General features: G+C 43.7%; 2 protein-coding genes across 2 annotated transcripts; one reads left to right on the top strand and one right to left on the bottom strand.

Annotated features, from left to right (window-relative positions):
- The first annotated feature begins 41,462 nt into the window (after positions 1 to 41,462).
- On the top strand, positions 41,463 to 64,084 carry LOC147452025 (uncharacterized). The gene is made up of 2 exons (XM_086517854.1): positions 41,463 to 41,643; positions 63,204 to 64,084. The coding sequence occupies exons 1-2, from the start codon at positions 41,562 to 41,564 to the stop codon at positions 63,587 to 63,589; spliced, it is 468 nt and encodes a 155-aa protein (XP_086373980.1). The 5' UTR covers positions 41,463 to 41,561; the 3' UTR covers positions 63,590 to 64,084.
- A 3,635-nt stretch (positions 64,085 to 67,719) lies between these two features.
- On the bottom strand, positions 67,720 to 70,230 carry LOC147452024 (cytochrome b5-like). The gene is made up of 3 exons (XM_086517855.1): positions 69,972 to 70,230; positions 68,600 to 68,666; positions 67,720 to 68,063 (listed from the first exon to the last, which is right to left on the bottom strand). Exons 1-3 carry the CDS (start codon positions 70,047 to 70,049, stop codon positions 67,810 to 67,812), a joined length of 399 nt encoding a protein of 132 aa, XP_086373981.1. The 5' UTR covers positions 70,050 to 70,230; the 3' UTR covers positions 67,720 to 67,809.
- Positions 70,231 to 72,089: the final 1,859 nt, after the last annotated feature.

Here is a 72,089-nt window from a genome sequence, read left to right as displayed (position 1 = left end):
GCCACACTAATGCAAACCAATCAAGCAAGTACGTCTACAATGCCGATACTCATGTGTAATCGATGTGGCATAGATCATTTGATTGCACAATGTCCAAATAATCCAAATGCACCGAAGATCACGCCATTAAACTTGATTGAAGTTACCGAGGAGCCATCACCAAGTACACCCGTGGTACCAGTAAATGTACTCACACGATCGATGCTCCAAAAACAAAATTATATTCTTGAGGAAAGAGACACGGCATCAATTGCCCAATCTCAGAAAAAGAAGAAAACACGAAGAAAGAGATCGCAAAAAGCAGCGAAGTCAGACCCCATTTCAAAGACCAACATAGGGACTGGTGATGACCCCGTATATATGAACGACGCTGAAGAAGATTCTGATTCAGGTGAAACCATGGAGACCAAAACGACCACTAACATAGAAACCAACAAGGAAGATCTTCATGAGCCACAATGGCTAGGATCCAAAAAGAAGATAGGAACTTACCCAAACCCTACAGAGGAGATTGAGCGAGTCAAGCAATTAAGGAGTTTGGTAGAAGATACCCAAAGGGATCTAGAACCAGCACCTAGGCAGATCCAGATTACAGACACCGTGTTCCCTACGCAACAACAACCTCACCAAGTCCATAGACCCTTGGACATACCTAGTGTCATCCAAGAAGAAAGTGACTTAAAGTCATGGGAAAGTGGACGTACTCACTTCTTGATGGAAAGAATGTTTATAGAGGGACTACCTGATCCTATCAAAGAAATGGAGATCTCATCTTTCCTACGTCAAGGGACTCAATGCCAAAAGGTGCCGTTAAACATTGCCAAATTGATGGATTTCATGTCTTCAGAAGTTAGAACCACCATCATGTCCAAACTATATAAAGACCCCGAGCTAGTCTCAGCTCTTCGAGCCTTCCTCAATGGAGAACTGAAGTTTGGGCTACCACAATTTGCCCAGATGGATGGAGCTGGGGAGATGCCAATAGAGGAGGAACACATAGATCCACAACCCAACCTAGATGAGAACCTTGTTATAGAAATACCTGTTAACAAGTTGGGACAATACTTTGAGGGTGATGAATCCAATGCGACCATACCAATCACTACTAAGGGATTAACTGTGAAGGGAATCCTTGATGGTGGCGCTGGGGTTAGCATTGTGACTAAAAATTGATGGGAAACTATGGGAAGACCTCACCTTGCGACCACAACCATAGCAGTGAAGATGGCCAATGGGTCTATTGTTAAACCTATTGGGATGCTAGAAGATCTCAAGATCAAGGTCTTTGGACATAAAATAAGGATTACCTTTATTGTTATGGATTTCTCCAAACACACTATGGCATCGGAGATGATCTTAGGACGTCCTTTCATGAGGGAAGCAAAAATGGTACATGACTGGTCTAAAAACCATGTCTACTTGCAGTTCCAAGATTCTGTCATTCGAGTGGATCTTGTGACGGGTCGAGCACATCCTCTAGGAAACAAGTTTATAATTGATCATAGATCTGACACCACAGTTCACTTGGCCCCATTGCAGTATTGTTACACGTGTAAAGCGGACACCGATGTTGGGGAAGATTCTCCTTATATGGATGTACTACCTGGGATGACTGAGTCTGACAATGTGGATTGGGTCCACCTAGCAGCAACCATAGACACTTGGGGAAATAGGGGGACGACCTGGGTAACACCTGAGGGGGATGAAATGCATGTACCCTTAAATATACTACAAGCAATGCATATAGCTTCTGACAAGACTCATCCTAAAAGAATGAAGAAAACATACAAGTGGGTCCCTAAAGCCTCTTTAGCGACCATAGCTAGTGCTAAAAAACAAAAGACTTGTAAGAAACGTCCCACACGCTCCAAGAAATGTAAGAAAACGTGGCGGTGGATACCTAAACGACTATTGGAAGCCCAAGGCTACTATCAAGGAAATGATTAAATCTGGGTTCCAAAACGTAGATTGTGTTCTTACTTGTCACGTGACCCATGTGAGTCAAACCCTGTGATGACAAAGCCGATGAAAGATCGTGGGAAAGGGAAAATCACAGAACACTATACACCGGATCCGGAGCTAGTATGGGTTCCCAAGCAAGAAAGGCTTGTTTTGCTCAACTCAACCATAGAAAAAATGGATAAAGCTTCTAGCTCCTCATGTAATACATCCATAGAGGTAACAGCTTCTTCACAGCCTCCACCTACAATAGTGGACCTCCATAAAGCTACAAAGAAATCCACACTTTCTAGTGTTCAAGAATCACCTGATGAACCACTTCAAGTTCGATCCTGGGAGAGTACCTTACCACCCTTGCAACTCAATGAGGCACCTAAGGTAATAGAAAACTACTGGCAAAAATCCTCACCTATTATCAACTGGAACAATTGGTTTCAAAGGGTGACGAGCACATTTCAAACGATATGATCTACCCAAGGAAGGGGGGAGTGTTTGCTGACATCCATCATTCACTTGCCTCCCTCTCAACCTTCTTTCCTTGACCTCTCAATCACCAATCTTAGGGAATGTACATATAAAGCTTTATACTCACAAAAAACAAAAATAATAAAGAGCAAGAGCAATTAGCATACGAGTATGCACAATAAAAGTCAAAACATTGACCCAGACCTACACATTCACATTCGGTACATTGAAACAGAAACCTATGCCATAAAACACCTTTGATCCTCATCACTCGAGTGATGGAGGGTAGGTAAGATTAGTACGATAGGAGTGTTTCTGTATTAGAGTTGAGTGATTACCAAAGTTCTTTTTTCCCACTGATGTGCCTCCTAGAGGTATTCCTTGTGTTTCCTAGTGTGTACAGGAGCGTGTTGCCGTTGTTAGGATTTGGATCTTCATGGAATCTTTATCTCGACTCACTCTTCAAAATCAAGCGCGACCATCAACACAAACAGGTGTTTCTTGTCCATTAGCATTACCCCTTATCTTTTTTGCATCTATGTTTGTCTGCTTTGATTGTGATTGGTAGCATAATATCCAGCACATTTGCTTAGTACCAAATATTAAATTCAATGTAATTTTTTGTCATAATCACTTGTCTAGATTTAAAAATCAAGCAGTCCGACTAAGCTAGTTTGACCAAGCTAGGTGTTAGAGATCTTCTCTTAATACCATGGGGAATGCCTTCCTAATAATCAATGGTTACTTAGGTTCTTAATCCGATTTAGGCAGGATTGTGTGCAATGTACTAGGGCTTTCTAGTGGGCTTCATCCCTATTGACCTTTAGCTTAAGTATTATAAAAGGAGTTTACTAATGTGATGAGCCTGGGGAGGGTAACAGTGTTAAGTTACAAAATTAAAATGTTGAACACGAACAAACAAAAAATCAAAGTGCCACAATGTAAAATCTTAAGCTGGAAGAGAAATCTCAGCTTGATTGGGTACTTCACTCACATGTATCGCCTATGGTACTAGAGCCCTAGAGGTTCCCAGTGTGGGCGCTTTTCCTTGAAAAGCAAAAAACCCAAGGTATACAAAATAAGCACACATATCAAAATTGAATCATTGTGAAAAGACTTTGGGGGGTCAAAGAAAAGGTAATCAGTCAGGCGATGATTTCATGAGAAATTCCTTTTATCGTAGCTTAACTACAAGGTCGTCTAGGTATAGCCTCTAGTTAGCCCTCGAACATGAAATACTTGACTCTCGCGATTAAACAACTTAATTGACCTGAGAAAATTAAGAAGCTTACCCATGGAATTAATAGTCGATCTCTAGTGCCTTTCGACCGTTAAATTAGCGACCCCAGACTTGTTTAATTTTTTACCTTTACATCTGTTTATGCATTTGATTATATTGCAATTTAATGTTTATTGCTGACAAATTGTTTAAAATTCTGTTACCAATCAATTTGTCTGCCTAAAACTGCATATGCTTTTTAATCGCTTATGAGAATGCAATTACTGTGCCAATGTTGTTTGATTTTGCAGTGACTGAAGAAGGCTAAGGACATTCATCTCAAATGCTCTTCCACCTCGACGAACGAGCTTCAACTCAATAGCTTCCGAGGACGGAATCTACATCAGGAAGGGGGGCATGTTAACCCTTACGGCTCACGGACACCCTATCACCTACGAGACGGACATTGTAACCTACGGCGGACATTGTATTATTTATTTGGTAGAGTCAGGTACCGGGCTTGTCGGTCCAATAGGAAAAGGGTAAGAGTGATCGTCGATGAGAGGCACACTCTAACTGGAACATTCAAGGGATTAGTTGGCTAAGCATGGGCGCCCAAGTGTGAATGGGGCGAGCTCATATAAAAGTCAACTAAACCTAAAATTCTCTCATTCTCTCATTTGTGCAATTGAAGAGTGCTCTTGCTCCATCTCCTTCTTCTTCTTCTTCATCTCTTTGTGTGTGTGTCTGTGAGAGAGAGAGAGTGAGAGAGGGAGAGAGAGGGAGTGTGTGGGCGATCGAGCATTACGAAGGCACGACGGCGGTGAAGCGGTTGAGCGCGGCGTAGCGGCGTCTCCTTCTTCTTCGTGGCGAGGAATCCTCCACGAAGCAAGCGTAGAGCGGTGAGTGACACACCATCGCCTTCTTTGAGCTTACTAGTTTAGGCTTGTTGTGTGCTTGGAGCCATTTGTGGCTCGCACATAGTGTATCGGCAAGTTCCTTGCATTGACACGTGCGACATATGCGCACAGCCATTATCCATTGTCTATGCATGACTTAATGCTTAAAACAAAACAAAAATATAGACGTCCAAACTAAAGTCGTACCTAATGAGAGGCAAAATAAAAGGATTTACTGAAGCGTTTATCTCGGCCAACCTAAGAGGACCTGATATTCTACGAATTACACGTTGAAATTGCAACTTAGAACTAACAATTATGTGTACCTTTTGCCTTGCAATGGGAATGAAAGGATCATACAAACTCTTGTGATTCATGCAAACTACTTGACTATGCTAAAGGTTGATCCTACACAAAAATAACACAAACCCTCCTCAGTGGGGGCACCAAAATTGAGGCGGTCTGGGGCGGGCAACAAGAGAGGCGACCTCTAAACACCCTCAAGGCTCCCGTGTTGCTCAATTGGGGCTGGGGCAACCACAAGCACAACACAACAACAAATCCACAACCAAACCCAAACAAGATAGGGGCACCACTTAGTTATGCTATGCGAACTAGGATGCAAGAGATATTTTGTCACAACCAAGAAGATGCACCACAAAACACACACAAGCAACCTCGCACCAAGACACACACGAGGAATGGATCTTGCGTAATACCTTATTTGTGACTTGCAAATGTAAATGGTTCGTTATGATACTATCGTAGAGCTTGTAGAAAACTCACTCAATGCTTAGTGATTGCTAAACATTCCCAACACACACACACACACACACTGTCTTAGGGTGTGGGAGACCTCTCACCACAATACCTCTTACAATGGACACAAAATTGGCAATGAAACACACTTAAAGACTTTCTAAACAAGATAAAATGATAGAAACTCCAAATATACAAGTCACCTTGAATTCACTAAACCATATCGCACAAGTGGAAGAACGAAGATTTGAACGTCGAATCGCGCCTTTGATGCACCAAACCTCAATTTGTTGATGATGGAGGAACATATACAATAGTGGTTTTGAGATTTTTGAACTCACGCTCTCTCACTTGCAATGTGTAACTTGAAAGCTTCTCTCACACCAAAAGTGAAGCTCACAAAGTGGTTGCTACACCTAAGTCTCTCCTCACGCATAGAGTGTTGGGGTGCTATGTGAGATATTGGAGGTTGTTTTACAAGAAGGAGAGGGGCCCATTTATAGGTTGGAGACCCCTCATTAAGATTATTAGAAATCCTAATTTACAAGCTAACAAATCAGGATTATGATTTTTTCTGAATATCAAAATATTGCGGGCCTTCTTGTCTGCTTGAGTCATGAATGTGGGCTCAAGAGAGAGCATTATTGATGGTAGATAAGGTGAAAGTAGAGTTTTAAGGAGAGAGAGAGAGAGAGAGAGAGAGAGAGAGAGAGAGAGAGAGAGAGAGAGTTACGATGCACATATCTTGAGGTGAGGTGCCTTTTATGGTTAGGTCAATGGCTATTTTGTGTTAGTATGTTAGTGGTTAGTGTTAGTAATCACTAGAAAGTTAATGATATATTTACAATGGGTAGAATGGGGTGGATGGTTGAATGAAGTGAGGAAATCCTTGTGATGGTGAAGCTTGAAGAAGTTTTTGACCTACTTGTGTAGGTTCTCAAAATGACTATCGATCTTCTTCTTCGTCTTCTCTTCTTTACGCCATCGCCGCCAAGGTTGATTATCGCGATGAAAATGGCAATTCGGTTGATGAGATCTCTTAATTTGCAGAGGTTAAGCATGGTTTACATGCTGAATTTTATGTATATAGAGAAGGGGTAAGATGAAATTGTTCTTTGGAAGTAATAGAGAGAGGCATAGAGATAGTGTATGTACTTGTAGAGCTCATATGAGAGCTATGGAAGTAAGAGGAGAGATTAATGGTCAAGAAGGTGAGAGAAACCATGAAAGGTGCAGGTTTGAGTGAGAGATTGAGAGGAATGAGTGTGTGTGTGTGTAGAAGTGTGGAAAGAGGTGAGAGAAGACTATGGGCTACTTGTGAGAAAAGTGGGCAGACTGTGGTCCACTCAAAAAATCCTAGCTCATCGGTGGTTGCTCCAAAAATCACCAAAATATTTTAGGTGATTATTCAGCTCTTGTTCCACTTTTTTTTTTTGACCATCACTTCAAATTCAGAGTGGAGATGGATATAAAAAATCCCACCAAAATACTTGTTTTTCTTCACAAAAAAGTCTTCAGTGGGCTCCGTTTTGTTGAATTTGCATATGGCTCCAAGGCTAAGCCCCTCCTTACATGAGAGCATGACCTAATTGATCCTTAGGGGTTTGAAAATATGCATGGTTGTGGATTATGCATAAATATAATACATGGAAAATGATGGGAAAAAACAATCTAGTATATATAAACTATTCATCGAATCTAGAATAGAGTCAACTATATATAAATATAAAATGGAAAAAAAAGGATATCTGAAAATATAAGGAATCAAATGAGGGGACCCTCATTTTTTTTATTGAAGTATATTTATTTGCAAGAGATAAGAAAAAATACCTCTAGGAAATAGGAATTTAGTGAAAGGCAATGACTGATGGTGAAAAGTATTTTTGAGGTTTTTCCTTGGAATGGATTCTCGCCCAAAAATAAGAGAAGCTTGCATGAAATGAATTTTTATGGAATACATGGGTAAGAAAGATTATGGTAATGGTGAGTAAATGTACATAGTATACTTAGAAAAATAACGCACACCTAGTACCAAAATAACTATGAAAATTTCCTATTTTAAGGCCCTATATACAATGAAATATTTACACACCAATGGGCCATAATATACTTTGGCTTTTTTTTTTTTTTTTTGGCTCAACTAGCCCAGTGACTAGTTAGCTGAGGGTTTTAAGAAGATATGGGAAAATTTTTCTAACTCACACACGCCTATGTACAATGAAAAGGTAAGAATAGCCACTATGTTTAGGTGATTTTGGTTGGGTGAGGTAACTCGCTATGGCAATTACGGAGAGCTGAAAAACGGCTATCAGCACAAAAGCACCTATGTGGGAAGATGAAATGCCATTACGGTCGATGATTGGAGTACAAGCCTTAGCCAAGTGGGACATAAATTTTATCGGCCCCATCATACCTCATGCATACCAAACGCATGCACAATATATCATACTAGCCACATATTATTTAACCAAATGGGTGGAAGCGAAAGTAGCACAGAAAAACGATGCACGGACTATGGCACAGTTCCTCTTCGAAAACATCTTTACTATATACGGTCTACCCATTGAAATTGTGAGCAATAGAGGAACACACTTTGTAAACAACGTCATTGAAAGATTACTCAACGAATCCATGGTGATTCATCCCAAATCATTACCCTACCACCCCCAAGCTGACGGGCAAGCCAAGAGTACCAATAAAATCTTATATACGGTGCTCACCAAATAGTGAGTGACTCCAGAATTGATTGGGACCAAAAGCTACACTCAACGTTATGGGCTCACAAGGTAGCATTTAAAACTTCCATATGAACCACTCCATTTAACCTTGTATTCGGGATTAATGCAATTTTACCCATGGAATTCTTAATCAACACGCTTCGAGTCGCAACATAGTTAGAATGGATGGGACACGAACTATCTGAAAGACCCCATCTTGGAGCAACTAGATGAAACTAGAATGAGGACGGTGGTAGGAATATATGCTCAGAAACAACAAATGAAAGCTTTCCATGATTAACATGTAATTAGCAAGGAGTTCCAAAAAGGGGATTAGGTTTTGGTGTATACCCTAAAGCACCACTCCAAAAAACTCAAAAAGCGAGGGATGGGCCTTTTGTAATACATGATATATCGCAAAGCGGCGCCATCAAGCTTGCAACATTGGCAGGTGAGGAGATGCTTAATTGGATAAGTGGCCGCAGGTTTTAAAAATATCTTCTTCCATTGACACCAGAAGAGCTCCAAACAATGCATGCAGTAGACCAACGGAGAAATCGAGCCCATGCTATTCAGGAACATTTTAAAAAAGAAGCAAAGATCTGAATATTAAAGCAAAAGGAACAAGCAAACCTTCAAGAAAATTGGCGATAGAACAAAGGCATCAATCCTCCTCCAATAGCATCAATTCAAACGGAGCCTACATGGTTAGGTGGCATAGACCTACGAATTTTAATTCAACCTCATGATGGTTCCATCGAGCATGCATAAGTGTACACTGAAGCACGAGCAAATGTCGTCAACTACTCAACATTTTTAAAATTGACAAGGGAACCTCTAACGCCAAATATTATCGGGTTCAAGGTGGCCAACCAAGGGAACAATGAACATCCTGGGATATGTCAATTTACCAATAACTGTTGATGGAAATATTTATCCTCATCAATTTCATGTAGTCACGGATACAGACCTTAATGAGGCAATAATTATGGGAGTGTCGTGGATGTGCACTTATAAAGCCACACCAAATTGGCAAAATTATACCTTACAACTCATGTTACATGACACATCTTTCGTCACACCATCCGTACACTCAGATTACCTATGGGAACCTCTTCTACCAGCCCTTGATCCGATACCACAATGTTCTACAAAGGTGATCATGAAAATATAGGTAAAGAAATCCATTATGCAAACCCATCCGAAGAAAATATGGATACCCAAACGCCGTTGTACAGAAACTCAACCTACGCCACACCAACCAATACCAAACCCAAACCACACCCACAAAAAAAGCTACAACTTTTGTCAAGACAACAAAGCCAATACAATCAAGCCATCAACAACCAAAAGAAGTCATCTGGAAATGGAGATCAAAACCAACTCGCCAACAGCATGACTCGAAGTCAAAATCCACAGCAAAGCAATTTCAGTGGCATCCAAAAAGAGCCATCAATCTAAAGACGATGCAGTGTCAAAACTACGAGATTTCACTGTCAAAGACAAAGTGCATCTTCTTCAACTTCTTTTGTTTGGACCACCCAGCTTCAAACTAACCTCATCATCAACAACCCCCTGAACATATGGTTCAAAACCCACATCTTGCACCGCATTTTGTTATCCCATGCATATCTTCTATTCACATCCTAGAGCCACAATATACGGCTATGCATAGACACTTACTTCGTACCCATGCACTTTGATACATGTTCATCCGGATGACTCATTATGGGAAGGGGGGAAAACTAGCAGCAAGATAATTGTCATTTTGTATATATTAATTTCTTGTCATTTTCTTTTATCGGTTTTTTAGAGTTTTTTAGGTCTTACCAGGCATAATAATGAGCCATATTGACACCATTCATGAAAAATAAGATGCCAGGCTGAGAATATGTATATATGAGTGATTACAATAATTTTGGTAAAATTTTGGCCAATTAATAATAATTTTGGATAATTTTCTTTTATTTTTAAACGCTAAAAAAACTAAAAAGAGTAAATAATCAACATAAAATAATAAGTAGAGTCAAAAAAGTCAGAATTGACTTCTGAGAGCAAACGTTGAATCTTCAAAGCAAGGGCTTCAAACATGGCAAATATAAAAAGGTTTTGGCACAGGACAGATTTTAAGACAACTTCTACAGGATCAAATCTGCAGATTAAAGGCCATTGGTCGATTGAATATTTGAATAAGGAACGATTCAAACCACATGTGATATGAACACAAAGATATGAGCAATGGAGGTAAGTATGAATGGGGCATTCTGAGTAGGTAGGGAACATATAATCAAAATGGGGCAAGTTAATCTCATTTGCATTCACTGTGTGTGTGTGTGTGTGTGTGTGTGTGAGAGAGAGAGAGAGAGAGAGAGAGAGAGAGAGAGAGAGAAGCTTAGAGAATCCTGTTGTGTTTTCGCATGCTACAACCACTACAATAGCCCTTACTCCACCAAATCTGGTAGGTATGATCATTAACCATACAAGAACATTTCTATATGCTCCACACTACACCAGCCACACCAAAACAACAGATCAGACCAAAATCAAGACGGAAATTTTGCAAGTTGTCAGATCCATTTGGGGAATCCAAAACTTGCCCAAAACCAAAACCCTCTCATTAGTAGACCCCTGGCACCTGGCAAAATTACCCCATGCAAAAACAATTGCAAAGGGAGTTGAAACATGGATCGCAATCCATGTTCCCAAAACCCTAAAACCAATAAAATTTGGGCAATGGGTTCTCCATAAGCCCAGGAGAAAACTCTACTAATTGGAATTGCAAAACATGTTCCAACATGGATCGCGATCCATGTACCTTGATGACAAAGACATGGCAGAAGTAGACCACGGGCTAGAGGAGGCAAAGGGATAACTGACCATGCAAGTTAGTCACAAAATGGATCTTAAAATCATTAAAACCAATTGATTTGGTACTTTCATTCTGCAAAGGGTCATTTTTTGTTTAACCAAGGCTAAAATGGTCTTACTTCGAAAAAGCACTAAGGAATAGGGCTGGGAAGGAAACATGAAGCTAACTCACTAACCAGAGTAGCATTTGGAACTTCTAGTGGCTTCATTTAAAAGTAGTACAAAGCAAAAGTGAATCCGAAAGTGTGTAACACAAAGATCAAGAGAAGCAACACTAAAAGTCTAAATAGGGGTAAAACAAAAAGCAAAGGGATACCTATAAAGTTGTGAAAGTTTCCTACATCAATTTTCCACTTTAGATGAATCCAAAAACTGATGAAATTTGGTGGGGAGTTGGGCAACACAGTGGTTCTCATGCATAAATTATTAAGAGTCAATGTACTATCAGATATCAATCAAGGGAAGTGCTCAAAATTGGATTCAAAAAGTAGATATGGTCAAGACGGGTATCATCAGATCTTCAAAATGTTTCCCAACATAGATCGCGAACCATGTACCTTAGAGCCAGATTTCATATGTGATCTCATGCCTTTGTGACTATAGTAATCCTAGATGCACTAGTAATATTTGGTCAAATTTGGGGAAATTTTGACAAAGTTATGCTCATTTTTCATTTTATGGTCAAAGTTTGCATTTTTCAACTTCCCGACAGCTTTTTTGGTCATTGCTTAACCCTAATTTCAACTTGAAACTGATCTCAGGATGCCCCGCAGGAAAGCACAAAAAAAGTGGGAGATGGCTCCTTACGAGATCACTGATATCTCTTCAAATGAGAAAGCTCACATCACAGAACAGGAATTGGAAACAATATCTACAAACATTTTCATTGGGGAATTCCAAGTGACAGATGGAGTGATGGTGAAGGCCACCCTATTTCCAAAGAAACTGTGGATGTTACACCAAAGATCCAAAGTGATAGAAGGGGTCAGATGTCTACAATTGGACAGCTTCTTAAGACTACCTCCATGGGGAACATATTTTCGAAGAGCCCATGAACTTATTAGCTCCATTCAGTACAATGGGAAAGCAACTCTAATTGACAAGGACGGAGCTACAGTCAAGGTAAAAATCATTGCAGGAATAATCAACAAAGCTCTTCACCTGGAGCATGGAACACACAATCTATTGTGCAGAACCAAAGTAATAGATAATGACAAGGCATTTCTGAGGCAGCGGGGACACAAACTAACCTATTAGGATCTGATCTACTCCGAGACAGAGCTACTATTGCGGTTGATATCGCAACATTTCAAAGTGCAAAAGCCACCGTGCTATCCTAACCAATGTTGCATATGGCAGTGGTCTTGGCAATGGGGTTGGCAGAAAGAACAGTGGTCAGCTGTGACTTTGGCAACTACATCCTTGACAATATAGTGGAAGCAAACATCAAAAGAAGTCACAAAAGCAAGTCATATATGAATGTTGGACCAATGCTGACCAGAATTGCCTACCATGCTTTAGGCATGATTGATGAATTATCACCTGATGAAGCACGGTTAAATCTAATCCACAAATCCAAAAGAGCGATGAAGCTAGTGGGCAGGACCATCTCCAAGACCGCGACTAGAGATAAAACAAACAAGGCAAAGCTCAAGAAAACATGACATTGATAGCGAGGAAATAGAATCAGATGTGCCAAACAACGACGAAGCTATATCAAAGGATAGAAAACCCCCCTCAGAGTATCAGTCTTCAGAGGAGGGACAGGAAGGTGAGTTTACAATTAGACACACAAGACTAAAGAGGAGGTCAACCAATGTAGCAGAGGCAATTCACATTACACAAGCATGGAAAACGATGGAAGAAGCACAAGCACAAAGGGAAAGACTTCACCAACAAAAGAATGATGAAAAAAAGGTCTTGGAACATAGGCAGACAATGAAAGAGAGGACGAGGAGGACATGCCTCTACAACATAGAAAAACTGAAGCTCTAGAAAGAATCAAATAGTGAAAAAGAAGAGAGGCATCGGAAAATCTGAATATTGCCAGCGAGATGCGGCAATGAATTCTGAATGAGCTTAAACGCAAGATGGAACAGAGAGAAAGAGAAGAAGCAAAACACCCATGCGTCGATGATCTTGAATCATCGGCCAAGAGTCTACCAAGGCAGAGGAGAAAGGACAACACTAACAAAGCAGAAAGCCAAGAAGAGGAAGGTATTTTAGACAACATTGAAGGTCAAATAGAAAACATATCATCACCAATTGAGAAAAAAATACCTTCCCCTACTCAAGAGTCAGTTAATCCAGAGGTTGAAAAGGAGAGAAAGGAATGTACCATGGACCTTCTTGAACAAACGAAAGACAAAATGCTGTCACTAAAGCAAACAGTTCAAGAAGATGAGACAGCAATACCAAAGATCACCACAACTCCAACGGCTCATTAAGCACAAATAATAGAAGAAACAACGACAATTGAGGCCGACACTTTTGATCAAGGTCGAAAAGATCAACAAAAGCCAAGGTTGCCTCATTCGCGGGCTGTGGTAGACAAATGGGCACAATTGATTGGGTCTTTTGACATCGTCACATATTTGGACAAGATCAACCTCCAATTTCAATGCCAAAGATAACTCTACAACCTACACAAATTAGAGCTAGAAGACACCAAAAAGGAGTTAGCCAAAGTGGCCAAATACAATCTGGAACTTCAAAACAAGATCGAGGAGTTACGGAAACTTCAATTACAACTCCAGTTAGAATTACAGAGAGAACAAGAGAATGTTGCCTATTTCTACAAGGAAGTTCAAGCATTCAATGAATCAAACACAAATTTGCAAGTAGAGCAGCAGAGACTACAGGAAGAGTTAACCAAAGAGAGGCAACATAATGAAAAGCTCGGAGAGGCATATGCAATGGTTAGCAAAACTCTTACACAGCTCTTAGCCTTGCAATACATGCCAAGCTGAACAAGTACGTCAGCTAGAACAACCTCACTAACAAAAGAGGTCCAGGATCTAAAAACTGCCCTTCCTCAAGAACAAGACGACAAGCAAATCCTAATAGCAGGGCATAGAGCTTTACAAAAAGCTAAAGATGAAGAGGATTGAAGAGCTACGAAAACAACTAGCCAAGGCAAAGGAAGACTTGGTTGCTTAGAGCGCAACGCAGTTGAAGCACGCCCAGCTAGCCCCCGATAGAAGTCACTCAAACAGAAGGACAAGGAAATTTCATGTTGGAAACTCACCATGAAGATATGCCAAGTACAAGCACAAAAACAACAATGCATGAGTTTGAAGATCCAGCCGCTACATCAATCTCTGACACTTCAAAAGATGAAATTCAGTGGTGGATATCAGAAGTCAGGGATCCTTTACACAAGGAGTATCTGCAATATGAACTCAACGTGTTGGAGTCAGCTACTCTTCTCATGATCACGCCTGACGAAGTGGTGAAGAATCTAGGCATGAAATGATGGCACTTCCATTGATGAGGCAAGAGGCTCTCTTATGGAAAAGAAAAATGTTGCCTACCATCAAGCCCAACCACAGAGGTGATTACAAGGATGTTCCTGTAACTACTATACAAATACAAACGATCACCAAGAATCATACAACCTGGCAAAAGAAATGATTTGAGCAGCGTCCAACAGATGAAACCTATTACAAAAATGCTCCACAGCATCTCCAGATCGACCCAACCTATTGTCCCATCAACCAGAAGGCGATCCTGGGAAAGCTTCTATTTCTGGCAAAGCAAGAGACCATTTGTTCTCACCTACCCAATAATAACAAAGCCAGGCAATAACCTTCTCCCCTCAGAGAAGTATATGATTCACACACTCAAAGGAGTCATCAACATGACGAAGGAAGTGCCAGATCTTGCATGCCAGATGTTGTAAAGATTGCAAAGATGCTAATCACCTGCATAACGGCCTTCAATGATATTGAAGCAGCATAGCATCCCTGGCAGGTATTTTTGGAAGGAACCCGAGGAATATGCTGGAATATGGAAACAGAAGTTCCCAGCAAAAACATTATCATTGGATATTATGCAAGAGTCACGTTTTTGCCCTCACACTACATGCAAACCTTCGAGGAGGCATTCATGACAGGATTCTTTGAAGTTGACTCCTCCATATTTAATCCCATGACCAAGGATTTACCGGCTCACATATTGCCATATCAGAGCACTCTCAACAATAACCCATTCAGAGAGCTGGCAACAAGGATGGAGATCGAAGCACGGGCAGAGAAATTCATAGGACTCACGGGGACGTTGAAAAAAAGACTGTAAACTACTAAAGTCAATAGTCAAATGCAATTGCACAAGGACGTGCAATGAATAGGAAGGGGGGAACGTTTGGTGGATACAACGGACTGTCGCCTAAAAGCCGGATACACGCCAAACTTTGTTGTATTCAATCCTTTTTCCAAAGAAGCCTTGTAATTCTACTATTGATGATTCTCAAATTGTAATTTAGCCTGTTATTCTCTATTACCCACTCAGAACCTACAAGCCTTGTAAGTGTCCAATGGCCGTGGGAAAGGGTCCCAAGTTTTTAAGTCAAAACCCTTAGTTTTGAAAGACACATTATCATAATCTTTGGAATTATTGGAGGTCGACTGAGAGTTGTACTTCTGCTACAAGTTGTAATCAACCTTTTTCCTTGTCTGGAAATTAGAATTCGATTTTGAATAGCACATTGTGTTCTTTGTCTCTTGCTCTTTAATCTAAGTGTAATCATTCTCAATTTTGTTGTGGTTTGCAATGTCTTGTCTGTGAGCGAAATGCATTGATTCGAGGTCTTAAATGGTTATTTTTTGATGTTTTGACCTTGGAAGAGTGTTTCTAAGCTTGAAGGAAACCTTTCCGTGTAGTTCTGTTTCAGTTTTCTATACATTTTTTGGATGGATCGTGATTTATGTACCTTCCCAGATGACTGTAGAACTTGGTAGGATTATGCCCTTAGGTGTTGTAACACCTCTCCTTAAATTTCGTTGCATTCCGAATTTGTTTGGATGTTGAAAAGGCGTAATGCCTAGAGCAGTGAGATTGGACATAGGCTGATTTTCTGACTAGGAAGTGGTTGATTTGCGATTGTAGATGCATGAACAGTTCTTTAGGTTCACTTCTTTAAAATTGACAATCTCATTGAGTCTCCGTGCCCCATCCCGAGTCTCTTCCTTGCGTATTGACATTATGTTAGTACCAAATAGCTATGTTGTAGACGTCTGTCACACAGCGACCCGCTAACAAACACTCATTTATAGCACAATGAGAGTTTAAGTGCTTTAGGTGACTAATAAAGTCTCTCACTTACTCGCCTTCATCACTTTTGGCCTTTTGTAGCTGAGATGCTACACCCCAAAGCACACCCATTTGTACATAATCCTTTAGGAACAATCTCCAAAGAGTAGGATAAATCGTTTCTCTTCCATCCTTAAGGTCCTATACCAATCCCCAACCTTCCCACTCAAAGTCAAGCTTAAAGCATTGCTTTTATGTAGTTCGGTGTGTTCTCCTAGGGAATCACATATTTGTTCAAATACTTTGATGTGCTTTTGAGCATCTTCATCCCCATTGAATTTTTGCATAAGCTTTGCAATCAGTATCGTTTTACTCTTAGGTTCTCTTTTAGGCACATGACGCATATTCTCTACAATAGATTGACCTATCGTATGAGAAAACGCTGCCAAATCACCTATGTGAGGAGGTATGGTTGGTGGAGGCACTCCTGCTGGAATCATATGTGGGACGGGGGTGGTTACTGGCCCTAGCATATATGTAGCCAACATAGGTTATGGAATATGACTGGGCATAGGCCCACTCGTATAAGGCCTTGAGAATGGCACTCGTGGAGCATATGTTATTGGTACAATCAAAGGTGTAGGAGCCATGTGTGCATAAGTGGCTACAGGCACGTATGGTCGAGGCCTAGTGGTAGGTACTACGCCACTCGGTAGCGGTATTGCACTAGCCATAGAGGCCACAGGTGAATTCTCTGTCAGGTCCATCATTGGAGTAGGTGCCGCGGTTTCTTTGAGAGGAAGTTGAACCAAACTAGAAAAACTAAAGTTGTTGTTCGTGGGCTCAGACTGCATGGGGACTCTAGGAAAAACGACATATGAGGGGTCCATGGGACTCATCATATGAGTCTCCATTTGTGATAGAGTGGGTTGTTTGGCCTTGCTCGTCTCCAGAAATCTCATGGGGCCGATTGAGGGTACGTTTACCCTTGAATTTTGCCTCTTCGAGTGGATGATTCCATGGAAAACATCACAAATTATTCTTTGTTGCTCCTCAATATCAATGGTGCTATATGTGGATTGTACAATCTCTATCCAACCTACATAGTAGGAGTGGCCAGAGTATAGATCCATCAACATCTCAATGCGGAGGTCATATTTGCAATTTTCATTAAGGAATATCCCTTCTAGACTTGATGTGTTAAAGGTCCCTTGTGAGATGGAAGCAATGTTGCTCCCCGTGGTTTTGCCTTTTGTGATCAATACTTTAGAGGGAACTTCCAAGGGAGGTAGCTCGACAGGGCCTGCATTGAAGGAGGTAGGCAGAATATCCACATGGACACTCTTAGGGGGTGTGGGACCCATGTGAGATGTGAACATATAATCTAGTTCCCCACCCTCTTCATACGCTTCATTGGCCTCGGGTTCAAAGCGAGTAGATCTACTAAATGTCTCCATAAAATGGCTAAACATGCTAGCACTAGGTTGTAGATCCTTGGTGGGTGTGTGTCCTTCTTCCTCAGGATTTTGTATAGGTTAACCTTCCATCACGTCTGAGTCAGAGGAAGAGTCACTAGCTGCTAGGTGGGGGTCTTGAGTAGTACTACCTTGGGTTCCCACTGAGGGCCTAGAGTCCAATGTGGGTGGATAATGGGTGACCGTGTAAACAGAGGTACTCTCTAAATGCTCCTGCTCTAGCACACAACCAGAGCATAGGTGACCTTGACACACTAGAAGTGTTGGTGAGTGCCCATGAAGGCCGCTCACCTAGTTTTTTGGGTGTTTTTCAACCCAGTTCTACTCTCAAATTTTTTATTTTTTGGTCCTTTTTTTTTTTAAACCAAGCTATGGAATATAGCATGTGATAGATCAAAATGAATGTCTCGGTCAAAGGGACGTGGCGTGCTTTACATCCCAAGATTTGGTTCTTTACGTCCTCGAAATCCTCAAAATAGTCTATTTCTGGTTGGGGACAAGGATTAAAATGGAAAGCCCAAGGGTGCAAGTGTGTGAAGAGGAAGGTGGAGGACTTGTCCCACATGCCCTCACTCACTCTTGTGGGGGTAGAATATATATATAGTCTTGGATCTATACTATATCATAAGACTGAGGACTGAGGCCCGTGCGGTGTGTGTGAGCCACTAAGACTGCAAACACACAACTCGTGTGCGGGAAGCTCACAAACGCAAACGGTGTGTCACTCACCTCTGTTTTTCTGTCGTTTCAGGAATATTGCACCACCATGAAGAGGGTGTTACCATGTACATGTGGTAGTGATGTGTGTTAACACACTTAGGACCGCCGGGGCATTTTTTCCCTCACTAGGAGGCTTTCCCCCCATGCATTGTATATACACCCATTCATTCTAGGGCTACTTATCTTTCCAATGCATACTAAGTAATATACTCTCTGTTGTGTGCCTTGACCTTCCTTCACCTTCTCCAAGCTGTGTGTGTTTTCCTGAAACCCTAATTCCAACAATTGGTATCAAAGCAGGTTGCGTCCTCCCAGGCTTAGTTGCCAGCAGCTCCAACACACGCCTACTCACTTTCTTCGATTTTTGTGAGCTTTGGTGAGCGTTCGCAGGTCAAAATTTTTTTTGGGAAAGCTCGAAGAGCAAAGCTTGCTCAGATTTTGGATTCGGGCTCAATTCGGCCTCTGTTTCCACTATAGACAGTACTGCACAAGCTATTTCGTCATTTTGTGCAAATTTTTTGTCAGTGCCGTTTTCTACATTACAAGTCCCTTATAGTAATCTACAGTTTGTGCTACATAGCACGTGTTGTTCTCGCTTGGTTTCTCCTCTTTTCGGGAAGTTTTCACATCATGTGCATCATTTACCTTGGCTGACAACAACACAGATGTGTTCAAGATGTTTGCTGATGACAGATTGGATGGGGACAATTACCCTATGTGGGCTTACATGATGTAACATGTTCTTGTGTCAAAGGGTGTCTAGAATATTGTGTAGGGAATTGATGTACGACCTGGCTCTGAAGATGTGGGCGATGTTAAGGATGTTGCAGGTCTTGTTGCTGCTAGACTTGTTTTGCCTACAACTGAGTAAGCTCATTGGGATGTAAAAGATGTGCAAGCTCATGCATTGATTGCTTTGTCTATGAAGCGCACTATTACTCCCCACATTCGTTCAATGAAATCTACCAAACAGACTTGGGATATTCTGGTTGGTCTTTAAGCAAGTCACAATGAGGCTAAAATTGCATTGCTGCGTAAAGAGCAAGAATTGAAGATTATGCATGAGGAAGATGACATGGACACTTTCCTTGCTGGTGTCAAGGATATCAACGAGCAACTTCTTTCTGCAGGTGAAATCATTTCAAACAGTTCCCTTGTGCAGACTGTCCTTGATGCCTTGCGAGATTCGTACGGGACTTTTGCTAGTACTTGGAGACTTATGACCCATGGAAATCCTGAAGTTGTCAAGTTTGATGCATTATCCACATTGCTGTTGCAAGAGTCCCTTTCCAAAAAAACCAAGACTAGACAACATGCAGTTGAACAGGCCTTTATTAATGCTCAAAGAAAAGGTGGTAATAGTAATGCAGCCACTTCTCATGGTTCTTCAGCGAGTGGAAAATCACATGTTCCTAATGCTTCTGCTCTGGCAGCAATTCGTTTGGAAATTTTGGTGATAAGGGCAAAAAGAAGATGCATTGCCATTATTTAAAGCTAATGATCACTTGATCAAGCAGTGTCCTAAGTTGAAGGCCAAAGAGGCTAAGAAGAAAGAGGGTGGTTCCACTACAAATGCTGGATCCACTACAAATGCAGCTATTGTTGAGTCTTCTGTGAAAGGAGACTGTGATGCTGATGTTGATGCAAAATGGGCTTTTAGTGCATAGTGTAGCTATAATCCTGCTGTCGATGCATGCATGTCAGTTGCTACAGATTCACATGTTTGGTATTTTGACACTGCTGCTACAAAGCACACTACCTCACATCGTGATTAGTTCACCTCTCTTGAGTCTGTCCGTCATGGGATGTTCTGTTGGTTGAAGATTCTCTTCAGCCCTTGTTGTCATGTACTAGAGACAGTAATGTAAGCTTACATGACATTTATGACACTTTGTTGCCTCTTTTCAATGGTGGAAGTACAAATGTAAATTCCAATGAGGCAAATGTACAACCTATGGGGGTTTCTAAAAATGTTACAGAGCAGCCTATTACTGATGTAGATGTACATGATGTACTTGATGAGGAAAGGGCTGAAAATGAGCAGGCTAGAGGTATGCCAAAATGAATGGTGCATACATTGCATGATAGTAAATTGGATGCACCTTTGTCTAGTCGAACTCGTTCAGGCTCTTGCCATGCATCTTATGCATCAGATTATTATTCTTTGGCTGTGTCTAGCTTACATGATGTTGCGGAGGGGTTGCGAAACCTTTGTCTTTTGATGAAGCACAAAATTCAAAAAATTGGATGGTTGCCATGCAATCAAAATATGATGCACTTATAGAAAATGGCACATGGACTTTATGTGATTTGCCTCCTGGCTGAAAAGGCCATTGGTACGAAGTGGGTTTACAAGTTGAAACGCAAGTTGGATGGTGAGATTGATCGATATAAGGCTCGACTTGTTGCAAAGGGTTATGCACATGAAAAAGACATAGATTATGAAGAGACTTTTGCTCCCACTTGTCGTATGACTATTGTGCGTTTTCTATGTGCATTGGCAGCTCATTTTGGTTGGGATATACATCAATCATACTTTGTTACTGCTTTCTTTAATGGTGACATATTTGAGGAACTTTATGTAACACAACCTCGTGGTTTTGTCAAGAAAGGACAAGAGGATAAGGTGTGCAAATGTAAGAAAGCTTTGTATGCGTTGAAGCAATCTCCTCGTGCTTGGTATGAGAAGGTTGACACTCATTTGGTCAAATGAGGCTTTGGTAACAGTCCAACAGAAAGCACATTGCATGTAAAGCGTGAGGGTGATGTACTTCTCATTGTAGTTCTTTATGTAGATGATTTGCTGATCATTGGACAAAATGAGAGACATATTGTTGAATTTAAGGCTGATTTGAATGCTACCTTCAAGATGAAAGATTTGGGGCTGTTACATCATTACTTGGGTAAACAATTCAAGCAGTGTGATGGTGATATTGCCTTGTGTCAGAAAAGTTACATAGAGACATTGCTATGTAAGTTTGGACTTGAGGATTGCAAACCTATTGCCACTCCCATGGAAACAGGTTTGAAATTGAGTCTTCATGATGCTGGTGATCCTGTTGATGTCTCTCTTTAGCAAACTGCTATTGGATGCCTCATTTATGTATGCAGCACGAGGCCGGATATTCAGTTTGCAGTCTCACAGGTCAGCCGATTTATGCAGAGCCCATTGTCTAAGCATTGGCAGGCTGTCAAGAGGATTTTTTGCTACTTGAGTGGCACTTTACATCTTGGCTTGTTTTATCCCAAGGGGGGATCATTGCCACCAGACTTACATGCTTTTTTGGACTCAGATTGGGATGGTTGTTTTGACACGCGAGTGTCCACAAGTGGTTTTTGTTTCATGCTTGGCAGTTCATGTATATCATGGTTGAGCAATAAGCAACCTAATGTGGCCACTTCTAGTTGTGAGACTAAGTACGTGGCAGTCTTCACAACTATGGTTGAGTGTGTATGGCTTAAACGCCTTATGGTTGATTTGGGTGTTGGCAGGACACTGCCAACACTATCTACACTGACAGTCAGAGCGCATTGGCAGTTGCGAGGAACCCAGTTTTTCATGCTCGCACAAAGCACATTGAGGTGCATTACCACTATGTCAGGGAGAGGCTCTCAACATGAGAGATCATCTTGGCTTATGTGCCAACACAGGACAAGCTTGCAGATCTTGTCACAAAGGCATTGTCATGAGAAGTTTGAAGCTTTCCACAAAGCTTTGGGCTTACCCCCCTTTGTGGATTGATCATGTCCTCAGCGCATGGCACTTCCCTTTACTCATGTGCTAGCTCTCGTTCATCGCATCACTCCAGGGGGGATTTGTTACCATATACATGTGGTAGTGATGTATGTGGGCTTACTCCCCTTTGTGGACTGATCGTGTCCTCAGGGCATGGCACTTCCCTTTACTCATGTGCCAGCTCTCGTTCACCGCATCACTCCAGGGGGGATTTATTACCATATACATGTGGTAGTGATGTGTGTGGGCTTACTCCCCTTTGTGGATGATCATGTCCTCAGGGCATGGCACTTCCCTTTACTCATGTGCCAACTCTTGTTCACCGCATCACTCCAGGGGGGATTTGTTACCATACATATACATGTGGTAGTGATGTGTGTGAAGACACTTAGGACCGCCGGGGCATTTTTCCCCTCACTAGGAGGTTTTTTCCCTATGCATTGTATATACGCCCATTCATTCTAGGGCTACTTATCATGCGCCTATCATGGGCGATCACCCATGAATACATGTGTGGAGCCAACAAGCCCGGCCCCTATCTCAAAAATAATAATGAGGATGACCAAAGTTAACAATAGGGCTTTCCAAAAGGTGTAGAGAATGATACATGCTTGTCTGATTGTGTTTAACATGCTCATATATGCATACGGTGTGTTTATGATCGTGTAGGTACAATATAAAAACTCTTTTTCATGTCATGTAAGCGGTACGAACATTGTTTTGGCTGTATCTTCTAAAATCATTATGAATTAGGCCGAATCCTTTGAATCAAAGATTACCCACATCATTAAAGTGTTATCTTTTATATCTCTTGTGAAAATTCCACTTTAGTAAAGACTTATGGTCAAAGTACAGCTTGCTACCCACTGTGCATTCATTATTTGGACCCCAGGCTCCTCGGAGAACCACTATATAAACTTACGAATGGGAAAACCCGCTTACCCAAATCAAGACCTTGATTAGACATGATGGTAGATGTATTCAGAGCATTGTTATCTCTTCACAAGTGTGATCGTCCTTTGTACACAACTACCTATACATGTAGGGTTGCTACCTAGAAGGGGCACCATATAGAGTCATGGGTTTGATAAAAGATTCATATATGCTTTATGTTTTTTTGGTGATTTTATTTCATGTGTTTATGTCCATAAACATGTGCATGGATGTATGGTTAGCCAACTCAAACTGCATGGGTATTTTTGCATAAAACAACTTTCTTTTCATATCACGGTTGTTAGCATGAGTCACATATGGTTGAGGTGATGTGACAAGGTGATAGTTTTATGTTATAGGACTGATCTTGATGCATTGTTATGAGGTTAAACACTCTCTCTTGTATGTCGTGTGTGCATTCAAAAATAGGAAAAAGTTAATTTACACCTACATGCATATGATTGATCAAAGTGATGGAGCTATCTTGCATCATGGTTAAGGTTGTGTGATGATGATATATCATGCATGTAACCTTTAAAAGATAGATGTGGATGTCTCACGTGCATGTCTCTACTGCTTTCCACCCTCTAGGTCAAAACTGACTCTATGTGCAAGGGGGTGAGGTGTGGTCATGGTAGATCGCTTGCATATGGTCAAACGCTTCTAAATTGGTGATTTGAGATTATGTTTAGTTGCTGGTCAAAAATATTCTTTTTATGCATAAAAATTTGATCTTTAAAGGTCACGTGTGGTGCTGGCTTGGTTGACTACAGTGAGTACAACCAAAACTCCAAGTGTAGTTGGATTCAATGAGAAACACATTCATAATCAAGAATTTAAGATACCTTATGGTTACTAGTAAAACGGCGCCGCCTTCGGCGGCGGCATGGCCATCGCCAGCAACGGCAACCCCCCTCCCCCCCCCCCGGGACCTCCTCACCAATGCTCGAAAAAAACTTTTTCCCAAAAACTTGGCAAACCTACACATGTGAAACAACAGAGGTAAATCGACAAAATTTGACGGTTTTATTACCTTAAAATACAAAATTTAGAGGTAAATTTCAAAATTTGTAGGTGGGACTACACTAAACCTATGTTTTTTCTAGCACTGCGAGTCCTCTCTCTCTCTCTCTCTCTCTCTCTCTCTCTCTCTCTCTCTCTCTCTCTCTCTCTCTCTCTCTCTCTCTCTCTCTCTCTCTCCAGTTCGTTCGAGGCAGGCTGCACTTGCATCTGCGATTTTGTGCACTGGCCGTCGTGCACCTTGGTCCTCGCTCTCTCTCTCTCTCTCTCTCTCTCTCTCTCTCTCTCTCTCTCTCTCTCTCTCTCTCTCTCTCTCTCATTATCCTTAGCTCTCTTTCTCGCTCTCCTTCTTCTCTCTCTCTCTCTCTCTCATACACACACACACACACGGCCTCTCTCTTCTTTCTCTTTCCCCCTTTATCACGTGCACCTACACCCCCCGCCTCGCATTTGGCTCTCACTGTGTGTCGTTGTTTCACAGTGCTGCAGAGGAGATCCCCATACTTTTTTCTCTTTTGGGAGGCAGGTGCAAGGAGTTGCTTTGAGCCTTTGAGGCCTTAAATGCCCCCCCCCCCGCCCTCTCTCTCTCTCTCTCTCTCTCTCTCTCTCTCTCTCTCTCTCTCTCTCTCTCTCTCTCTCTCTCTCTCTCTCTCTCTCTCTCTCTCTCTCTCTCTCTGTGGACCTCCCCACCGCCAACTGTCAATAGGGCAGCGTGCGCTCTTGCCGGGTGTGCTTCCTACAGAGTGCCACGCCGATGTCTTGTACCATGATGGCTTCTCTATAATGCCCCGCCTGCTGCGTGTTGTCCATCCACAAATCACAACCTCGTGCCCATGTGGAAATTGGACGCCCTCTTCGGCTTGCACCTATGCGGCACGTCTCTCTCTCCCTCTCTCTCTCTCTCTCTCTCTCTCTCTCTCTCTCTCTCTCTCTCTCTCTCTCTCCCCTTCCTTGTTTTCCCTATATTTATCCCCTCCTCGATCCTTGTGCATATTGGAGTTTGATCTCCACTCTTTAGCATTTGGTGCTCTTTGCTCTAGGCTCTTTGCACTTGCTACTACGACGACCACTCTTTTGGCTACCTATGATCTGCGCTACCCAATCCTCCTTGCTCAAGCTACCAAAACTACAGAGGTTGTCATGCCCGCAACAGTCCGACCCTGCTCGGTGCCAATCTGCTGAAAATCATTCCAGTGGAAGCGTGCCAACAGTCTTCGAAAAAATTCATTTTTCCAAACATAAAAACTTCCTTTCCTTAATTTTGTCAAGAGGAAATGTTAAAAAAATAAGTTTATCTTCTCGGGTTTTAACACTGTTTTTCCTTTACTTTTGGGTGGAATTTCTCCCTTTCCTCTTGCCCTCAACCTGCATTTTGAAATTGAAACTGGCACGATATTAAGGTGAGACACATTTTTGACAAACCCTGCTTGACGGTGCCAAACAATCCCTCTCTCTCTCTCTCTCTCTCTCTCTCTCTCTCCAGTGTTCGGGAAAAATGTGTCTCAGCTTAATATCGTGCCGTTTTCAATTTCCAAAATCTCGGTTCACGGCAAGGGGAAAAGTAGAAATTCCGCCCCATAATAGAGAAAAATAGTGTAAAAACCCAAAAAAGTAGCCTAATTTTCTAAAATTTTCTATTGGCAAATTCAAGGAAAGGAATTTTGTATGTTTGGAAAAATGAATTTTTCTATGGGTGCCAGCCCTCCGTCCGGACTGCGCTGAAAAAGACCCCCCCCTTTGTGCTCTCTCTCTCTCTCTCTCTCTCTCTCTCTCTCTCTCTCTCTCTCTCTCTCTACATGTCTCCCTATTGAGCGTAAGCACTAAGCTCTCTCTCTCTCTCTCTCTCTCTCTCTCTCTCTCTCTCTCTCCAGTGTTCGGGAAAAATGTGTCTCAGCTTAATATCGTGCCGTTTTCAATTTCCAAAATCTCGGTTCACGGCAAGGGGAAAAGTAGAAATTCCGCCCCATAATAGAGAAAAATAGTGTAAAAACCCAAAAAAGTAGCCTAATTTTCTAAAATTTCCTATTGGCAAATTCAAGGAAAGGAATTTTGTATGTTTGGAAAAATGAATTTTTCTATGGGTGCCAGCCCTCCGTCCGGACTGCGCTGAAAAAGACCCCCCCTTTGTGCTCTCTCTCTCTCTCTCTCTCTCTCTCTCTCTCTCTCTCTCTCTCTCTCTCTCTCACAAAAAAACGTAGCCGTTTTTTGACCTAGTAGACAGCAGTCCACTCTTTTGATCATAACCTCTTCATCCGAACTCCGATTTGGGTGATCTATAGCCTCAATCGAAGAGCACGAAGTCCTCTACGCATTGATGTAAAGACAAAAAATTTCAGAGTTATGGAAGGGGTTTCTGTAGCAGCATTTCCGAAGTGAACAGGTTCAACAAAATTGATTCTCATCTCCTATTTTACATACAATGTCTTCCGGCACTCGCAAGGGTTCTTCTTCTTCAACAAGGTCCACAACCGTTGTGGAAAATGATCCAAAATCTCCTAAATGTGGAGATAGCAACAAAACCACCCAACCAACGACATCGGAAACCATGATCATGGCGTACTTGGTATCATTGCAAGAGACCGTAAACAAACAAGGCGAAGACTTACGAGCACTTGCAATGGAGAATGGCACACTAAGGGTACTTGTGGTTGAGAATGAGAATCTCAAGAGGACACTTGAGATGCAAACAACACGTTTGATGCAACTTGAAGAGGAAGTCAAGGAATGTAAACGCTCTCTTGTGGACTTCAATGCTTTGAAGGAGCGGTTGAGAAAAGTAGAGCATGACCATGTATTGAAAGAGGAGAAATTTGACACTATGAGCCGGGATGTATGCGACATGAAAAATGTATGCACAAACAAGTCTTGGGCTGATGTATGTGGTAGCAATGTGGTTTCTAATTCCTCACTCATGCAAGCTATGGTTCAAACAAAGAATGTTGAGAATGTGGATGTGGAGGAGTTGAAGGAACGGGAGCGACGTTCCAAGAACATTGTTATTCGTGGAATTCCCGAAGAGAAGTTAGAGACACCTTCTTCTCTTGCCATTGTTATTGAAGATTTCTTCAAAACCCACTTTGGCATGTCCGGAGTTATGGTCTATGGAGCACATAGAGTGGGGAAGCAAGGAGCTCCTCGCTCGGGAGAACGGCCAATTGTATACACCATGCCGGATAAGACCAAGCGAAAGATTATCCTTGATAATAGTTGGATCTATTTGAGGGATACAAAATGTTTTGTATGTGAAGATCGCACTATTAAGCAACAAAATATGCGTCGCAAGGCATATAAGGAAAAGAATAATAAAAACAAGGAGATCTCTCATGAAGAAAATGTGCCCAAGGAGGAGGCAAGTCTCTCAAGCAAATAGGGATGCGTGACCTATGAGACCGAGTTACAATTGAAAATATGCTTTTGGAATTGTAATGGATACCCATGGAATGCAGGGGTTGGCATTGATGAACTAACAAGCAAAGCCGATGTTGTACTTCTTGTTGAAACTTGGGAGCATGATACACAAAGGATTAACGGCTTGGAGGATTACAATGTACATTCATTGATGTGGTCAAAGAATCTCAAGCAACGAAGAGGACAAGGAGGGTTAGCATGTATGGTTAAGAAAGGATTGGAAGATTTTGTATCAATTGTGAAAGATGACAAGTACAAACGTTATGTATGGCTGAAAATTATGACACCAAAAAGAGCACCCATTTTTGTAGCCGGTTGCTACATTCCTCATCATGATTCTCCCTTTTATGCTTGCATGGATAGAGATCAACCATTTTCTGATTTGGAAGAGGACATTGCTTATTTCAAAGGTGAAGGTGATGTTATTGTATTTGGGGATATGAATGCTCGCACAAAAACATTGCAACATGATACTCAACAATTTGATATGCCATACATTTCAAGGGAGTTGGAGGAAGTTCACTTGTATGATCGTACTTCAATGGATGAGACAGAGCCGGATCACTATGGAAAGTTACTTTTACACATGTGTAATAGCACGGGTATGCTCATTGCCAATGGTGTATCTTTGTGGAGTGGAACCAATGGATTTACATGTAGGAGACATAATGGGGATAGTGTGATTGACTATATGCTACTCTCTGAAGCCATCATGTATCGCATAAAGAATTTTATGTTTGGTCAATGGACCCCGGAATCCGACCATCGCACCTTATGTATTGATCTTTCATGTGGAGAAGCAACTAAGCATGATAATCTCAGCCAAAGGAAAGAGAAGTTATCACTATGTATGGATTTCAAACGGGCACCAATGTACATTGAAATGGTTGAGCAAAAATTATGGATGACAAAGCTTCAATGTGATGCACCATTGGAAACTAAATGGGAAGCTTTCAAGAAAGCTATTTGTTCTTGTGCGGAAGAATGCTTTGCCATAAAACATCTCCATGGTATCAACAAAGATAGATCACGCAAAAGGTGGTTTGATAAAGAATGTCAAGATGCTCGAAAGTCCTTGATAAAGCTTGATGCAACTATGGACAAAGACAACTATCAAAGTCATTTGCATACATACAAGGCATTGATTCAAAAGAAGAGAAGAAGATGGGAAGTAAAGCAACAAGAATTTCAAGTTCAAGAAAAGGCACATGCATGTGGAAGATTTTGGAGAAACTTGAGAGGCAAGCGGGTTGAGAATTTTGGTAACTTGAGTCTAGTGGATATGTACACACATTGTAGGCAATTATATGAGCAAGCAAATACTGAAAAAATGCCATTTTATGGTTCACTCCCATGTATGCCGTCTTTTTTTACTATTGAGGATGTATGCGGTGGGCTTGAAAAGTTGGCCACTCGCAAAGCGGGAGATCTTCAAGGTATCAAGCCGGAGATGATCAAATGGACGGGAGATTTTACCCATGAGTGGATGTGTGATATGTTCAACCTTGCACTTCAACATGGTACGCCTTATGATTGGAGTACTAATTGGGTTAAGCCTTTGCATAAAGGAGGGGATGTAAAGAATGTAAGCAACTAATGGACTATAATGATTGGGTCTCTTATGGCAAAGTTGTTTGGGTGCATAATGGAAATGAAATTGAGTGATTGGGCTGAAGAGAATGACAAGCGTGCAAAGGGACAAACGGGTTTTCGTCGATGCCATAGCACCATTGATCATCTTGTCACTCTTCGTGTTCTCATGGAGGAAAGTCGGTTTAAAGGCAAGCGATTGTATTGTTGTTTTGTGGACTTTAAGAAAGCCTTTGATATGATTCCACGTAACAATTTGTGGAGAAGGATGGAAGAACTCCAAGTGCCAAGTGAGTTTATGCTTGCGGTTTCTCGAATCTATGAGAAGGTGATTTGTCAATTGCGCATGGGAAGAGAAATTTCAGAAATTTTTGTAAGCACTATTGGGGTTAAACAAGGATGTCCATTGTCACCAACTCTCTTTGGTCTATGCATCGATCAATTGGAACAAATGGTACTTGACTTTATGCAAGAAGAAGGCATTGAAGAGGTCACTATTTGCAATGCGGTAATCATGCTTTTGTTGTATGCGGATGATGTAGTGCTTCTAGCACACACTTTAGAAGATGCACAAAAGCTTATGGTTGTCCTTGAGAACTTTTGCTTGCATAGTGGGCTGATTGTAAATGAATCCAAAACAAAGGTTATGCTTGTGAAAACCAACCATAAGGAGAAGCCATGCATTGTGTACAACAACAAGACACTTGAAGTTGTTGAGAGCTTTAAGTACCTTGGCCTTGAGGTTCCATCCAATCACAAGTGGCATGAATGTGCTATGCGTCGTTTGGAAGCGGGAAAGAGAGCATATTATGCATTTGAGAACATGTGTAATGCGGGAAACATCAAGTGTTGGGTTCTCAAGAAGTATCTTTTTGATGCATTGGTGACACCGGTTCTTCTTTATGGAGTTGAAGTGTGGGGTGGGAGCATCTCAAAGTCTACTTGGAAAGAGTTTGAGAATGTCCAAAAGCGTTTTCTTACAAACTTTCTCCAAGTTAAGACACAAACACCATATATGCTCCTACTTCTTGAGTCGGGATCTCTTCCAATTGAGGTTATGGGCATGGAAAGGGTTGTGGAGTACATGATAAAGATGCGTCAAAACCCCTCACATCGACTTCCTACAATTGCATGGGAAGCAAGCAAAAAAGTTCAAAAGACGCATAAAAGCAAGATCTTAAGCACGGGATGGATGCAAGACATAAAGAAGTGGTTTGGGAGATGGGATGCATTACACTTGCTACATGATGCTTCAATTGACTCTCAAGTGAATGAAGCTTTTCTACAATGCCAATGTATTACGGCTTGGGAGAAATCCGGTGGGTCACGCTTCATACATTACACCACCTATATTGCCCCCAACTACAAAACCATGTTCTTCGCTGAGAGAGGAAACCGTACTCACACTTACATGCTTGAGCCTATTTCCTTGTCCGCGATACGCACTATCGCAGCAATTCGGCTTAGCTCCCATTTCCTTCGATGCGAGATAGGGCGTTGGGGCAATGGAGAAGAGTCAAATCGATTGTGCACATTATGCTCACTGCAAGTTCGAGAGTCTGAGTACCACACACTACTAGAGTGCTCAGCTTTTGATCACATCCGAACTTGCTTCTCTCACATTTTCAACCATAACTTAGACCTACACACTTTCCTCTCCCAGCCAAAGTGTGGGCTCTCCATTGCGACTCTCATCACTACAATTTTGGAGCATCGAGAGTCACTCATCAGCCATACACATACTACATCACATGTAACTTTGGTCCCATAGGTCATATTTGACCTCCGAGGACGATAATAAAATCTATCTATCTATCTATCTATCTCTCTCTCTCTGCTAGCCCTCCGTCCGACGCTGAAAAAGGCCCCCCCTTTGCGCTCTCTCTCTGCCAGCCCTCCGTCCGGTGTTGAAGGCAAGGGGAAAGGAGAAATTTCGTGCTCTCTCTCTCTCTCTCTCTCTCTCTCTCTCTCTCTCTCTCTCTCTCTCTCTCTCTCTCTCTCTCTCTCTCTCTCTCTCTCTCTCCAGCCCTCTGTCTAGCGCTGAAAAAGGCCCCCCCTTTGCGCTCTCTCTCTCTCTCTCTCTCTCTCTCTCTCTCTCTCTCTCTCTCTCTCTCTCTCTGCCAGCCCTCCGTCCAGCGCTGAAAAAGGCCCCCCCTTTGCGCTCTCTCTCTGCCAGCCCTCCGTCCGGTGTTGAAGGCAAGGGGAAAGGAGAAATTTCGCCCCAAAATAGAGGAAATTAGTCTAAAAGCCCAAAAAAGGAACCTAATTTCTAAGATTTCCTCTTGAAAATTTCAAGAAAGGGAATTTTGTATGTTTGGAGAAATGATTTTTCCCGAACATTGCTAATAGGTCTTGAGTTCAACTCTGCTCGTCGGCTACATCTTTAACGTTAAAACTCTCTTCTCCTTCTCTCTCTCTCTCTCTCTCTCTCTCTCTCTCTCTCTCTCTCTCTCTCTCTCTCTCTCTCTCTCTCTCTCTCTCTCTCTCTCTCTCTCTCTCTCTCTCTCTCTCTGTCAGTCACCAGTGTTGACCCAGTGTTGGCCACTGCTTTGAGGCTTGCGCCCAGTGTTCGGAAAAAATGTGTCTCAACTTAATATCGTGCCGTTTTCAATTTCGAAAATGCCGGTTGAGGCTTGCGCCCAGTGTTCGGGAAAAATGTGTCTCAACTTAATATCGTGTCGTTTTCAATTTTAAAAATGCCGGTTGAGGCTTGCGCCCAGTGTTCGGGAAAAATGTGTCTCAACTTATTATCGTGTCGTTTTCAATTTCAAAAATGCCGGTTGAGGCTTGCGCCCAGTGTTCGGGAAAAATGTGTCTCAACTTAATATCGTGCCGTTTCCAATTTCAAAAATGCCGGTTGAGGCTTGCACCCAGTGTTCGGGAAAAATGTGTCTCAACTTATTATCGTGCTGTTTTCAATTTAAAAAATGCCGGTTGAGGGCAAAGGGAAAAGGAGACAGTGTAAAAAAAAAAACAAAAAAAAACCAGTGTTCGGAAGAAATGTGTCTCAACTTAATATCGTGCCGTTTTCAATTTCAAAAATGCTGGTTGAGGCTTGCACCCAGTGTTCGGGAAAAATGTGTCTCAACTTACTATCATGCCGTTTTCAATTTCAAAAATGCCGGTTGAGGCTTGCGCCCAGTGTTCGGGAAAAATGTGTCTCAACTTATTATCGTACCGTTTTCAATTTCAAAAATGCCGGTTAAGGGCGAAGGGAAAAGGAGATAGTGTTAAAAAAAAAAAACCCTAATTTTCTAAAATTTCCTCTTGCCAGGTCGTTTCTCTCTCTCTCTCTCTCTCTCTCTCTCTCTCTCTCTCTGTGTGTGTGTGTGTGTCTCTGCGAGGAAGTTCATAGTACTGTCCAGACTCTCTCTCTCTCTCTCTCTCTCTCTCTCTCTCTCTCTCTCTCTCTCTCTCTCTCTCTCTCTCTCTCTCTCTCTCTCTCTCTCTCTCTCTCTCTCAGCGTGCGTGACGGCAGTTACAGGCGGACTTTGACCTGCCCCAAGGCTTGCGCCAGGCAGGTGTGCCATCTGGGGACGCGTGTCAAGGGGAGCTCAAGTTGGCGGCAACAGTCTCTCTCTCTTTCTCGCTCTGAGTGGAGGTGGCGCAGCACGCTGTGATGCCGGGCACCAGGACACACCAGCCGGAGCAGCATCGGATAATTCTGCTTTTGACGCGTGGCAGGGGGGGGGAGCCGGAATCCCCTCCCCTTTTATCTGTAGTATAGATGGTTGTGATTTTTGGTTGCAAAAACTGGTGTGGTTCTTGGGTTATTTTTTTGGTTATGGTTGTACTGCCAAATTTTTTGCAGCCATGATATGTACTAAAGTGGTTTTGCAAGATAAATGTGCATCACCCATAGGAGGGGGAATGCTCACCCATGTGATGAGGATTTATATTATGGTTTAGGGATTTGGATTGGATGATGAAGTGGGTCTCATGGATTATATCAGATGTGTAAGACCCTGTACAATCTGATTGCATTGGAAAGGATTATTTGTGCATATACAAGATGCTATGATATGATTGAACTCATGTGTTATGTTTCTCATGACATCATCAATACAAGTTTATGATCATCTACATCGTTTAGCCTTAGATGAAAGGGTCGTGACTTGGGGCTTTGCTAGATTGAGGGTGCTGCTTGGATCTTCATCTTTTTCTGTTAGTTTCGTCTACACAATTAGTGTGTTGGGGGTTGAATGACATACACAACTAATGCATTGAGGACCTTGCCTTGGCTTGGCCTAAACACTCGGTGCAACACCAAAGAGGTGTGGCTCCTAAATTGAAATGGTTGGTGTTGATATCCAATCACCCACTGGTGTTTAGAATCTTTTTAGAGCTTGGATTCATAGAGGGAGGCAAAGCGGCCTGGACTTATGTATGGCTCACTTAAGTTGGAGGTGTTTTGGCTCGTTCTCGACGAATTGAAATTCTCTTGGTTCGTAGTAGAAGTGGATGTGGATGGGTGGACTGATTGATCCCACATAGGGTTATGTGCTTCTACTTAGTCATTTATGGTTTTAAAATTATGGTATAAACAAATTTTTGATATCATAAATTTATGGTTTTCATGTATAAAGATTGTCTTGTGTTGTCTATGCTGTGTGTGTGTGTGTGTGTGCGCGAGCGCGCGCGGGCCTCAACTTATGTATGGCTCGGGTAAGTTGAAGGTGTTCTGGCTCGCTCTAGGTGAAGTGAAATTTTGTTTGTCCATGGTAGGAGCCAATGTGGATGGATGGACCGGTCTATCCCACACATTGTTAGATGCTTCTACTTAGTCATTTATGGTATACCCAAATTTTTTGATTGCATGAATTCATGGTTTTCTTGTTTTATTTACATGGGGCATTTAAAGATTCTCTTGTGTTGTCTATACACTCTATTTCACCCTCCACCTCTCTCTCTCTCTCTCTCTCTCTCTCTCTCTCTCTCTCTCTCTCTCTCTCTCTCTCTATTCTTGCAATGCAGTGTATACGTATATTCACTCTCCACTTGCTCATTTTCTTGAATATGCTTTCATCCATATACATTCAGGGGTAGCACTAGTCCCTAGGTACCTATGGATGCAAATGGCTCATGGCCTAAACTCCATGCTCTGTGGAGCATTGAGAACTCCTCCCCTATGTTATCGCTTCTGTACTCTAATGTATATTGAAATCGTTATAGAAGTGTAAATTGTATAGTTCTTGCATAAACCCTAGGGGAGAGGTATCTCTCAAAACTACACCCTCTACAATCAAGATAGGTACCTGAGTGAATTTGGTATCTCAACTTGACAATGCCAAGCTTGGCAACATTGACATTTGAGTTAACTCTTCCACCAAAAATGGCTTGCAAAAAAAAACCTTTGATCCAAATGTGAACACATTTAAAGCTCGAGATGGCTTGATAATCTCCTTTGCCAAAGTCAGAGAAGAATAAATCTAATCCTAAATACTCTCACTTAAGCCTTAATGAAGGGTAGTGGCACCACTAGGGTACATGCCCAAGACATTAAAGGCTTAATCCCCTAATATGCAATGCATAATTTTTTTGAATCAATCAAGTGATGAGAGAGAGAATCACTTGACCTAGCATAGAGAGAGCTATGAATGCTTCGAGTCTAATCTAGGGTTAAGAGGTAATAACCGTAACCAAGTCTTCGATACCACATGATGAGATAGGTTAGGGTGGATGTACATTAGCGAGATTCATAGATGATTAATCATGATCACTAATCTAATCATTAACTGAATCCACTAGCCAAAGCAAGGACACAAGATTGTAACACAACAAAGTAGGCAAATGAGATTGAAAATGCATTAGAGAGAAATCTTGATACAAGGGTGCTTATATGGCACTAGCAAGGCTAAACAAGTGATGTAAGCCATGATGCCAGGTTCCAAGTGGCTCTCATAGAGAATACGATGCCTAGGGTTAAAGGATGCATGTGTGTGGCATGTGGGAAAGCTTCCAGGCGAGAGATAATATCTTTGACTCATTGAATGAGCCTCATGCATGTGATGTTCTATGATTCACGGATGGATGTCATACATCTGCCTCATGATTATGTCATAGGAGAAGAGGGCAACCCCATGGCTAGGGTTTAGCCTTAAATCACAAGTGTGTGTATTGTGAGACCATGGCTTAGCATGCTTCTTAGTGAGCTCCATGGGCACACATGCTTGTTGAGAGAGGTGTGTGTAATAGGAATGGTAGGAGAATGCATGTGCGTGTGTGTGGCTGAGAGAGATAGAGGAAAAGATGCAAAAGATTGGCTCTTCCATGGCTTCACTCTTTGAGCTTCTACTCTTCCATTAGGGCCTCTTTTCTATCATTAATATTAGAGAACTCTCTCAATCTTGTGAGATTCCTTCAAACCATAGCCGGGTTCCTTTCTTGGATTGAAATTTGAGGATCTTGTGGTATTTACTATGTTACGATTGCACAATTTCTCTTCACCAGATTGAAAAAAGTTATTTGTAATATGTAACTTCTACCTTTTGAAGTCTTAAAAAAATTGACTCATAATTAAAAATAGAATTACTCACAAGATTTGAACCCTTCACCGCCTTGAGAGGATGCATATATTTTACCATGTAATAAGCTACAAATATAAGCTATTATAATAAATAAGAGAAACATTATACAACACAATTTTTTAGCCTTGTTTATGTATTGCAAGAATCCATTTTAATGCCCGATCACTTTCTTGCCTTTCTTACCAATGTAGACATGTAGTAGTGTTAGTGTGTATACGCACTTCACCAGGGGCACTTTTCTCCCACTGGGTTTTTCCCCCTGGACATCCGGTGTGAAAGGACACCTTATCTCTTAGGGTTTCATATAAGCTTTGTAGCTCTGAGTTTGTATACACTATTATTCCAATACAGAGAGAGAGACTACAGAGATCTCGTACACAAGCTCTGTGTCTTCTCCTTCTCCATCTTCTTCCTACTCTGAGTTGCTGTCTTCCTTCTGTTTTCTGTTTCATCATCTTCAACAATTGGTATCAGAGAAAGGTGATTTCCAGAGCCTCTACTTGCGTTTTCGCGTCCGCGCGCGCAATCGCAATTTTCAGGCAGTTTTCGGAAAATTTGCTCGTGGGAGTTTTACCCCCCTTTCGAAGCCGTTCGAGCCCTCAGAATTTTGTTCTGAGCAGCGTAGCAGAAGTTACTTTTCGGAGGCGTTTAGATCAAGAGGATGTGCTTTTTCACAGATTTTCTTCAGGTAAACAGTTCTTTTGGGAAGCAGCTTGTCTTAGCTTTGTGCTGAGATTTTGTGTAGATTTTTGCTTGGATTGGAGAGGAGATTTGTGAATCTCTTGGAGGTTCTTTTGCTCTCTTGTGTGCATCTACAATATGGCTCAATCTACGGAGAAAGAGATTTTTGGTGCGTTTACATCCGAAGACAAATTGGATGGTACCAACTATTCTCTTTGGTCTTTTATTGCCAAAAATGTTTTGGTTGGTAAAGGATTGTGGGATTATGTATCTGGAGATGAAGTGCGTCCAGGTAGCATTGCACCTGCCACGCCTGGTCGTGGTGCAGCTGTTGGTGCAGGACCCTCACAAGTCACTCCAGAGCAAAAGAGATGGGATACTAAAGATGCACAGGCTATGGCTGTGATTGCCTTAACCATAAAGAGGACAATCACACCACATATCAGATCTTGCAGAACTTCTGAGGATGCTTGGAACACTCTGCAAGCTATGTTTGGAGGAAGAAACGCTGCCAGAATAGAGTTTTTGAAGAAACAACTTGACAAAATACAGATGGACGAAGGTGACGATATTGTCGAGCATCTTACAAAAAGCAGGGATCTTAAAGAGCAATTGCTTAGCATTGATGAAGTGATTCCAGAGAAGGACTTGGTTTCCAAAACACTCAATTCACTACCACCATCTTATTTGACTTTTCAGACTTCTTTGACTCTGTCTTTGCGAGCTAATCCTGACCCTCTTCATTTTGAAGAGTTAGTGGCTTTGCTATTGCAGGAGGATCAATCACGTAAGAACAAGTCTTTACAGGTGGATGGTATGGATCATGCTCTTGTTGTACAGAACAAAAACAGGGGTAAAGAGAGTGCTCATCACTCCAAGTCTGGTGCAGGACAGTCTTCAGAGAAGTCTAAAGGTGATTCTGACAAGTCCAAGAAGAAAGGTAAATGTCACTACTGCAAGAAACCTGGTCACTACATTAGTGAGTGTAAAAAGCGAATTGCTAAAGAAAAGAAGAAAGAGTCAAGTTTGGTTGTTTCAGCTTCTGGTGATTCTTCTACAGCTAAAGAAGAGTCTGCAAACTTTGTGCAGGATTCTTATGCTTTTGTAGTATGTTCAGATTTTTCTGCTTACAATGTTGACAAGACACAAATGATTTGGTACTTTGATAGTGGTGCATCCAGGCATATTACTTCAAGGAAGGATTTGTTTTGTTCATTGGATGCAGCTCCAGCAGGAAAGAAGGTGACATGTGCAAATAATGCTTCTTATCCAATCAAAGGCGTTGGTAAGATTTTGATTACCATTTCAGATGGTTCAGATTTATGCTTGCCAGATGTCTTATATGTTCCAGGGATCAAGAAGAATTTGTTGTCTGTATCCTCTCTTGCAAAAAATGGTCTTCGGGTCATTTTTGAGGATGACAGATGTGTTGTACGAGATCGAGAGAATGGTTATTCTCTTATCACTACAGGTACGCTGGACAATGGACTATTTGTGCTAGATCGTTATGAAAAGCAGATTCAGGTATGTATTGCAGAAACAAAGACTCAGGCCATGCAGGATGTTGAGTTGTGGCATGCTAGATTTGGACATGTTGGTTATGGCAGTTTGATGACTTTACAACGTCATAATATGGTGCATGATTTGTCTTTATTGGAGATGCCACCAAGACATGTATGTGAAGGTTGCGTTCTTGGAAAGATGCACAGATTTGCATTTTCGCAGGATGGTTCAGTTAGAGCGACACGAAAGTTGCAGCTTGTACACAGTGATGTATGTGGTCCTATGAGGACGCCATCTATAGGAAACAGCCTTTATTTTGTGACCTTCATTGATGACTTTTCCAGGTTTTGTTGGGTGTATCCACTCAAAGCAAAGTCAAACGTGTTTGCAGTTTTTCAACATTATGTCGCCATGGTTGAAAATGAAACAGGTTGCAAAGTACAGACTCTTCGTACCGATCGAGGAGGTGAATACATGTAAGGTGCATTTAAGGATTTTTTGGGAAAGAAAGGCATTAAACACCAATGCACTATGCCATACACACCACAACATAATGGTGTTGCAGAAAGGAAGAACAAGTCTTTAATGGAGACGGCTAGATGTATGCTTAAGGCTAAGAGTTTGCCTCATAAGCTATGGATGGAGACAGTTGCTTGTGCAGCACATGTTTTGAACAGGTGTCCTACTCGTGCCTTGAAGACCATTACTCCATATGAAGCTTGGTATGACAGAAAACCTTCAGTCAGTTATCTTCGTGTTTTTGGTTGTCTTGCTTATGCTCACATCCCTCAGCAGTTACGTGGGAAGCTTGATGATAAGGCAATCAAATGTATATTTGTGGGGTACAGTAGTGGAAGTAAAGGTTATAGACTTTACAATCTTGCTACAAACAAGATTTTTGAAAGTCGTGATGTAATTTTTGCAGAAACTACTGCTCAACCTATGGTTGCTTTTGATGTACCTCATATGCAGACACATGATGTATTTGAAGGTTTGCTTCCTTCTTTTGTGGAGAATCAAGAATCACAACAGGTTGATAATCTTGATCAATCTTTTGATCAGCATGTGACACCTCATGATGTAGAGGAAATTGTGCGTGAAGAGCAAGAAGTTCTCAGGGAAGAAAGAACCTTGCCTAAATGGGTTCGGAAAACTTTGCAAGATAGCAAGTTGGATGCACCGTTGCCACGAAAAACACGTGCTGGTACTACTTTTGGTAGAGAGCAAGTAGATTTGGCTTGCTTTAGCACTCTTTGTGATGCAGATGAGCCCGATTCATTTGAACAAGCTTTAGAGTGTGTTCAGTGGAAAGATGCTATGCAACAAGAAATTGATTCTATTCATAAGAATAATACATGGGATCTAGTGGACTTGCCTACAGGTAAAAAGCCTATTGGTACAAAGTGGGTTTTTAAGGTAAAAAGGAAACAAGATGGTACTGTTGACAGGTACAAAGCAAGGCTTGTGGCAAAAGGCTATGCGCAACAGAAAGGCATAGATTATGATGAAACCTTTGCTCCTACTTCTCGTGCGTCCACAGTTAGATCACTAGTTGCAATTGCTGCTCATCATGGTTGGAAAGTGCATCAGTTGGATATCAAAACTGCTTTTTTGAATGGTGATTTGCAAGAAGAAGTTTATGTAAGTCAACCAAGTGGTTTTGTTGTAAAAGGTCAAGAGAAAAAGGTATGTAGATTGCGTAAAGCTTTGTATGGTCTCAAACAGGCTCCAAGAGCATGGTATGAGAAGATACATACTTATTTGATTGGCCAGGGATTTCAGAATAGTCCAACAGAAAGTACTTTGTATGTCAAAAAGAGAGATGGAGTTCTCATTATGCTAACACTTTATGTGGATGATATGCTTCTTACAGGCAATAATGCAAATGAAATTGAAGCGTTTAAAGATGCTTTGAGAAAAACCTTTGAGATGTCTGATCTTGGTTTGCTACATTATTACTTGGGTATTCAGTTTGTGCAATCAGAGGATGGCATATACATGTTGCAGGCAAAATATTTGCATAAAATTTTGGACAAGTTTGGTATGCAAAATTGTAAGCCAATCTCTACACCCGTAGAAACTGGATCAAAGTTGAGCATGCATGATGCTGGAGAAACTTTTGATGTACATACTTATGCAACAACGGTTGGTTGCTTGATATATTTGGCAGGCAACACTCGTCCAGACATTCAATTTGGGGTTTCACAAGCAAGCAGATTTATGCACAGCCCAGGTATGCATCATTGGCAGGCTGTGAAGCGCATACTTCGTTACCTTTCAGGTACCCCTAATCTTGCCATGTTCTTTCCAAGGGGGGATATGTATGGAAAGCACAGTTCTATGCAGCTTTTTGGTTACAGCGATTCAGATTGGGCTGGTGATTTTGACACACGACATTCCACAAGTGGCAATTGTTTTTTCTTGGGAAATGCATGTATATCTTGGCTAAGCAAGAAGCAACCCACAGTGGCTACATCAACTTGTGAAGCTGAGTACAGGGCAGCTTTCACGGCAACAGTTGATTGTGTATGGATACGCAGGTTATTGGCAGATCTTTGTGAGTGTCAACAGGCACCCACTACCATTTTCACTGACAGTCAGAGTGCTATGGCAGTTGCAAGGAATCCAGTATTTCATGCAAGAACAAAGCACATAGAGGTTCACTACCACTATGTCAGGGAAAGGCTACATGCAGGGGAGATCACACTAACTTACTGTCCTACACAGGATAACATTGCAGATCTATTTACGAAGGCGTTATCACGAGAAAAGTTTGAAGCTTTCCGAAAAGCTTTGGGCTTACTCTCATACACATGATGATCTGCTACCTTGTACGGATTCACACTATCACTACAGGGGGGATTTGTAGACATGTAGTAGTGTTAGTGTGTATACGCGCTTCACCAGGGGCACTTTTCTCCCACTGGGTTTTTTCCCCTGGACATCCGGTGTGAAAGGACACTTTATCTCTTAGGGTTTCATATAAGCTTTGTAGCTCTGAGTTTGTATACACTATTATTCCAATACAGAAAGAGAGACTACAGAGATCTCGTACACAAGCTCTGTGTCTTCTCCTTCTCCATCTTCTTCCTACTCTGAGTTGCTGTCTTCCTTCTATTTCCTGTTTCATCATCTTCAACAACCAAGTGGCTCCCACCTCCTTACAATTATGGTGCTCTTTTTCCCTTATTGTTAATCTCTCTCTAGCTATTCTAAACGATCAAGTTATTATTCATATCATGTTAGTTTACTTTGCCTAATAAAAACAACATCCTAATGATCACAAGGGTATTCCATATTAGGACAACATGTACACAAGGTCAATGAGAGCAATTTGAATTCGCTCATTAACTTTTCCTCTCTCATTCACTATTAGTAGATGTACTAACCAAGACATTTTTGTTTTGTTTCATCAACAGTTTTTGTAAGATAGAAGACCTTTTGAGAACAATAACCTTTGGTCTAATTTGGAAACATGGGAGACCAACTACCTTTGGGGGGGGAGTGAAAGCTAGACGGGGATTTGTAGAGGAGCAGTTGTTGCCATCTATTTCGATTCTTTCAAGGTGAGCTATGGTTTCAAATAGGTGCAACAAACAGTGAGGAAATCTCAATTATTGGCACATTGAGGTGAATTAGGAGTGGCCTAGGTCATCCCCAATTTACCAATTGATTCTAGGATTGAGATTATAATGTGATCCCCAATGTGTAGCCTCTCCAAGAGGAAATGATGCAACAAACTACCCCCAAATGAGCACCCCGAAGAGCTAAAAACCAGTTGAGGTTTTAAATTCGATGAGAGCTCAGAAGCATTGAGAGGGAGACTGTGCTCATGGCGTATCGAGTGTCCTCCCTTTGGCATGCCCTTGGTCATGCTCAGTTAGCTTTCTCTCCCGTCGTACCTTCCTCTCCAGGTAAGTCTCTGTATTTCCATAGCTCGTCTACTGGTTTTCTTCTGTCACGAGTATAACGAAATGAATTTCTTATTCAAGAGGAAAGTATAGGAGATGACAGAGGAGTGTATAGGTGTAGGGCGAAGCACATAGAGGAGAGAGAGATGAGTGAAGCGTAGTGAAAAACTCGTAGACGCAATCTGATACAAGAACAGGCTTGAAAGTTGGCTTGAGTGACAAAACATATGCGACCTAGACCATAAATGGAATCTAGTAGTAAAATGGGCTAATCAGGAACACAAAAATAGGTGACCTAGCTAGGCTAAAATGTGTATGCAGGGCCAAAGTGGCCATACAACTATCATGACATGGTGATGACACAATCTCCAACACTTCCTCTTCAGTGCCACATTAGGGGTCCAATGCTAGCACATCTAGGAAGATAACCCCAAGGAGGTCAAGGAAGAGGCTTGGTGAGAAGTTTTGCAAGCTTGTCTCTGGTAAGATAATATTTTAGGGTGATATGATTCTCAAAATAATCTGGTATATTCAGTGTTTGGGAAAGTCTTTTTCCGTAGACGGCCATGTTTCCTCCCCTTGAAGATGAAAACCGGAAGTACTTGTAAAATTTTCCAAATTTTCAGGATTATTGAACTATTTCTTTGGTTTCAAACCCGCTAATCTGGATTTTGAACCAGCTCTAGGTTAAGCTGAGGCAAACCTTTCCCGAACATTGGGTATAGTTGGTTATCCATAAATAAAAGAATATTGTACTGAAGTGGCAACACTTGAGTTAATAGGGTTAGAAGATGTTGGTGATATAGGAAAATGATCCATATTGTGTTGTAGCCACCAAAGAGCTTGCGTATCGGTGTCATGATAGGACCAAATGATAAGTCCATAAACAACCTTGAAGAAGCAGTAACCAAAAGTGAAATTTTGAGTGTTAACACAATTAGCCCAATCAGATGACTATATAGCCAACAAGAGTATCGCCAATATCATATGATTTTCCATAGTGATTAGTGCCACGAAGATTGAAATACTTGCGTAATGGTGTAGGTCAAAGCTTATTGTGCCCATGGCTGTATTGATGCCTCTCATGAGAACATGCCCAATTTTTACCCTATTTATATAATGTATTTAACCCACTTTGTTGAGGCTTGATCAGGCAACTTTCTATTGGAGTTATATAAGGGCTCCTAGGGCTATTACTTTGTATCCATCTAGTTAGAGTTAATTGAAGAAATCTCAAGCTTGGCTTGTGAGTCTTTCTCTATTCTCTCCCTCTCTCTCTCTCATACCTATTTGCTACTGCGAGTGTGTTACATTTATGCTTTCGCATTGTGCTATTCTAACATGGTATCAAAGGTCATCAATGCTCGATAATGCTCGATGACGGACAAAGAGTAAGAGCTCACGAGAAGGAGAAGAAGATTGAAACACTTGCTGTTAATGCAATTTATGTAAACGTTCCCAATTTTTAGTTTATTTATTACTTAATTGGTTTATATATTTGATACACTCTATTTCGGCTTGGCCGGGAAACTTTCTATGGGAATTTTATGAGGGCTCCTCTTTGTTCCATATGGTTAGAGTTAATTGGAGCAATCTCAAGCTTGGCTTGTTAATCTTTCTCTATCATTTTTTGTTTTTCTTTGCCAAATGTGTCTACAAGCAATGTGAGTCGAAATCTTTTCCCGGCCAAGGGTGCTCATGTTGATGCATATTGTTCTCGGGTTGCCGGAGGGGTGCCTTTGGGAAACACCATAGAGATGCAATCATCCTCGACGAGGACTTGGATTACATCGATGAGGAAGAAGAGGAGGTCTTGCAATCATCAAAGAGGAGAGCCATGCCTTGTAAATACAGACAACATCATGAAGATCTTGAGGACGACGATGAAGAGGATGATGAGGAAGACGACAAGTTTCCTCCGGCTTTTGGTAGGAGTTTTGAGCAGAGAGAGAGCTTGTTGCTAAATTGGCCGTTTCCTTTTATTTTTTGGGTAATTTCTATTTAATGAAACTGGGATATTGAAATTTGTGCACTTGAGAACTGTTAAGTTCTCTCTCTCTCTCTCTCTCTCTCTCTCTCTCTCTCTCTCTCTCTCTCGTGCTCAGTCCCCATTGGTCTCTACACTTCTGCATCATCGACTTTGACATGGTATCAGAGCCTTGGAGCTGCATCTTGAGAGGAGAGCACCCATGGACCTTGAGAAGGTCCCTTGTCGCCAGTGCTAAACCACCTTCTGCAGCGGCATCTCAAAACGCCAGCGTTTTGCTAGACGCCATCGATGATCTCCCCCTACTATTCCTGTGAGCGTTTTGAAACCCCCGCCGGCAAGTGAGCCCTCTTGTCGTGGGAGCCAGCGTTTTGGAACGCTGATAGCAACACCCCACTCACTTCTGCAAGCATTTTAAAACGTTGCTGCCTCCTAGCGTCGACATCGACAACAAAAGTCCTTCTTGCTACAATGTTTCAAAACATTGTCTACTAGCCACGACCCAAAACCTTTCTTGCTTAAGCAAAGCCTAGTGACATCATTCTAAAACATTGACAATGGCTAGTCACTGAGTCTTGAAGATCGATAAGGGGCATGTTGCAGGTTGAAGTCGGGCTTGTCCTTGGAGACATCGGCTCTTTTTTTTGGTGACCTGGAGCCCGAGAGAGGAGCATCCAAGGAGGCACTTTTGGAAGCGGCTTTGGCAACAAAGAGGCAAAGTTTCTTTATTGCGGAGCCTTGATTTGTTCGAGGGCTCCCACACGACAACGACGAGGCGGATTTTTGGAGCGGAATTGTGCGGCGAGCATTGTACTTGGGAGCGGCTTCGTGCCAATCTTGCGGCTTGGAAGAGGCGACCAAGTTTGAGTTTTGGACTCCAGAGAGGGATAACGGATTTTGCGGAGCAGCTTGGGAATTGCAGAGGAGTGGAACTGCTTGGAGATTTTAAGGCTTGGTTTGTGTGGCCATTTCTTTTTGGAGTGCGAGAAGGTACCAGATTCCTAGATTTTGCAACTTCATCATGGCCCCCCCTTGCTCAAGCGCCCGCGATGACAATGAACAAAACCAACAAGTGGCTATGGATAGCAGATGTCACAAACTGGTGACGTGGCAGGCCCCCAGACACACATAGCCTGCAGACTCTCGTGAAATGCGCCGACAGGCTGGCGTGGCCAGGTGTACGGACGCCCGCAATTTCCACTGACTGCTAACGTGGCAGAATTTCCGCAATTTTCGTTGGTCTACTGACGTGGCAATATGTACGGATTTTTGGAAATTACGCTGGCAGTTTTAGTAGGTTTTGGATAGCAGATTTTTAATCAATTGCTTTTGGGAACTTTGCTTTTGAAAGTTAAAAGATTTTGGGGCTTTGCTTTTGGGCATCCCTTGTAACAATCTTTTGGGCCTCATTACTTAACATCCGGACGTAGAGTCTGAGTGTGAGTTCTCGCGGACTCTTGTACTTTGCACACAGATTAATATAAAAAGAAATACCGAAAGGGGCGCCAGTCTTTGGGGCCAATACCTCTTGGCACGGAACTACGCTAGGCCGTGTCGTCTTTTGTGAACTGTTTTGAAGTGAATCTCTGTTGTGTCACAATAGAATCTTGACGTGGGGTGTCCAAGTTTGTTACAATGGTATCAGAGCGCGGCCGATTTCTCTTCTATCGGGAAATCCGATCCTTTTCTCGCGACACTTATGGATTCCAACAAGAATCAGTCGACTTCTTCTACATCTGCTAATGTGGGAGGAGATCACGAAGAAGATTTTGATGACTTAACAAAGGAAGAGTACGGGCCACCTCGGCCTACTCAGTACGAACTTCAAGAGATGGAACGTTGACAGCAGGTTGACAAGTGCACAAAACAGATGATTAAATTTGCGAAGGATCCACAGTTTGCAAAATTTTTGTCTCAACAATCCATCACAGAAGTGCACACTCAGTGGTAGAAAGCCACAGAACCACCCATCAAACCGGCAATCAAGATGTCACGTGCACATCTAACCCTATGTGCATGTGGACAAGCTACTTCATGACAAGGGTTCAATTAGCTTAAGAAGTGTTGGGGCATCTTTGTGAGTCTGTTCGCAGACCGTGCATGTCCAGACACTTAAGAGTAGTTGCATTTCCTCTGGTTGCATACAACATGATCATCTGATTACAGTCAGTACCCTTCAGGAGCATTTTACAGTGCATAGAACCCATTTTCCCTATTTTAGCCATTTTTCACTTATTATTATTAAGTGACTTTGTTGGGAAACTGGGTAGGGCAATTTTGACAAGCTAATATATAAGAAAACCTAGCGCTAGCACTTTCTGACAGAAGAGGCAGCAGGAGTCCAACTCGCAGGTACCTTCTCACCAAGACCAACAAAATCCCTAGCGTTTTCAGCCATCAAGAAGCCTAGCGTTTTCAGCAGATGCAGATCAGCCCTGGCGTTTTGTACACTGCAGATCAGCCATGGCGTTTTTGCAAACAACAGACCATGCCTAGCGTTTTTGCAGAATGCAGCCCAAGCTAGCGTTTTGCAGATTCCCAACGACAGAGCAGCATAGAGCATCAACATTTTGCATTTTCAGCACTTAGACTCCGTATCGCAGCCCCCAAACCTCGCAGATCTCACCTTCGCACAGCAGATCCTCGCCGCACGGTCAGATCAGCCAGAGTTTGCAGATTTATCCCGCTATTCGCAGATTTCAGCATCTGCGTTTTGAGCGCATCGTTGTCGCGTCGTCACCGACATAGAGTCAGAAATTAGCAGATACAAGATTTGCAGATTTCAGCCCCTATCGTTTTCAGTTTTCAATCCGTCTTGTCGTCGTCATCATCGTCGGCAAGTCCATTGCATTTAGACCATTGTACGAGGATTGTGCAATCAATAGCATAGACCTCTCTTGCCATAGAGAGTGGGGCCCTTGGAGGAGGATTTGACAACATTATGGTGTCGTATTCTTCTCTCTCTTTCTCTTAGTCTCAGCACCTTCATTTAGAGTGTTTACCACTTTGTTCGTGATCATTGCACTCTCTCACTAAAGGAACGGAAGTGAGCAGAGTTCAACATTCACTTCCGGTGCTCCTTACATTGGTATCAGAGCTTTGGCAGTGTTTTGTATCACTCAAGGAAAGAACCACAAATTTTTTTTTGCTTGTCGCGGTCGCACGTAACCCAAGTCCACTTGGGCGTGTCGATTCCTAATCGTGCTTTTGAAGAGTGAGAGGAAACCCAAGAAAGAAGGGCTTGTCCAGCCTCCCCTTGTTTCTCTCTTCACTCATTGAGAGTGGATCGTGTACTTAGCGGCCAACCAATTGATGTGAGGTGGGAAAAAGCAACCTTGGTGTGAGCGCAAGGCCGCCAAGGGGTGCGCCCGCGGGAAAGAGAAGAGCTCGGGTAAGAGAAGATCCTTCTCTAAAACAGATTGCAAGCTAAAGAAGAACCTCAAGAACTCAAGAACCCAAGAACCACAAGAACCCAAGTTCCTCGTGGACTTAGAAATTCAAGACTTCAGTGTATGGTCATCACTTGAAGCGGAATGGATACTTCGCATGGAGGTGGCGAAGAAGAATTTTCTCCTCTAGGAGGTTTTTCCGACCCTCCCCCTTCCCCATCTACGCCAAGGATTGCACCAAATCCTATGGAGGCTTTGGTCAAGACGACGATGGACATGATGATACAACAAGAAGCGCAATGCGCCGCCTTGGAGCGCAAGCGCGAAGAAAGAAAGGTAGAATTGGATCGTGAACGCGAAGAAAGAACGGCAACCTTAGAGCGTGAGCGCGCTTGGTAGCCGAAGAAAGAAAGGCCGAATCGGATCTCGAGCGCGAAGAAAGACGGTTAGCCTTGGAGCGTGAGCGCGAGCAAGCGCGCTTGGCGGCCGTAGACAGAAGGGTAGCCTTGGAGCGTGAGCGCGAGCAAGCACGCTTGGCGACCGAAGATAGACGAGCGGCCTTGGAGTTAGAGCGTGAGGCGCATAGAGACCAACACATGCATGTCACGTGACACTTTTAACCCTATGTGTACGTGGACAAGCTACTTCATGACATCTTCGTGTCCGGGAAAGTGGAGTTATTCTGCAGGAAGAGGACTCTGGAAACATAGATGGAAAAGAGAGTTGCAGGGATGCCATGCCCTGAGTTTGGAAGGTGAGATCCACAGGTGAGAACCTCGATTCTCGAGGATTTGGAATAAGGAACGGAAGTTCCTTGGAATAGGGCTTTGCCCTAGGAATAGGAAGCCGAGGCTTCCGGGAACCATTAAGTCTTATTCTAGAACGAACGTGGTAATACGTTCGGTTCAAGTGCTTGTATAGACTTCTCCTCAGTAATAAAGATACTATTACGAGGGGGGGGACCAGCCCATCTTCTGGGACCCAGTATTGTGTCGATCTTCTCATTGTCTCTCTCTCTCTCTCTCTCTCTATTTCTCTCTATATCCTCTGGCTTCAATATTAAGGGATAAATTCTATTTATCTGAGTATATTTTATATTGTTATGCGCTCCCGTTTGTGACACAAGGTACGACCATAGTTGTTATGAATGTGACTCGACGCTTTGTTTGGCTCGGGAGTTTGAAGCCAAAGACAAAAGCAAGAACTCATAGGAAGACAAAGTCAAAGGCAAGCAAGAGAGAGATTATGGTAATAAAGATTTGACAGAGGAGATTGGCATGGCACATATGCAGATTTCTAGTCAAAGTGCAAGTGTCGCCAGTAGCTTCAACCAAAGAGAGGCTTGTGTAACAGACTTGGACACTCCAATTCAAGAATCAACCGCGATAGCACCAAATAACCACTTCGAAACAAGTCACAGATCACAATAGATGTACATTGGCCCGACGGAGTTCCGTGCCTAGAGATATTGGCCCCAAAGACTGGCGCCCCTTTCGATATTTCTTTTATATTAATCAGATCAAAGTACAAGAGAGTGGCTAGGGTTTCACTCTCAGACTCTGCGTCCAGATGCTCTGAGAAGTGAAGCCCTCACCACGTATTTAAAGGTACAAGGGATGCCCAAAAGCAGAGCCCCAAAAGCTTTCAAAAATAAAAAGCATCAGTTCACTCTCTCTCTTAGTGAGTCTCTTTTAAAAAAAAAAAAAGCAAGTTCTCTCTCTTTCTCATGGCATGGAGAAAAAGCAAGATTCGCGTCGCTCATCATTATTAAAAAAAAATAAAAATATTTATTTTTATCAGCCTCCGCGATTTTCGAAAATTAGGGTTTCTGGCAGAAATTAGGGTTTGCAGGAATTTTAGGGTTTCTGGCAGAAATTAGGGTTTTTGCTGTCCGTAGCCACGTCATCACTTTGTGACATACCCCCCTCTTGAAAGCATTGTAATCGACCGCGATTACGCTTGCAAAACCGACAAAAGCCATAAACCGTCTTAGCAGACATTGACTGTTAGTACCTACGTACTAGGAACACACATCTAGCACATGTACAAAATCGACAGTCACATCACACGACATCACAGAACATCACATGACATTCAACATTCATTTGGATCTTAGAGCATGATTTATCGGCAATGTAGCTAGCAATCACATCTAGGTCCAATCGGGACCTCATCGATGTCCGATTGACTAACCCCTATTGCAACCATGTCTATTCGAGATCAAGTAGACCAAAATGCTGCAGTCATTTCGGCTATCAGTTCCTGCACTCGCAAGAAGTCAAGAACTAATCAGTATCATTATCAGGAATTCCATTTCATAAAGTCATCCAGCAGAATACTGTCAGCTCTCAGTATCCCTGAAGCTCAAAGAGACATGAGTGACTTTAGTATCAAAATCGAGGCATTTGTTGACAAGGGAGCGGAGTGACTCCCCTCTTGTGCATCCCACTGCACCATATCTCCGGCCAAGCTGAATTCTGGGTTCCGTTTGGACTAGACTATGCTAAACCAAAACATCGAGGTAAAGTTTCACAATCCGAGGAGTATCTGCTAGGTCCTCCTCCTCCATCCACTTCGCATCAAATGCAGGAAAGTTCTTGAACTTAACAAAGAACCGCCTTCGGACTTTACCTTTCTTCGTATCGTTATGTGCCAAAATCTGTTCAGGAACAAGGATCTCCTCGTTTTCTTCCACTTCGGGTTGCTCATCAAGCTCCCCATCATCAGACACATCACCCTTAACAGGTTTCAAGAGATTCACATGCAATGCATTGTGAATCCTCCAAGTTTTGGCAGTTTCAATCAGAAGGAGACATCATTTATCTTGTCAGTGATCTGGAAAGGTCCGTAGTATTGCATACTAAGCTTTGGAAAAAGCCTCTCCTTTCCCTTTTTCTTTCGTAGGCGTGCCTTCTCAAAACGTAAGAGCACCCAATCATCCTCCTTCAATTTCAAGTCGCGACGATGGCGATCCGCTGCCTTTTTCTGTCATTCTTGAGACTCTTGCAAAGCCTCGTGAACCTTGGCAAAAGCCGTATCCAAATCTCACGAATATTCATCCGCTTCAAATATCTTATCTTTCGTGCTCAGGAAGGATGGAACCTTCGCAGCACTTTCAACAATCTCACATGGCGTCTTCCCCGTTGAAGAGTGTATCGTGTTATTGTAGGCAAATTCCACCAAAGGTAAGTTCTTTTCCCATTGAGTCTTCTGAACCGAGATACAAGACTTCAATAAATTTAAAATCATTGAATTGGCAATCTCAAATTGCCCGTCAGTCTGCAAGTGGAACGATGACGAGAACTGCAACTGCGTGCCAATGTTCTCCCAAATTGCCTTCCAAAACAAACTCATAAATCTGGGGTATCTGTCGGAGACAATCGTCTTAGACGTGCCATGTAATCGGAAAATCATCGTGATCATTTTGTGTAATCGGGATATCAAAAATGAAATCCATTTCAATACTTTCCCAAGGGCGGGTGGGTATGGTAAAGGCTTTAACAATCCCTGTGCCTTATGCGTGTCAAAATTGACCTTCTGGCATACTAAGCAACTGCGCGCAAACTCTTCCACATCCTTTTTGAGTCTCGGCCCAAAGAAGTATCTCTCTACCCCCTTCATGGTGGTAGCAATGCCGCGGTGACTCGTAAAAGGTGGACAGTGGCATTCAGTCATAACCTTTTCCCTCAACGGTTGTGTAACGCACAACATAGTCTTTTTCATCAAGTAGCCTTCCCGAAGGGAGTATCCAGCTACTGTCTCCCCATCCCATATCCGTGTGAAAATATCTGCAAAATTTGTATCTGTGGCATACTGATCGACCATATCCTCGAAGCTCCTATGGTGTATCGCGGAAATAGCCAGATCCAACGGCTTCCGAGACAAAGCATCTGCCACCACATTCTTCTGCCCCTGCTCATGGACAATCTGGAAGTGAAACTGTGACAAGATGTTCGCCCACCGCATCTGCTTTTCCGAAAGCTGCTTCTGTGACAAGAAGTTGCGCAAACTCTGATGGTCTGTAAAGACAGTAAAATCTGCTCCGAGTAGGTAGTGCCGCCATTGAGTAAGAGCATGGATCATTGCCAAAAGCTCTTTCCCATATATCTATGCTGTCATCTCCGGCCTAGAGAACAATCAGCTCTCGTAAGCAATGACATGGCCTTCTTGCATCAAGACCGCACCCAGACTACGACCATAAGCATCACAAAATACTTCAAATGACTTCTGCAAGTCCGGCAAAGTCAAATCTGGTCCTGTAGTCAATTTCTCTTTCAATGTCTGAAAGGCAGTCACTTCTGTGGATCCCCACGAGAAAGGGACTCCTTTCTGTGTCAAGATATGCAAAGGGGAAGCAACCTCTGCAAACTTTCGTATGAACCGCCTGTAGTACGAACATAGTTCCAAGAAGCTTTCAACTTCATGGACATTCTTCCAATCGGGCCAATCACGTATAGTCTCTATCTTGGCCGAATCCACTTGCACTCCTGCTGCCGAGACAAAGTGTCCCAAAAAGTGTATCTTTGAAGCAGATGATCTCTGGTTCTGCCTCATTCTTGGAGAAAACAATGATATCATCAATGAAAGTGCCAACAAAGCAGGCTACGTGTACAACGCTTGTTGCTGCTGCACGCTCCCCCCCCCTGCGCCATCGTTGCCCCTCACCCCCCTCTCTCTCTCGCCCTCGCGCTGCCTCCAGCCCCCCCCGCGCTGCCCCCCCTCGCCCTCGCGCTGCCTCCCCTGCCCCCCCCTCTCGCCCTCGCCCAGCCCAGCCCGCCACCGCTGCCCCCAGCTGCCCGCCGCTCTCGCCCCTAGCTGCCCTTTAACCCGTCCGCTGCCCCCCCATTCCCTGGCTGTTTTCTCCCCCCCCCCCCCCCCGCAGCCTTTTGTTCCTTCGCTCGCCACTGTATCCTTCCCTCCATCCCCCCCCCTCCCCCCCCCTGTCCGCATTGCCCCCGAAGGTTTTCTGCACCTGGCTCTGCATCGTTTTTTCTTCGGACTAGTGTTCGGCGTACTCGGTTGCAGTTCTTCTTCACCATCCGCTTCTTCGACTCAGCAGTAGACACAGATGGAGGCTCCAGCTCCGCCACAGAGGGACTCGCCTGAAGCCCCCTCGCCCGACCCCGCTGAGCCCACCATTCGACTTGCTCTTTCGCCGACAGAGCAAGCGAGCCTTGCCGCAGAGGTAGAGCGCTTGCAGGCGACTTCTGTCATGTGCAAGGTTCTCGGCACCCGTCCTAGCAGAGGAGAGCTGCGAGACCTTCTCCAGGCCCGCCTTCTCGCAGAGGCGGGCAAGATTTTGGATGTCCAGATCCTCGGACGGGGGTACTACCAGATCGAGTTCGAGACTTCCGAGATGGCCTCCAAGGTCATAGCTATGAGTCCACTGGCCATCCGAGCATCACGCGCCCACTTTCGACAGTGGCGACATGGTTTTGACCCGACTTCGGATGTGCTAGTAGAGGAGGCAGACATCCCCATCTCAGTCTGCTTTCCGGGTTTACGGAGGGAGTACCTTCCACTTCCCTCCAGGATTGGCTCCGCCATCGGGACTGTCCTGGAGACACCTCGTACGGCAGCATCAGTAGCTGCCAAGGCGGCTGGCATCCCTTCAGTTCGAGTTTTGGTCAGAGATACCCACACACTCCCGAAGGTCATCCTTCTGCCTCGGGTGAGTTGGGGTTGGTTTAGACAGAGTGTGGAGTACTCGGGTCTCCCGAACCAGTGCTTCATTTGCAGATAGATGGGCCATCTAGCGAAGGCTTGTCCACGGAGGAGGCCACGACCTGCACCTCAGCCTCAGCCCCAGCCTGCCAAGGCTGGGCCGCAGCCACAGCGAGCGGCACAGCGCACAGATTCTGAGCCACCCTCCGAGCCTGGGGCTCCAGCGGAAGAGGGATGGCAGCAGGCCCGTGGCCGTCGACGCCAGGGGCCACAGCGGCAGCCTGGCACTCAGAGTGGCCCTCAGGTGCCTACTCAGCAGCAGTGGGTTCCCATGGGGAACCGCTTTGGTCCTCTTGAGCAGGAGGAGCCCCCTACACCAGCCTCCACTTCCGCTTCACCCTCGCCAGCCACCCCACCTTCAGATTTCCCCTCTTCCTCCTCATCCCCTCCCCCGCCCTCTGCTCCCGCACACTCCCCACCTCGCCCCCCTGTCTTTGTCGTCCCACCCCGCTTCTCTTCTCCTCTGCCCCCCCCCCCCCCCCCCCCCCCCCCCAGCTCCTTCTCCCCCTCCTCCTGCTTCAGTACCTCAGTCGACTCAGGAGACTGATCCCTCGCCGGCGGCTAGGAGATCTCTTGGCAGTGCCTTTGCCACGAGTCGCCTAGCGAGAGAGGGTCAGCCCTTCTTGCGGCCCCCTCTGCAGATTCAGACATCTTCCCTTGCAGCTATCCCTCGTGGTCTGACGAGCATTGACCTCCGACGCCGCTGGGATTTCTTCGATTACGGATTCACTCGCTTTCTCGGCGATTCCGCAGCAGACCACGAGGCAGCCTGCTTCAGGGTCCACGCTCTGTTCCTCGCCGCTAGGGGGACAGAGGCCTTGGACTCAGCAGTTGGTTTCTCCTTTCCCCTCTGTGGTCGGACCGAGATAGAGTGGTCCCTAGACTCAGTGGTGGGATGGTTGCATGCACAGGTTCTCGAGTTCTCTCACCACATGGGAGAACTTGGAGTTACAGATTTGCTGCAGATTTTGTGGCCACTGGCCAAGTTTGCGATGACACCCTCAGACTCAGCAGGATGTAGGCACATTGTGGTGTACTTTTTTGCTGATACGCAGTGTTTGCCTTGCTATGTATACATTCATGAGGACTCCTGGACAGAGGAGGTTGCTTTGCGCACGGCTCGCTCTGCTTGGGCTTGGGCCAGGCACTCACTACAGGCTCGCCTATCTAGAGGACGCTCGGATGCGGATTACTCCCCATCCAAGCCTGCCTCGAAGATAGCCCGTCTTGCTGTTGCGGCAACATCTGTTCTCTCTCGCTCCCCATGAGGATCGTCTCGTGGAACGTGCAGGGATTAGGTGGGCCCCAGTTTCAGCGACGGCGGGGCCGATTGCGTCAGGAGCTTCAGCGTTGCCTTGTGGGAGGAGAGATTGATCTCCTTATGCTTCAGGAGCACCATTTGTCTGAGAGCCGCATTCGGCGACGTGGTCAGATTTTGCGGGGACGTTATGATACCTTTTGGTCAGCTGCTTTTGGACCTGGAGGCATCCAGGGTGGGGTATGTATGACTATTGCGGACTCATTGCAGCAGGCCATTGTGGGCAGAGGGATTATCGTGCCAGGCAGGGCTAAGTGGATTACTTTGCAGGTTCAGGGTGGCCTTGTGGGCTTCCTGAACATCTATGCGCCCAATGTGGCGAGTGCTCGTGCAGAGTTTTGGTCACAGATTGTTGAGTCCTTGCCACAGGTTGACCATTGGTGTGTAGGAGGGGACTTCAACATGTTAGAGGACCCCTTTGACAGGATCGGAGGCAGCCATGCTACTGTACATGGAGTCGAGTTAGCAGCTTGGGAGAGGTTGTGTATGACTTTGAGGGTCTCGGATACATGGCAGCATTCTGGCTTTGTGAGGCCTCCAGAGAGTCTTGCCTTCTCTAGATCGGACCGCAGAGTGGGAGGAGTGAATCTATCGCGGATAGATTGCTTCTACACTAGTGACCACTTCAGTGACTTGGGGGGATCAGTGGGCATCCTGGCAGGGACATCCTTCTAGGACCATGCACCAGTGATCCTCACAGTGGCAGACATGCAAAGGAGTGGGAGCACGATGCTTCGCATCCCAGAGCGGGTCTTGTTGGACTCAGCACTCAGAGAGAGGGTAGAGGCTCTCTGGACAGAGGGCATGGACAGCCAGGCTCTTCCTGCAGACAGAGTGGCCTTAGGCCTAGCTCAGCTTAGCCACTTTTTTCTCCAGGAGTCTTTGGATCGACGGGCTGCAGCGAGAGAGGAGGAGCAGCGTCTCAGACGAGGCATTGCTTCACTACAGAGGATGCAGGAGCAGCATCCAGACAGTCCATGGTTGGAGGAGCAGTTACAGCAGGCTCGACAGGAGCTTGCTTGCACAGAGGAGAGGCGCCATGAGTTTGCCTTTCACCGACAGGCATCTCAGTGGACTCAGGTGGGTGACAGAGTGACAGGTGCTTTTTTTGAGACAGTGGGACCTCGGCACTCGCATGCCAAGGTCAATCAGCTGAGGAGACTCGATGGGTCAGTTGTTTGTGAGCCTGAGGATATGCGTGCAGTTGCTACTGACTTTTACCATGAACTACTGTCGGCTGAGCCCCAGTCAGAGAGACAGGATGCATGCAGGGAGCAGGTTTGGGCGCAGATGCCTTGTCTTGTGACTGAGGAGATGCGCCAGAGGCTAGAGATACCTCTTCAGCTTGAGGAGCTGCACACGGCTCTTAGGGCCCTCCCTCGTGGTAGCTGTCCAGGTGAGGATGGGCTGACTCCCAGCTTCTTCTTGGAGTACTGGGACCTGCTTGGCCCAGATCTTTGTAGTGCCTTTCAGTACATTCTGCACACAGGAGTGATGCCGGATAGCATGAGTGAGGGCCTGATTTACCTCATTCCGAAGGAGGGTGGCTCCTTGGATGAGATTCGACAGTGGCGCCCCATCACCATCCTCAACTCAGCCTACAAAATTCTTGCCAAGGCTCTGAGTTTGAGGATTCAACCACTTTTGGAGAGCCTTATACATGGGACTCAGACAGGTTTTGTCAAGGAACGCAGTATCCTTGACAACATCTTCACTTTTTGGGAGGCTTCTGCCCTGGCACGTCTCCGTGGGGAGGACCTTGTGATTCTTCTTCTCGATTTTGAGAAGGCATACGACAGAGTTGACTGGGACTTTCTAGAGGGCACGCTTCGCAGGATGGGCTTCTCAGATGCTTGGATCAGAGGGATGTCAGCTTTATACAGATAGGCTCACAGTCAGGTGCTTTTGGCAGGAGGTAGAGGTGAGCACTTCATGCTCACACGATCGGTCAGACAGGGTTGTCCTCTTGCCCCCTTTCTCTTTCTGTTCTATGCGGAGGCGATGAGTAGATTTTTTGTGTCACAACAGGTTGGTTTCAGGGGCTTAGCACTCCCTATACGGGGAGATGAGCTCCTGGACGCTGAGTTTGCAGACGATTCAGCCTTGTACTTAGAGGGCCAGGAGGCCAATTTACACAGATGTGGGCAGGCTTTGGAGACCTTTTGCTGTGCATCGGGCGCACTGATCAACTGGAGAAAGACAGTGACTTTCTCGGTTGGTAGTGCTCCTGTGCCAGATTGGATGCCAGGAGAGGGTTTCAGGTGGATTCCTCCAGGGACTGCAGTTCGGTACTTGGGTTGTCAGGTTGGTTTGGACTTGTCCCCCGAGCAGCAGATTGCTCCTCTTCTCCTGTCCATCAGGAGAAAGCTGTTACATTGGAGCTCAGCACGACTTTCGCTGGCTGGTAGAGTAGTAGTTGCCAACTAGGTGTTGTTGGCGACTATGTGGTACATCACTTCTTGCTGGATCTTCTCGAGTTCTTGCATCAGCCAGGTAGAGAGGCTGATCAGGAACTTCCTTTGGTCAGGTCGCGACACTCAGATTGCCCGAGCCAAGGTGGCTTGGTCGGTCATCACACTTCCTTGTTCGCAGGGAGGGCTTGGGATCATTGATCCAGCACAGTAGAGTAGAGCCCTTCTTGGGAAGTTCGTCGTCAGAGGACTTCTTCCAGGCGAGGAGCCCTGGAAGGAGTTCTTGCTGCAGAGGCTTCGTGCCAGGGTGCCTCAGTCAGGAGGCCCTTGGCAACCTTCGACTAGATGGATCTTTACAGAGTTGCGCCGAGTTGGTTTGAGCAGGAGACTGGAGGACCGATTCGCTGTGAGTTTGCTGCGTTCTTGGGAGCTATTACGGCGTGGCCTAGAGCAGAGACAGCCGACGTGCACGGAGGAGCGCCGACGGCAGCCCCTCGTCTGGAACCCCATGGTTAGCACTCAGAGAGGCCACTTGGTTGGGAGTAGGCCTCATGTTTCTTGGGGTCCCATGGCAGCAGGTCCAGCGCGCTCTCTAGGTGACTGGCTAGAGTTCACAGGTTTGTCAGAGGAGGTGCAGACTGTCCAGCTACAGGGCATGAGAGGGGTTCAGAGCATGTTTCAGGACATCTTAGAGTCAGTTCCAGCTGAGTGGCTCATGCCTTTCGAGCCAGTAGCACCCCGGTGGATGGGAGCCTTCACACGACTGGAGGTTCTCATTTCAGTCAAAGCTTGCTCTGAGACTGTCCCAGCCCTGTTCTTCGAGCTTCAGGGTGGGGGACGATTACAGCGAGTTGCAGTAGAGGCCCCGCAGGTAGCAGAGTGCTGTTTCCAGAGGATCCGAGTTGTGGGCATCTGTGGGAGGACTTGCGTCATAGACCCTGACCCAGCAGCTCTTGAGACAGGACACTGGAGGCTATGGGCTTGGGAGTGCTGTCCACTGGCACGAGTACAGTGGGATCCTGGTGAGTGGCTTTGGAGGGACCCCTTCTCTTCTGCAGACCGCCCAGGAGTCCCCTTCTTCCAGTACACTGTTCGGCTTGGACGTCATATACTTGCAGCACAGAGAGAGGCCCGCCCCGCTGCAGCACGTCATTGGCAGGAGGAGGGCCTCACAGTTGAGTTCTTGGCAGCTTTTTGGCAGAGGCTATGGGACTCCAGACAGTCGAGGCGCGTCACTTTGTTCCAGTGGTTGGTTGCACACAAAGCCACAGCAGTAGGGAGCTGGCTTGTGCATAGTGGTCTCTCGCCCGCATGTACAGCCTGTGACCAGTTGGTGGAGAGTCAGCGACACTGTCTTTGGGACTGCCCCTCGGCCCAGCAGGTATGGCTACGAGTTCTTCGGCTGATGCGTGCCCTCTCCACGGCTCGACAGTACACTTGGGGGGCAGCGGCTTGGTCCACCCTCACGGGCCCGGCACTTCAGTTTGAGCTATCTTCCACCAGTAGGATGATAGTGATACAGGGGGGGCGACCTACACTCCAGCCTGCTACAGACCTTACTCCACAGGAGTGGTGCAGTGAGAGAGAGGAGTGTTGGGAGCTCATCAGCGGCCTAGCTCTCTGGTTCATCTGGCGGGCCCGTTGTTTCCGCATCTTTGAGGCTCGCCCTGTGCCACCAGCAGAGACTGTTCGTGACTTTTGGCTAGAGCTGATCCATACTCTCAGAGGACAGCTTGAGGGACTACATGGCAGCTCCGACCGCATGCGGGAGCGCCGCGAGGCTTTCCTTCGACTCTGGCGCCCTGGGCCTTTCTACACCATGGTCCAGGGGGTGCTCAGATGGCACTACTGTCCACCTGTGTGGCTCTTCCCTCCTCCCATCTCTTGATTTAGCCCCATTGTATATATGCAGTTTTTTCATTGGGAGAGTCTCCTCATCATGCTTGGTGTAGCCCTCTCTTGCAGAGGTGGATGTAGCCCTATGGGCAGTTTTCATTAACTAATAGAAGGATCTTTTTCTCGAAAAAAAAAAAAGTGCCAACAAATAGCCTGTACTCTCGAAAAATCATGTCCATCATCCGGTTAAATGTCGCAGGAGCATTGGTTAAATCAAAAGGCATCACCGAAAAAACTCAAATAACCCAAAAGTCGTCCGAAAAGTTGTCTTGTAGACGTCTTCCGGCGCGATTCGGATATGATGATATCCACTCTTCAAGTCAATCCTGCTAAAGCACGAGGATCCCTGTAACTTGTCGAGTATATCATCGATCCTAGGAATCGGAAATCTGTTCTTGATGGTGATTTTGTTGAGAGCTCTATAATCAATGCAGATTCTCCAAGATCCGTCTTTCTTCAAATCCAACAACAGTGGAGAGCAATACGGTGAAGTACCAGGCTGGACAAGACCCTTTTCCAAGAGGTCTTTCACTTGGTTCATATCTTTTCAATCTGTACTCGGCTCACACGGTAAGGTGGCCGATTCGGTGGCCTGCTTCCAGGTATCAGATCAATGGTTTGATCTTCAGGCCCTCTGAAAAGCAATCGGCATGAGTGTGGAGAAAAATCTTGGCATTCTTTTGATCAAGTCAAAACATATTCAATCCTTTCTCCATCGTTCAGTTCTCTCCCAAAAGAATGAGTAAGAAACTGAAGTTCATCAAGTACAATCTCTAAACCCTTCATTTATCAAAGTCGCTTTCTCGGCCCGGTAGTCAACCACGGCGTAGTTCTTGTGGTACCAAGGGATCCTGAGTAGAACGTCACTCGCGTACCCTGAACACCCCTGTCATTGCAAACGAAGTTTGCCAATGCTCGGTGTAATGGCAACATCCCATCCGGATGCCAGTCGAACTACCTCCGCCTGTGGCGTCAGTCTGTCGGGCGTAATTCCAAATCGAGCCGCCAATTCCAAGTGAAAAGAAGTTGGCCTTGGCTCCTTCAAAAGAGCTTCCTGATCCTTCACTTTGCCCCAAAAGCGGCAAAGTTTGTACTTTCATTCATTAGATTCAGTGCAGGTCCCACGCCATGTGGTACCAGTTCTGCTTTTCTATCTGCCTTTTCTGCCACATTCCTCAGCTGCTCTCGAACTCTCAGGCCTATCGTCGTCTTTATCATTCTGTTCTTTTTGTGCCTTTTTAGGGCACTTAGCGGAGATATGTCCATGTTCCTGCATCCAAAGCACTTCCCCTCTCTGATGAAGCGAGCTCTCTCCTCAGGAGTAAGCTTGGGTCTTGCATCCTTTCTCTGGGTTGCTCTTTTTCTTTCTACTTTCATTCCCAGAAGTCTGTTCGGCTCGTTGTGTCATGGCCTTATCTGTGGGGTAGGTCAAACTGCCAGAGTGAATGACAAAGCCCCGCTTCTCATCAACTCCTAAATAGAAGCTGACTTCTATTCCAAGCAGTGATCTCGGATTTCTGTAGGTAGACCCAAGGTAAACCGCTCAATTTGTTCTATGAACGAGATCTTCTTGAATGAAGAGTCGGGTAGAAAAGAGCTCCAGAATCTTTCACAATAAGCATTGATTATGTCTTTCTTGGTCATCCGAAGATGGTTCCAAGCAGCTCGTATATCTCGCTCAAACTCTTGAGTCAACCAAGAAGAAATAAAAAGCCTCTTGAATTTCAGCCATGTAACCGGCACAGTCTTGCTTAAGAGAAGCGTGGACCACCAAGTACGAGCATTCCCCTTAAAATAAGAGGCAGCTCTCCGAATCTTGGAGTGCTTTGAATAGTGTCCTCCCGCGAAAGCGATGTCAAACTGCTGTATAAAAGACAAAGCCTTCGAAGCATCGGAGTATCCCGAAAAAGTATCAAACTTAAGTGCTTGGCCACCTTCCTTAAACTCTCGGACTTTCTTGCTTTCATCTTCGAGAAAGTCATACTGGTTGGCTTTGTAAAAATTCTTCTTGTTGGCATAAAAGTTTCCGTTGTCAAAGTCTGAACTGTCCGTAGACGAGTCCTCTGTAGAAGTGTCACTCACTGGGCGAGACTTAGACTTCCTTGCCTTTTTCTTGCCCTTTCCGAAGCGTTGTTTCTTGCGTCGCTTTTTGCTTTTCCTGTCTTCTTCGCTCGAGTCTGAAGAGCTAGAAGAACTGTCAGAAGAAGAAGAAGAAGAAGAACTGGGTAGGTCTTCAAACTTGACGCGCTTCTTCAATTTCTTTGCCTTGTCAAATGTCGACCGACGACCCAAATATCCCAGGAAGTCAGTGCCTTTCTTCTGCTTTTTGCCGTGCTTTGCCTTTCTTTTGCACGTCGAAAAGCTGAGCAATTCGTGCATCAACCACGTTCTCCAGTTCCTTCTCCGTATATTTCTTGGAGGCAGAAGGTTTCTTGAGAGCAGGTTTCGGGAGTGGTGTTCTGGTTCTTTGCCACTCTTCCAAAGAGGTCTGGTTCATATATTTTGCCATCTTCGGGTCCTTGGCAAAATTGAGCATCATCTTTGTTGCATCATCAATCAATTTCCGACGCTCCATCTCTTGCTGCTCCGTCCGAGTAGGCCGAGGCGGGCCATACTCTCTGTCTGAATCTTCGTTGTGATCCCAACCCGCATCTCCAGATGCAGAGGGAGTCGACTGATCATTGCCTGAAGCCATAGGTGCCGCAGAAAATTTTTTTCGGGGATCGGATTTCCCGTAGAAGAGAAATCGGCCGTGCTCTGATACCACTGTAATAGACTTGGACACTCCAAGTCAAGAATCAACCGCGACAGCACCAAATAACCACTTCAAAACAAGTCACAGATCACAATAGATGTACACTGGTCCGGCGGAGTTCCATGCCTAGAGATATTGGCCCCAAAGACTGGCGCCCCTTTCGGTATTTCTTTTTATATTAATCAGATCAAAGTACAAGAGAGTGGCTAGGGTTTCACTCTCAGACTCTGCGTCCAGATGCTCTGAGAAGTGAAGCCCTCACCACGTATTTAAAGGTACAAGGGATGCCCAAAAGCAGAGCCCCAAAAGCTTTTAAAAATAAAAAGCATCAGTTCTCTCTCTCTCTTAGAGAGTCTCTTTTAAAAAAAAAAAAAGCAAGTTCTCTCTCTTTCTCATGGCATGGAGAAAAAGCAAGATTCGCGTCGCTCATCATAAGAAAAAAAAAAAAAACAAAAACAAAAAAATTCAGCCTCCACGATTTCCGGAAATTAGGGTTTCTGGCAGAAATTAGGGTTTGCAGGAATTTAAGGGTTTCTGGCAGAAATTAGGGTTTCCGCTGTCCGTAGCCACGTCATCACTTTGTGACAGCTTGTGAGTGGCAGAGAGGTGCAAGGAGTGCTCCCTATAATTAATTTGGATCCTTGTGTTGGAGTTCAAGTTATCGGTGTTTGGACCCGTAGGTTGGAGTTCAATGCACATGCATTTGGCAGGGAACCAATGAGACGTCTAAAACACTATGGATGAGTGCACCAATCCATTGTTGTTGGTCGGATCATGGATAGGATGTGTTCCACAATTCATTATCTTGGAGTTTTATATTTTGGACGTGATGTGTTATAGTTCACGAATGGGGATTATTGGACGTAGTGTGATCTACAGTTCAAATTTTCTACAAAGGCATCCGATGCTCAAGATGGCATTATTTTCGGGTACAAAGTTGAGGGTAGGAAAACCGAGGTGTATTCGGTAGTCCAAGGCCTTGTACTGGGGTGTCCATGGTAGCTTCTTCATCGACTTGGTCTCACTATTAATGTCCACTATGAGCTGCAGAGAGGGTGTTAGTTTTGGCATCTCAACTGAACTGCCCAATGTGATTCCATTATTTCGTTTGGGTTTTAGTTATTTATTTTACTTATTTGTCAAAGTCTGGGTAGGGCAGCTTACTAAGGTTGCTATATAAGCAACTCCTTGCCTCCATTGTATACACATTCAATTATTCATTGCCAAGGTTGATTGGTTCAGGAGACTCTCTCTCTCTCTCTCTCTCTCTCTCTCTCTCTCTCTCTCTCGTGCTCACTCCCCTTGGTCTCTACGCTTCCGCATCGTCGACTTTGACACTAATCTACCATGTATCCTCAAAACTTAGATGATGGGTCACGGAAATAGCCAAAACCAAGGGCTTCGGAGACAACGCATCTACCACTAAGTTCTTTTGTCCCTGTACATGGACTATCTGGAAATGGAACCGTGACAAGATGTTAGCCCACCACATATGCTTTTCCGAGAGCTGCTTCTGCGACAAGAAGTAGCGTAAACTTTGATGATCCGTAAAGACTGTAAAATCAGCTCCAAGTAAATAGTGTCGCCCTTGCTTAAGAGCATGGATAACTGCCAATAGCTCTTTCTCATAAATCTGTGCTACCATCTCTGGACGTGAAAACATCCTGCTCTCATAAGCAATGACATGGCCTTCTTGCATCAAAATTGCTACTAGACTACGACCACAAGCATCACAATAAACTTCGAATGGCTTTTGCAAGTTTGGCAAAGCCAACATTGGTCCGGTAGTCAATTTCTTTTTGAGAGTCTGAAAGCGGTAATCTCTGTCGGTCCCCATGTGAAAGGGACTCCTTTCTGAGTCAGTAAATGCAAAGGAGAAGCTATCTCTGCAAATTTTCAAATGAACCGCCAAGTGCTTTGTTTTCACTGCAGCGGTGGCTCTTTCAGTTAGATTCTTATTTCTGTGTAAAACTAAAAGTATAATCATGCCACTGTTTTTATGATTGCTGCTTATGGCAGTTTATTGTGCAACTTTTTTCCAATCAAACTATTACCTCATTTGACAGCTTGTTCTACCTTGCAGCTTGTTTTCAGCAGTGCCGGACGTTTGTCCAGCTGAAGACCAAGTTGAATGTTGCTGATAACTCGGGTGCAAAGATTGTGGAATGCATAAAAGTGATGAACAAGACCCGTTTGGCTCGACTTGGTGATACAATCATTGCTTCAGTCAAGGAAGTTTTGGGTCGCAGTAAAGTGAAGAAAGGGGAGGTGGTCTACTGCGTCGTAGTCCGTGCACGTATGCCTCGTCGTCGCTCTGATGGGAGTGAAGTGAGGTTTGATGATAATGCAGCTGTCATAATCAATAAACAAGGGGAGCCCGTTGGTTCGCGCATTATGGGCCCTGTTTGTCACGAGCTACGTCGTAAAAAGATGGTGAAGGTTTTGTCCTTGGCGGAGTATGTTGCATAATATAGCAATCAGGATTTTAGCCAGAGAGAGAATAGGCAGGTGTGAAGACGGGTTTCGAGCATGAATCCGATTGACAGCTGGCACATCATTTGCTGGTGTTTCTTGCATCCTTTTTTGCAGCCATTATAATGGAGAAAAATCTCTTACAAGGCAAGTCAATTTTGTCATTACTGTCTTTGCAGGGTGTGTGAGGTTAACATTGTCTCGCGTATGACTAGTTCTTCTTATCACAGTAAAAGTTTCGCAACATGCAGTCACCCAATTGGGTGCTCTTTACTTATTTTCTCTGGAGGAGGACTTGAATTGAAGACCTGTTGAATAGATCTATTTAATATCTTGGGATTGTTCCCACTATGTTAGAATGTCTCGTGCTGAAGATACATACAGTTTTCAGTGTGTTCGTTTCTTATATGGGAATGCTTGCAGGCTGGATTATTAAGGTTGTTTAAGACTTGGCTAATGCCTAATAAAATAGCTGTATGAGATGTTTCTTTTGGAATAGTCAATGACGCTAGTAAAGGAGGAAGTTTTGGAGACAGTCTTTCTCTATTTGCATTCTCAAGTATAGTAAAATAAGATACATGGTATACTCTTTCGCAGTTTGTACTCTTGAGCACAATGGGGATGCTCGATGAAACATTTTTAAGAAGTGTGTTTACCAGGTTTTGGGCTGAGATAAACTAGGATGCATTCAAAGGGTTCCAACATGAACATGTTGAGAGCGACAATTATCAATTCTTTGACCTTACGGCTTTTTTCAAGAAAGAAACACACTTTGTTATAGCAGTATTGCTTATGACCCACAAGATAAAAGCCAAAATGCCCCCCCTACACACACACACACACACACACACACACACACACACACACACACATTGAGAGTCACTTATCAGATTCACACACCCCACATGATATGTTTCTTTTGGTCCTGAAGGTCATAGTTGACCTTTGAGGATGGTAATTTAATATCTCTCTCTCTCTCTCTTCCAAGTGTGGTAGATTGGTTATCCCAGTTCACTCTTGAATAACAGTTTTCGAGTTTGCCGTGTCCATTTGGCTTCATTACAGTCTGTCCATTTTACTGTGCCAAAGTGTATGCCTAAGTGTCCTCTGAACTATTGTGCTTTTGAGTAAGCTCAGCTACATCAATCTCAAACAAGTTGACTAAATTTTTGTTTACAATCGTATACCTTTCCTTCTCATTTTCATCCAATCCCTCAGTCAAATATATCCTTTTCTTTGTATTTGGGCCGAACTGATATCGTTGCTTGTGTGCAGGCATGCACATCCACCTTTATTTATTAGTTACCCTTCTTTAGGGAAATCTCATTATTGGCCCATTTCTGCTTTGCCTTTGCTTGTTTAAGCGGGCAGTATGCTCTGCTAATATTGTCCAATCTGAGAACAACGGCTGCTATTGCATATAGCAGACAAGCAATTTGGACATCAAGTATCGGATCAACCCTGTTTAAGCTTCCTGGAACCTTGGAACCAGCTAAAACAAGTGGGCAACTTTCTTCGACAGTGGCAGAGTTTTCAGTTGATCCCAATGGGAAAATTTACCAATTTGCAGACGCTTTGAATTCTTCTTTGGCTGCTTCCAATCGTCGTAGCCTTTCAAGGCCTCAGCATCTTCATATGGCCTCAGTAACTTGGCCTCACATTTGCAAAGCGCACACGCCTTGTGTCTTTAGCCAATGCTTCCTCATTCTGCACCAAAGTTGCCATACCAAAATCATTCTCTTCTATCGTCTTTTCATTGGACTTCTGATGCTTGATGAAAAATATTTCAGTCAGGGTCTGAATGGTGTCACTTACGAAATGAGTCCCTTGATCTGAAACTATTTCCATCAGGCTCCATATCGACATATAATATGTCTAGCAGCTGATATGATTATGCCAGGACATGTGGATCTTGGAGTTGATGCAGTTAGCATTGAGGTGCCTCTCACTGTTGGTTGAGAACTTTTTGGAAGCCCGGAGTTGCACGTGCAATCTGTTAAAACAAAACCTCCTCATGTGCTAGTTCTCTTTTAACGTGTAGCATAAACAATAGGATGTGTGGTTACGATGAGTTCTTGGATGGACCTTCAAGGCACAATGTATGAAACTTTATTTTAAGACCGCGTGTTTTTTGCTTTTCACAGTCTCTCCCTGCTCTCTCCTTACTCGTGATCATCTCCATACTCCCCACCTTAGTTACCCAGCATGGTATAGGAGCAATGAGCATACTCATCTTCCACAACTGGCTATAGCTTGGCAAGTTTAATCAGTTGGAAAAACCTCCTATGTGGAGTTAGACCAGCTTATTTTCACTCATGACTGATATCAACGAGAGCCCCTTCGTCTACTGGTGAGATTTCAGCACTACACAGTGCGTTATGAGCAAAATTGATAAGCTTAAAAATAAATAAAAAAATTGTGTGAAGAGAACAGAATTTAAAATAAAAAAAAAGGAAAATACATATAAGGCCTCAAAGGTTGGGACAAGCGTGTTATAATGTACTCGCTACCGCGTAGATTTCTATGATATTTTCCACTCTTGTTCACATTGAATAAGTGTTTTTAAGCTTTTGGCATCCCCGAAGACTTCATGCTCGGCAACTCAACCTTATTGATGTTTTTGAAAGTCATCAATTATGAGTCACGAAATTTATACAGAATGGACTCGCATGGTTCCATCGCACAGATTAAAGAAGATAAGAGTTGCAAGTACTTGTTTCGAAGACTTTTTCTCAATTATTTCTTCCTGGAGGTTTCTCATTAAATCTATTAGTTCTTGACTACATCAAATTCTTGGATGGAAATTTTTTTGGTATCTTTTGATATGTATACTAGGGTTTTTCACAATCTCTTTGACCATTGCATCAGTGATCATTATACAATAGGCTTTAGGAAGCCATTTTGCCAGAGTATCTGCGAATTATGCAGATTTATTTAAGACGTTTTCTAATTTGGTTGCAGACAATCAAGGGGGCTTCGACTCTCTTTTTCAGATGGTTTGTTAGTTTCTTTCACAGGTTGTCTGTTAGTTTGTCAAATGTCATCTCTACTGTAGTAGTTAGTTTTATAGGGGAGAATGTTTGAATAAAATCTCTTGCTCTCTCCTTGCTCATGATCATCTCCATCATCCCCACCTCAACTTCCCAACAGAATCCATGGCTGCCAAGTTTTTTTTGTCTCATGCTATCTTTGCAAATTTTGAAAACTATGAAAGTAGTCGTGATTCTTCAAGCAATCCTTGAAAGCTTCTTGATGCAGACAAAAAACTTATAACTCTAAAAAATTACTCAATTAAGAGGACAAAAAATTGCTCAGTTCTAATGGGAGGCATTTAAGTGAACTTCAGAATCATAATGCAAAATCTTGACCTATTGCATTGCTTTCCACGTTGCACAAAGTCTCATCATGGTCTTTACTATGCTGTTCATATTCTTAGCTAGATTTGTAATCTTCCTCTGCCTTTTTTGTGGCACCATGGTATTTAGCAATGATAGACAATGCTTTTCTTGGCTGTATTGATATCAGTTGGGCTGGCCATGTCATCCGTCAAAGACCACTTACTCATTTCTTGGAAATTCCAAAAGCAAGCCAGGATTGTCTCTTCTTCCATCGTATCTAAAAGGACTTACCTTGACACAATGTATTCTGAATCACCTTTTCTTCCTCTCCCATTATTGATTCAAATCCTCAAAATCACCAACACTTTTAGCGCATTATCCAATTGTTCAAGGGCAAGTTCAATTCTACCGTTTACCATGAAAATGTGCCTCATTCTATAGCTAATCATACAATATTCACACAAACAATTAACTAGATGCTTGCTATCACATAACCATATAATGCTTACTATGTTCCCTCTATTATAATCCATCGCACAGTAGGCGCACATAATGGTTTTGAGGGCTCACGAGGGTATTATTGTATTTTATGAATTTCCCCTTGCTTCCTATTGATCCCTTCATATCAACAGAGAAATTGAAAAAAATCAGACCAGCTAGGGTTAGTATGGGCATGACATGCATAGGACAGCTATCTATACAGTCGTATGCATGTTTCAGTTCACTCCTCAAATCTGTACATAGAATCATAGAATACAGAACTTTCGAACACAATGATGGAATAAGTCATTGAAATCAAAAATTGGTTATTTAGCACAAAAGAGTCATTCCAGTGGGATAAAAGATATGAGGACAGCGTGTGAAAACATTTGGCATTCACTAGGCATTTGATTTTGAATAAAAATGCATCGCGACGGCCCCGGCAAATATAGCAAGTGGAAGAACAAGCTGCAAAATTTTGCCAACGAATTGCGCACTCTTGTCTTGATTGTATTTGGGTTGCTTGGGGGCCTTGTAGGCGGTAGTCTTGGGAATTGTTGAAGCATCAATATCCCCAATGTAGTAATCCTTCAACATGCCTCGCGCCGTTTCCGAATGCCCCACATCCTCAAAGTCGTCAGTAGCATCCTTACCTACAATCACCAAAAACAAAAAAGCACACTAAACATAAATGACTCCTTTCTTTGTTGGCCTGCCAATGGTGAAGGCCTAGGTGTTAGGTTGTGTTTTTTGATTGGTGGCTTATAAGTGGGGATCCCTTCAAATGATTTGTTTTTTCCTTCAATGTTAAACCTTGAGCTTGAAAAAATCAAGGTTATTTGCACATTTCTTCAAGAGTTCTCTCTCTCTCTCTCTCTGAGGTCTCTTGGTATAGTTTCCTCTATGACGTTAAAACTCTCTTCTTCTTCTTCTCCTCTCCTCTCTCTCTCTCTCTCTCTCTCTCTCTCTCACTCACACACACACACACACGCGCGCGCGCACACGCACACGCACATGCACACGCACACGTGCACAGACATATACAATTCAATACTTCACTTTTGTCTTCCATCATACTAAAGGCAAGCCACTTTCAAATTCTTGCGAAGCCTACGAATGTGAAGCATATGCAGTCATCCTTGCCAAACAATTTCACGTTCATGCATACATGAGCACACAATATATATACCTGTTGCTGACAATATAACATCATCCCCTCCAGGATGCTCCTCTAAGAACCGCGTAACATCATAGACCTGACAACCAAAATGGTCACACATTTAAATGCAACAACAGACAAGATATAAACAAGCGCATAACACGCCATGGAATAGATAATAACATGCAGAAGGAAGGTCCGAAGGTATACACCTAGTCTCCACAAGTTGGGTGCAATACCTATTCGGAATGGCATTCCTACTATTGCTATGCAAAGGAAAAGATCTTTTATGCCTTGAACAAAGAACCATGTGCCCCAGCTTGATTCCTATTCGGAATGGCATTCCTACTATTGCTATGCAAAGGAAAAGATCTTTTATGCCTTGAACAAAGAACCATGTGCCCCAGCTTGATTCTTTCACAGGGAGATGACAAAACTACGACATATACATAAATATGTATATGTATATCCATACGTGTATAATTGGGGGTGTGAGTGCACGTGTGTGTACGTATAGAATTCCTTGCCTCAATCTCCGTATGGAGATTGCATTTCCAAATCCGTAGGGGGTGATGCACACATAATTCCTCAAAAGGAGCTGCTCCGAAGGTTTGACTACCGTCATTTGCATCTCTAGCCACTTCCCACAGGTGCCATAGCATTGTAAAAAGGCACTCTATCTGTGACATGCGATCTACCCCATCTTCTACAAAGGGCAAATCATCTTTATCTTTTTCACGAGGAATAATACAGTCTGTATAGTTGTAACTAAGTATGGTTTTCCATCCGATAGAATAAAAGCCCATTGCAATTTGTGTTCAGCGATTTGTTTCCTACAGCAAAAGCTTGCACATTCTATGAAACAAAGACAGCCGATTGGACTGTCATATGGCCATGCTACTATTGTATACCATACAATAAATGAAACAAGGATCTCAGTGCAATCGCACTACTTCTACATGGCAGCTTAACCATTCCGCAGTATTTCCCATGCCTGGGAAGATAGACATATAGACAGAAACTATGTCCTTTTGATCTCTTGCTTTTTGGGGTAAGAGTGAAAGAGACGATCCCCCCATTTTCTTGGTTAAGCTGCCATTGATGCACAGACCAAGATCAGATGCTTGAGCCAATCTGGCCAAATGGGGCACAGATTATTGATGAGTGGATACACACTCACCACACCTCCTGTGTCCGTTCATGACCTCTTTAATTGTCCAAATGCATCCATAGTAGCTACGGCATGTGTCATACGGATTGCGCTCATTGTAGGTTAGCTCAGAGCGCATGTCCATGGCTAACGCGCGCATCCTAGTTCACCTCAGAGCACAGAAAAATCCAAAAACAAAGAGGAGAAGATGCACAGATAAGAAACCAAACAAAGGCACCGAGCTAGGCGTACCTTGCCACTGATGAGGATCCAGCATTTCTCTGATGTGCTGTGCTCGGAAACCTGCGCAAAGTTGATGAAATTCGACATGGCAATATAGCAGAGGAATTCGGGAACCCAAATCTACAAACACAGAATCGGAGCTCTCTGCATGAGCTACGCTGATCTAGTGTGTGTGTGTGTGTGTGTGTGAGTGAGAGAGAGAGAGAGAGAGAGAGAGAGAGAGAGAGAGAGAGGGGGCGGGGGGAGGGGGAGAGACAGAAACCCTTGTATGTGGGAGCCTGAGGGGGGGGGGGTGTGAGGCACACGATCCTTTTCAAGGGGTTGGATCTGAGAAGACGAGTCAGCGCAGCCCTTGTCTCAAGAATCCAGAGTCCCTCCCGCTTTTCAACTCGTGCTATTTGAAAGCCTCAATTTCTGTGTGCCAACCAAAGATCGAAGTATGAAATGGCTAGCCTAGCTGTGTGCTATTTGGTACCGCCCAGACATTGCATCAACGGTTCACAAATCTCGTGGGGACTTGTGAGCGGTGACAATGGGTTGCAATTCGAACCCATGACCTCCATGTTACGAGCCATGTTGGCTAACCATGTGTGCATGTAACGCTCGTTGAGGTAGGTATGAGTGCAAACATTGAAAACCCGTTTTTTTACGTCTCCCCGCATTTACAAAATTGGCCGAGTTGACAAATATGTCAATCTAATGACCGAGATTCGGGCACCTTGTCATGTGAGTTCGCATGTCTTGATCCCCTCATTTGAACTTGTGTGAGGTAGTGATGAGGCATGCTTAGAGTGCTTTTAGAAATGTCCATGTACTATGCCTATAGGGGGCTCTATGTGGTGGTTGAAAGCCTAGAAAAATCTCTAGATTTAGGTCACCACAAGAAGGTGGGAGCTAGGGGGATAGTCATTAGCAAAACAATCAATATGCTATGAGATGAACGCTTGGTATTTGGTGAAAGGGAAGGCTCTTTTTGTTCGACTCGACTTCTGTGACATAAATCATGATGACACCTGTGACACAATATCCAATTTCTATTTAATGTTGGAAGAGAGTTGGTCAGTATTTTGGTTGCAAGGTGTGGGGTGTATGGGCGGGATTCTTGGATTTTATTGTAATGGATTGTTACAGAATCAGTATGGGAAAGGAGATGGAGGTGATTGTGCATAAGCAATTTTGCAAGGGATAAGGGTATACCTATTAATTATTATTACCATTCCACTTGCCCAACAAGGAAGTTGCTAAAAAGGGGGTGATTGATGCTTGTTGTTGCTTTGTGTACTAAACATCTCCTAAACAACTAACTTGATCTCTTTCTCTCCATGATGTACTAGGTCTATAGCCTTGTGCATTAAGGTTGGCTTGAGTCAGTTTACCTTGGATTGTACATTGTTGGGTAGGCCATCTTCATATTTGTGCCAGAAATAATCTGATGGAACTTCTACTGCTCTCACATCTCAACTAATAATAGAGCCTACCCCAAAGCAGATGATCTAATTGAGCAAAACTTATTGCTCTCAGTTCTCAACTAATAATAGAACTAATAATAGATCCTACCTTAAACGAGATTGTCTAAGTGAGAAAAACTTATTGCTCTTTTGTCTTAAGTAATTCCTTCCAAAACTAGAATGCTTACCAACTAAGACAAATCCATTAGGCAATTAATTAGCATTTGGACTTGTCTGTGTCATGGATGCTTGAGAGTCAGTCTCGCTACCTGCATCATTGCCCGTGTCATCGCCTACATCATCACTAGAAGGATCTAGAAGATTCTAGAAGGTTCTAAAAAGTATCAAGGAGATTCTACAAGTTTAATCTAGAAGCATGGAGAAGATTCCGAAAGAATCTAGAAGTTTTTGGAAAGCTCTAGAAAGTTGAAGAAGGTTCTAGAAAAGGAGAAGAACTAAAAGGATCAAGAAGATTCTAACCTCCTCAAGAAGAACCTAGAAAGTCCTAACCTGCTCAAGTAACCTCCTCAAGCACTAGTATAAATAGGGGTCTTGGGCCACAAGCTCCTCAGTCTTGCCAACAACAGTTGTGAGGCTCCTATGAGGAAATCCCTCTTCTAGTTCTTATGTTCAAGTCTTGTCCTTGCAATCAAGCCTTGTCTTGTACTCAAGTCTTGTA

This window comes from Adiantum capillus-veneris, chromosome 8 (assembly GCF_014529385.1).
Source record: "Adiantum capillus-veneris isolate H3 chromosome 8, ASM1452938v2, whole genome shotgun sequence".
In the NCBI taxonomy this organism is placed as follows: domain Eukaryota; kingdom Viridiplantae; phylum Streptophyta; class Polypodiopsida; order Polypodiales; family Pteridaceae; genus Adiantum; species Adiantum capillus-veneris.
Note: the sequence above shows the minus strand (reverse complement) of the source record. Positions and strands in the feature narration are given on the sequence as shown.

What these genes read in the sequence shown, in the direction of transcription:
- LOC147452025 (XM_086517854.1), top strand. Translation starts at nt 41,562, where the DNA reads ATGGCGTATCGAGTGTCCTCCCTTTGGCATGCCCTTGGTCATGCTCAG. An exon ending in CGTCGTACCTTCCTCTCCAG is followed by an intron (nt 41,644 to 63,203) that starts GTAAGTCTCTGT and finishes TCTACCTTGCAG; the next exon opens with CTTGTTTTCAGCAGTGCCGG.
- LOC147452024 (XM_086517855.1), bottom strand. Translation starts at nt 70,049, where the DNA reads ATGTCGAATTTCATCAACTTTGCGCAGGTTTCCGAGCACAGCACATCA. An exon ending in GGATCCTCATCAGTGGCAAG is followed by an intron (nt 68,667 to 69,971) that starts GTACGCCTAGCT and finishes TTTGGTTGTCAG; the next exon opens with GTCTATGATGTTACGCGGTT. An exon ending in TGTTATATTGTCAGCAACAG is followed by an intron (nt 68,064 to 68,599) that starts GTATATATATTG and finishes TGGTGATTGTAG; the next exon opens with GTAAGGATGCTACTGACGAC.